We start from the raw sequence: 69831 nt of genomic DNA, 5'->3' as shown, positions 1-69831 counted from the left end.
ATTGGCACTCCGTAATTTTCATTTGGCATCCCTCTGCTCCAGGTCAGCCTCTGGTGCACTTTCCTTGGCGGATTTTAATGGAGGTGGTTGAGGTTGGGAATCTCTTGTCATGTTGTATCTTACTCTCCAGAGGCTTGTCTGGGCTTCCTGTTCCAGCCTCTACTGTGCAGCACTGTTAATATCACCCTAGCATGGACAGGCGCCAACTCAAAGAATGGAAGAGTAGATTCCATCTCTTGAGCGAAGTGTGTGTTGAGGGACAGCAAACATCTGTGGCTATTTTTACAGAGAAGGTGGAGGGGCCGAACAGTGTTGTTTGTTCCTAGTTATGGTTGCTGCTCGATGAATATCAATTGAATGAATATTGTTTTAGGAGTCTTCGGTCTTCCTTCTCTTCACATAGTTGAGCTGGAGATGTTCAAAGCACACTTGTCCCCAAGCCTGGCTCTTTGGAGTGCCGTGGATGCCAGATACACTTAGTCACCATCTGGAAAAAGTCAGCTCTCTCTCACCGTGGAAGAAGCCAGCAAAGTCCAGCGAACTTAGTAAGGAGGACCTAGTGGCTGGCTTTTGTTTCCTTGATGGAAGACAGCGCTGGCGTAGACAGGAAACTGATACTTTAGTGTGAAGCTTCTAGTAGATGGCTGGCCTGTTTCAGCTCCACCCAGGAATTCACACACGGTGTGTGGAGGCATCAGGACTGAAGACCAGATCCTGAAGCTGGAGCATGAGAATAGCTCTTGGCTCATGGAGCAGGAGCATGCCCGCAGCGTCATCCGGGAGGACCGATCTCATGGACTTCCACCAGCTTATGTACAGCTGTGTGCTCCTGGGCATCCTTTTCCTGGCCCCAAGCCAAGAAGCCCCTGCTCTCGTCCCCAGCATGCTCTAATGAAGGTTTCTTCTCCAGAGCAAGCCTGTAAGCAGCATCCTTCTGCGGTCTCAGCTTCAGTCCCTGCCTCCAGGTTCCTGCCTTGGTTCCTCTCAGGGATGGAGTGCATGATGAAATAAACCCTCTCCTCCCAGAGCTGGTTTTGCTTCATGTTTTATCACAGCAATAGAGAGCAAACTAAGACAGTGGTCATTGATTTTTCTAACATAGTGCTGGAGGCAGAAATTCTTCTGCTGGGTTGTTGGAAGAAACTGTGGGATAACAGGACCTTAACACGCAGTTCCTCTGGGAATTGCCTCAGGACATTGCTGAGCTCTTGTCCCAGATTTAGGGATCCTCTGTGTTCTACCACCCCCGTCCATGTGCGAGGCGTCACTCAAAGGGCTTTAAGGACTGGTTTTTGAAAAATCCATAGAGATGGTAGGACATGACAATGTATGGACAGGGTTGCAGAAAACAGTCTTGGTAGCATGAGGTTTACGGGGGCTATAACACAAAGGGTGGGGATAGGGAGCACTTGGGGAAACGCATATCAGACAGGGGCCATACATGTCTGAGTAATGTCATTATCACTCAACAGTCCTCTGTGTCAGAGAACTCTGAAGGGCCATAGCAGCTTGTGGTCTTCCAACTGTAAGGCTCTGTCTTGCCCATAGGTGAAAGTCCATTCCCAAATGTATAAAATTTTGAGTTTGAAACCAGTAGGCTTCTGAGCTAATGAACTCAAAACAACCCAATGAACAAAACAACCCAGTGAACTAACCAACCTAGTGAACTAACCAACCCAATGTGCAAAGGCCAACCCTGGCTCGTTGATTATAGCATCTTCGCTGGGTTCTGTGAAACACCACACTAAGGCCACCCACTGAAATGAAACCGTGTGAAATGGGGAGGAAACCTCTGAGGGCAGATGCAGAAAAACCTGGCGACATTGTCATTCTGTATTGATTAAGGGGGACCGTGCTGGCATCCAGGCAGGGAAGAGAGAATCGTGAAGACATAAGAATGAAAACTCAGTTCAAACCGAGTTCATCAGCCTGGTTAAAGACTCCTAAAGAGTCTGATCTCCGGTGGTTTATTCCCAACAAGTTTAAACACAGTATAACCTGGAAAAAAGTTCTCCTGGTGTAATACAATCCCCAGTGTGCAAGGAAGTATGATTACATTGGAACTTGACTCGGGGTACACATCATTTCTTCTGAGAAGATGGGTTCTGGTGATAAGCTACCTGTGCTACGTTAAGGGCCCAGGGCAGGGTCTGGCCTTGTCTGGGTCATACAGATAGCTGAGAGGTCATTTGGTCTATTAGCCACCTCTGGTCCTGATCGTGGGAGCCTGAAGGAGCCTCTGGCTATACAGATAAGGGTCATTTAGACTGTTAGGGATCTCTGGTCCTGGAAGTGGGAGCTTGGGGAGCCCTGGCTGTAAAAGTCATTTAGATTACTAGCCATCCCTGGTCCTGGCTGCAGGAGCTTGGTATGGCCTGGCCCACCAGATAACACAGATCAGCAGACTGTTAGTTACCTCTAATTCCCAGCCTTCGGGATGGAAGAGATGGTCTTTCCTTCTTTGAGGAGACACTCTTGTGTGATTGACATTTCTGCTTTCTCTGGATGTCTGTGGCAGCAAGGGCCTTCATGTTCCCTACACGAGATCACTGTATGACTCCAGACACACCTCCCCAACTCCACACCTGGGAATCTGTTTGGGACTTCTCAGTGTTGATGCTCCGTGCTTCCTATCTTGAGAAAGTCAGCTGGCTGAGAGTCTTTAGCCAATGCCTCCCATCTAGAAATCTGCCTTTGGATTTTCTGAGATAACTGTAAGTCCTTTTCCTCACTGATGAAGCCTATAGCGTTAGTGCCAGGACAGGTCTTGTAGGCCAGTGTTTTCAACAGTGATATTCAGTGATCTTGAGTCCTGGAGATAACCCGAGAGCAGTTCTGTGGCCCGATACATTTAGGAGTTGCTTTGGCATCCAGTCTTCTCCCAGGAACTTGGGACATAGTTGCATAGTAAGTGACCCAAGACTAGATAGGACTAAGGTGGGAGGACATGTCATGTAGCTCGTCCCGTGGGGAAGACTCATGAAAACACTCACAAAGCTGCTAGGTCTCCTAGCAATGGAGATGTTCACAAGGTAGAGGAATGCGGGTGTTAATATTTGCATATCAGTATGGACACACACTGTGTGGCTGGGCCTTGAGCGAGGGAGAGGGGGAAGCTGAGGAACAAGACACCATGGTAGCAGGTGATAAACCATGGCGAACACACAGGGCTCTCCCCCTTAGCCAACTAACCACCATTTCCCATACCGTTTCAGTCATCAGAATCGTGCATCTCGCCACGTGCTGGGGCTTATTCTCATCACGCCATGTTCCTAACCCAGTGAATTCTGGGTACAGTCGGGATCCCTCAAACTGAAGACATATCTGGGCTATTCCTTTCCTCCAAACTCACAATGTATACACATCTTAGCGCTTTACCATCAACATGGCGAAACTCAATAATCAGCCCAACACTAATTTCCTACCGCTGTGTCCAGATGTGAGATGAGGAAGACCTGGCTGCTGGTCCTCTCCCTCCTTCCCTGGAGTGGACTCAGTTTGTGTTTCCTCTGCTCATGCCAGCAAACCACCGCTCCAGTGTGCTGGAGACCCCAGGCTGAGCTGTATGATCAATCGGTCACTACAATTAGCTCTGGTGTGCTTAGCTCTCTCCAGCGGCCTCTCTCACTTTATGTCAGAGCATGGAAAAGCAGTGTTTTTGTCCATCACACTTCCATTGCAGAATCAAAATACCTGATGTAATCAACGTACAGGGAGGATTCAGGAATTTCAGGCCAAGGCTGAAACGCTCTACGGCATTGGCGCCAACAGTGAGGGTGATGCAGAGTACTACGGTGTGTGCGCAATGCACACTGGGAAAGACGCTTATCTCGGAGAAGCCAGGAAGCAGAAAGAGGTTGTGGGGCTGGGCTCCCATGCCTGCCTCCCAAGCCCCACTGACTTAGCATCTTTCCACGAGGATCCTCCAGGTTCCTCCACTGACAGCGTTTCAGCCTGTGACTCTCTGGGGGAATGATGATCCCGACCACAACACGCGACACTTACAGAGGTCAGCTGCGCTGCATTCTCCCAGCTCCACAGAAACACGGGTTTTGCCCTCACTGCTGTTACTGTGGGGCTGTGGGAGACACATATGTGTTGAGCCTGGAGACACAGGCCTATAATCCTACCTGCTTCTGAGACTGAGGCGGAAGGATTGTAAGTTCAAGTCTTGTTGGGTTACAGAGTGAGTTGAAGGCCAGCTTGGGCAACTTAGTGAAACCTTGCCTCAATTTTAAAACAAACAAATGAACAAATGAGAACCTTAAAAGGGAATAGAGGAGTGGGAATGTAGCTCAGTGGTAGGGTGCTTGTTTAGCATGTGAAAGGGCCTGGGTCCAATCCTCAACACCTTAAGAAAATAAAATTAGAAACCAAACCAAGCTGTCCATTTGATGGAGTGGAGTAGTGAAGAGTATGATCTGATGGCCAAAGTTTATATTTAGGAACAACTGTCTATCAATTACGTATTAAATGAGATATTTAGCACTGACGCACAAAAAGTGCGCAGTAAATTATGAGTTTAAAATTATGAGTATAAAATTGCATGTATTATGCATGTCTCTGCATCTCATATTCTTTATAATACTTTTAAGATTCCCATACTAGCTGAGCTTGTAGCTGTACCAAAATTTACTGAATATTCGTGACTTTTTTCATTATAGGAAGTATCATAATTAATACATTCGATAGCCAGTTTTTCACATATCCAGGACTATTTTCAAATAAACTTCTAAAATTCTGAGCTCAGATTTTTGAAACAATGTCCATATGAGGTCTCAGCTTGCCACTGAAGTCCCCTGGATTAGGTATTTCCTGGTCTGAAACAATGAAGAGGAAACCTGCTGGAAATGTCGCTCACTTTTCCTTTGAACCTCTTAAAAGGGTTTGACCTTTGACCTCTGCCTGTGACCTTCCTGGTGCAGCTAAGGTTTCACACTTGCGAAGTAGTTGGAGGATCTCAGATGGAGAAAACATCTGCCCTCGGGTTCGTGCTCAGACCAGCCGCTGTTCCTCAGGCTCAGTGGCGCACATGGAACGAGACACCATGGGACCATGGGTTGGGTTGGTTTTTCCAGTTGCTGGAGGGGAATGACCATTCCTTGGAGCGCCTGACTCAAGCATCCCCTTGGGGTAAGCAGCCCTTCCTGTCACCTCTCTCTATAACTCTATCAAATCCAGGCTGTCTTTCTGAGAACCGTGGCTGGTCTGCGGTAGCCTGGACAATGCATCAATGCCGCCTTCCCTCATTTCTGCTGCAAGACAGCTCCCTCTCCCCGGCTCTGCTGGAGCAGAAGCCTGCCACTCAGGAGTTCTAGAAACGCTTCAGCCTTGCAAATGCGTGTCTGAGTCTGACCTTCTCTCCCCCATTGCTCTCTGCCAGCTCATGGGCTCACAGAGAAAGGCAGCTTTCTCCCTTCTACTTGCATCTCTGGAATCCGGCTTCCCTAAGCAACAACACATTCAGGGACAAATAGTCTTTTGTACTCTGTAGGGTTTTTTTTTTTATGTCTGCAACATAATTATTCTGTGCCTTCTGTCTCCCACAGGTGAAGGGGCTGAAGACATGCTTTATTCTGAGATAAAACTGCAACTTGCCAGGTTAGGTTGTGTGTGTGTGTGTGTGTGTGTTATATGCACATGCATTGTGTATGATGTTTGTGTGGGGTACGTGTGTGTGGTATGTATGTGGTGTGGGTGTGAGCATACATGTGAGCATGTGTGTGGCATGTATGTATGTGGTGTCGTGTGTGCATGTATGTGTGTGTGTTGGGATGGTTTCTGCCTGCTTCTTTGTTTTTCTAGGACATCTTCCCATCTTCCAGGGTCTTGGATGTGACATAGTTTCAAACTTGCGCATTGACAGAGGGATCAATGGAAGTCACACTTAATCTTATTCCTTCCTTCCATCCTTCTCTCCCTTTGCTTGTTCTTCTAATCAGCTGCTGTTGCACAAGGTCAGAACAATATAATCGCATCCAGAGCCAGCGAGTTGACTCTTGAGAACCCTTCCAGACCAGCTGCATCCAGGTTGGGCCAAGGACTCCCACACAGGCTGCTGTGAGGCAGCGCAGGCTCCCTTTGCTGTGGGAACACTGTCTAGTTAGTGATGGGGATAGATGCTTCCATGACCACTTCATCATCTGGACACGTGTCAAGTTCATTCTCACCTCCACTTTGCTCTTGGGGAGTGTGCGGAGCGGAAAGCCAGAGGTTTGGAGAGCAGGGATCTGGCCTTCTGTCCCCGCCTGGCCTTTGGGAGCTGATCCCAGGAAAAACACGTGGACTTTTCATGCCTCAGCTCCTTCATATGGGAATGGTTATAACGCTACCCTTTGGGTAGGATTCTGTAGACAACAGCTTTTTATCAGTTGCCAAAAGCACGAAGGGCTCCCTCCTCCGGAGTCTGCTGGAGTCCTACTTTACAAAGACAGCAGTGACAGTCTCGTGGAATCAACTGTTTCTTCTGGACGTTGCCCTGGTACAGGTGTTAGGTAGATGTGTGTGATAAGGACTTTCTTCAATGCAGAAGTACCTGGCTTTGCTGTAGATTGAGGTTGGATGCTGGAAATCAGTACCAAGGGAACTGGTATAGTCTTTTAATGGAAAAAAAATGTGAGTAGCAAAATGTATATAAAGTGTATCTTTCATGAAAAAGGAAATTGAATGATAGGAAGTCGACAGAAGCCTAGTGTTAAAGAGGTGCCAGGAATATTCTAGATGTAGCAAGGAGTAAGACAGAATGGGTCCTGAGAGTGGGCTCCACAGTAGAGCCACTTGCTGTCACGCTATGCCCCTTCTTATAAAAGAGGGTGATACTGGTACCCATTTAATAAGTCCCTGCAAAGATTATTGGTTTGATGCAGATGAAATGCTCAGGGTGGTTCCTGGTCTTACTAGGCATCAGGTAGATATGAATGGCGGATGCTATCATTTTAGTCCATGACTTCTGGGTGGGGCGATTATTTCTGAGAGACTCAAACTCAACTGCAGCCGAAACGTTCAGCTGGTAGAATTAGCCAATCTGGGGTGACATTGCATGGCTTGATTTCTCTATGTGAAAAGCGAGGCAACATCCAACATAAGAAATATGATTGGGTGACTATTCAATGTGATTGTTGTGGCAATTGGCTCAGTGGGGTGTTCTTTGTGGCTGGGAGAGGAGAGGGCTACTCATAGAAGAATGAGAGAACCGGGCCTTTTCCTTGGGTGACTCTGGGGAGAGGAGGCAGACAACCCAGTCCTGATGGGTGAAGGCAAGCGTGGATGGAGCGGATAGGCAGCAGATCTTCCAGGGCCTGGCTACTGAGATTGGAGGGTCCAAAAGAGACACAGGCTGAGTGGGTGGGTCTAGGGAAGAGTGGCTCACGAATGGAGGGACCAGCTGACCTGATTGGTCCAAATGTAAAATCCAGCTCCTCAGGCCTTACCCTCACTCTTCCTCAAATTCCAGGCTTTGAGATCATAAATAATCTTCCCTGATGTGACCATTTTGTCCTGAACTGAGGTCCAATAGCCTCTGCCTTACAATCTTCAGTTTAATCACAGGAATACCCACTAGGGGGATGTCTGAACAGGTCCAAGGAAGGTGTACTGCCTGCTTTCCAGAACTGTGCAGACCATGTCAGATAAGGACTGGGATGGGCCCTCTTGCCCATACCCCTGCCTGGGTTCACCTTGCAAGACTAACCCATAACTTGCATAATAAGGCAGCTCACTCTGAGCAGTTCCAGTTTGGACTGAACCACAGAGGGAGTCTGGAAGGAGAAGCCAGAGTGCATTAACTCCAGCACACCCAGCTGGACAATGTGACATGCTGGAGAAGCAGAATGTGACAAGCGACCTGTTCCTGCCAGCATCCCTAGCATGGTGAGATCACTGGCAAAGTTCTCAGTTGCTTCTAAGCAGCAGTCAGGGCAGAGCACAGGGGCTGGGAAAATGGAAATGGCTAAGCAAAGGGACAAAGAAGTGCTTTTGGGGGAAGCCAGAAGGAATGCTGGCTGTGAGCAGAGCAATTGGACCATTTGGACTTGCTTCTGATAAGGGAGCCCAATGAGATGTAAGGTCTCTATGGGAGACAAGGACTTCCTCAAACTCTTTGGGTTGATTCAGAGTGGGAGTCTATGACATAAGACCTTGGGGGAGTTGCCAGGATTCCGGGAAATATATTCGATTAAATCTTTTCCCTTTATCTTATATCAAGGCAGTTGCTAGTGATGGGGACCCTTCTTATGAGTTGGAAGGGGTGGGGTAAGTTGGAAAAAAATGCAATGAACATCATTTGCCAAGCTCTCAACTTCCCAACTAGCTTGCCTGACAGGTCAGAAACCTTTCCTGTAGGGGGTTGTTTACTTGAAGTGAATGACCTCACAAAGGTCAATATTAATAGTGATTTGAGGAAGACACATTCAAGACAGGCCTGGAAGACATATTTCCCTAACTTCCATTCTAATGCACTACCAGCATGGGATGTATGTTGTCATAATATGTCAGCATGGTATGTTGGAGCAGAGAGAATCACGGCAGAAAGCAGGTAGCATGGACCCTTGCTAACTGGGCACCCAGAAAAATGGAGCTAACTTGGGTAACACTAACATCCATGTTTGGTTCCCTGGTATGATGCGCTGAGGGGGTGATTTGTGCCACGTTGGAATGCCATAGAAGGATGCTGGTTTTCTTGCAGTTAATGCTGTGTGCATATGTCCATTGCACAGTAGATTTTGGTCTTGCAGACTCCACAGAATTACAGAGAGCCTACTGAGAATGGGCTGGACCTCCTTGCTTGTACATAGGCTAAGTGTTTCCAGGGAGAAGAGCCCTGGGTTCTTGGCTTCAGGAACATCCCGAATTCATTCCAAGCTCTTCGTTTCCTGCAGGGCCTCTTGGGATCACTCTCTTTCAGAGGTTACACAGTGGACACTGTCTCTTTAAATAGTAGAGGCTGAGAATCTCTCAGGCCACCATGACATATCCCAGCATTGGACCGGCCCCTGAATAAACTGGAAAGACGCCTAGTCCAGCTTCAGTTACAGGGAGCTCCACCAGAGAACATCTCAGGGAGCCTGGCTGGAAGCAGCAGAGCTCAGATCCGTGTCAGCTGTGGGCATCTGCTGTCCTGTGGGCAGGGCTTGCCATCCACCCTTTGCATTTGACTGCAAAGAAATCCGTGTAGAGGAAGGCGTTACACCGTTGTTCTGGTGAGTTTTATTGGCAAATGATGCCTCTGGGTGGTGTGGTATGTTATAGTGCAGCTCAGTTCCCGTCCACTGAAACCTGCACATGGAAGTGACTCTAATGGAGACAGCACAAAGGTACTGAAAGTGACAGGAACTCTTCTTGCTTAAAATCCAGGTGTGTATTTGACTGGGGAGGCAAGAGAGTGAGCTGAGAGCATCTAGAACCTGAATACATGCAAATTGGAAGGGGGAGGGGGACCTAGATGCCTTGCCCTAGTGCAAACAGCTGTATTCGCACAGCTGGCCAGCGGGGCTGGGGCATGGCCCCTTCCACCTGTGGCCAGCAGGCTCTGGGTGTGGCCAGGCTTGTACAGCACTTCCTCAGTAGCATTTCCTCTGTAGCACTGGGAGCTGGCCAGGAAGCAAGAGGCAGCAAGGGACAGATGGGGTCATCTTTCTGGCAGCTTGTGGTGTGGCTATGACCCAGGCTATTACTGGCTGAAATACCGAGTTGGGGAAGGGCAGAGTGTGGATGCACCTACAACCGTCCCCTCCTCCAGATGTATATTAGACGGCCTTTCAAAGCTCCCTTAACAGGAAGGGAAGAGAATCCCGAGCTAAATGCAGTGCCACCGAGAAGGCTTGGAACAAATAGGGTTTTAAGTAAGTAAGAGTGCAGTGACTTCTAGGACACACTCAACATGAAAATGACCATAAAAATCGAAGACTTAGCTCCATTTTCTCAATCCTTCGTCACATACACTCTTGTGTAGCTGTAAAACTCCGGGCATTCTAATGTATTTTAGTCCGGAGGTGGCTAGGCCTGCCTTGTAGGGTTGTGAATATTAAATGTGGCGTTCTTATCATAGTGGTGTGTTTGTGGTCTGGTCCTGTATTTTGTTCCAGACGCACCGCTAAGGGCTTTGAGCATATCTTCTTGATGGATCACCACGCCCTTCAGTGCAGGCGCAAGTAGCTCTTCCCAGCGACATTGAAAACACTAACACTCAGGGAACGCTCACAACAGGAGGAAGCTGGCTGATTAGGGGTGCCTGAGCACAGAGCCCCGACCTCAACCACGGTCCCCATGGCTCCTCTCGTCCCGCTGTGTGCCCAGCCCAGGTAGAACACCTGGCATAGACAGGTCATTGGATAAGAATTTCACAAGTGTTCTTTTTAATCTGATAAGAAAATTTAAAAGATCGTTGTCCGAAGAGTCCTTCAAATTCATCTTTTTATTTAATAAGCAAGACTAGACAATGAGTTCAAATGATGACCACCTTCACATAGCAAAGTAATATGGAACTATGTGAGTCATCTAGGGCTCTATGACACACGACTCATAATAGGTAGGGAGGGTGTGGATGTGCGGGTAGAGACCTTTAACGTATTGGCTCCTTGCTCAGTCGGCCGACACAGGTGTCCTGATGGCCACTTGGGCAATCTCCAGTAAGGGCTGCCTAGCCTCTCCCTCTATAACTCTGGGAGGGCCACAACTCAGGCGGCTATGAATCAGCTAGTTTCTCTGGCCGCTCTTCCGCACCTCCTCAGATGGCCAGTTCCCTCACCCCCTTCCCCTCGCCCCACCGGTCAGGACTCCAGCCAAGACTGGGAGCCAGGCCAGATTGCCTCAGGCAAACTTCACCCTAAACTTATATGCGGTTGTAATCTGGGTTTGCCAAAGTTAGGAGGAGCCGGATCCTAGGACTCCTTGTCTCTTTATCAGTGCCCCCACCCCCACCCCGGGCAATTCTGGTCCTAGCAGGGTCCTCTAGATATGTCTCCTGAATCCCTGGAAGCCGGCACACTTTCTAGGCATAAACAGGTATAGCATAGCCAGGATGGGTGTTTTGAGGACAAGCCCAATTAAGATCAAGCAAGCCAGGAGTGCAAGGTCCCAGAGGTCCGGGTTGCCAGTAGGAGAGGGGATCCAGCCTCAGTCCCCGCATAGGCACGGTCTGCTTGGGTGCCACCGGACTGTGCACATGCGGCATGAGGCGGGGCAAGCTTTACTTATGTAGGCTGGGAGTGTGGGGGGGGGATGAAGGTACGATTTACTGGTCAACAGGGTCTAAGTACCACAGAGCTAGAGGAGGTGGGAGGCGAGAAGCCCAGGGGCCTCCAGCTTCGAATAAAAGTGGAGGTTTTGCAGAGATCTGCTTTTCCGGAGGTGTCTTAAGTCCAAGTAACTGTCTGGGGCAGTCGGCGCCCCGCCCGCCTGCCCCCTCTCCTCGGGGAGGCCCGCCCTCCCGCACACGCTGACCCCGGGACACACCCTTCTGCAGCGACGCAAACAGGGCGTAGTTCCCGTTAAAGGGGAACGCCGGGAGCCTCCCACTGCCCCCTTGCTTTGCGCGCACGCAACCCCACTGCACGGCTGTCTTTTGGGGACGCCAGCAAGCCAGAGGTCGCACCGGAGTTTGTGCCTGAGGCCACTCTGCTCTGAGACAGCTGTCCCTTTGAACTGCAAGTAAGTTGGTAGGGAAAGTGAAGGAGGTGGGGGATAAACCTGGGCATCCGTCCGGAGGTAGTCCGCCTAGAATGGTGACCGGGCTTCAGCCCTCCACAGGGCCGTCTTGTGGCAGAGCTCCGAGACCCCTGCCTGCTTCCTTTCTAGTCTACCCAGGGTGGTGGCCTTGTCTGGATAGAAGGTGGCTGGGGCGATCACGCGATTCTTTCCAGAAGATGTACTGTTAAAATACCTAGGATGGTATCCCAGACCTCTGGCCCTTCAGGTCCTAGCCATGGGCCTTATCTGCTCTTGCTCCCTCCTACTTGAAGCCATCCGATGTAATTTTAATTTTTCTGGAAAGCATGGAAAAATCTTATTTATATCTGTGGATTCCTGGGTTTTTGTTTTTGATGTGTTTCTTGGGAGGAAAATGGAGTGTCTGGGATAGAATACTTGTCAAAACTATTTTGAAGTCTCCTTGGCCCAAGGTTCTGTCCTTAACTGGTCCACCCAGCTGCAGCCAGTCTTTCACAGCTGAACACATTCGCTATCAGATCACCAAGCTTTAGCTCTCTAAATCTGTGAAGGGTTGGGGGATAGGATCTCCGGACCGCAGAAACACGTCTTGCCAACTCTGACCTGCGGGACTTCTCAAACTCAGTCAGCCGTTTTATACAACCTCCTTCCCGCCAGTCAGTGGCACCCCAGGATAGGACTCCTGGCGCATCCACTCGGGGTGGAAAACTAGACAGGGTACGCGTAGGGGCCCTGCCTGCGGCGGGCTCAGCCTGGCTGTCCGTGGGAGTGTTGTGGGGTGTGTGTGGGGAGAGTGTGGAGCTTGCCGGACTCAAGGCCTTTAGCCCCCTGGGGCGCAGGAAAGGCGCTGAGCCCCGCGCGCGCGGGAAGCTCGGGAACCGGGCATTCCTCCAGCCCGCCGGCTCTCCCGATCCGGGAGCTGCCAGCGTCTAGGCCGATCCCCGGGCGGGGCGGCTCCTCTCAGCTGGCAAAACCCGGTGGAAACTTGGAGGCAAGTAACGGAACGCGAGGCCCGCTGGGGTCTGGGAAAACAGCCTCAGGCAGCGGGCGACCCCAGGCCGCTGACTACAATCCTGGCGCCACCCGTTGAACCTCCCGCCCCCGGGGAAATCCGCCCTGTGACTCGGGCAGGGACGTGGCCTCTGTGGCCTTCGGAGTCCCACGAGCCAAAAGAGGAGCCCCGGCTGGGCGGAGGCTTGCTGTGGCCTCGGCTCATCCTTCTGGAAACTCCTCTCCTCCGCGCGCCTCCCGGGGTGATCGAGACGTGCGTACCACTTGCTTGTTTTGTTCCAAAGGCAAAAGATGTTGGATCGCGGGCGGGCGCTGGGCGGGGATAGGGATGGCGGCTGCTGCCCCCTCCCGGCCAGCTGGGCCCCCAGGCCAGGGCCACCGGCCTCACACCCGCCTCCCTCTCTGTGCAGGCACCACTCCACCGAGCCCGAGCCCAACTCCCAGTCACCATGCTCCTACTGTTGTTGGGGATCCTGTTCCTCCACGTCGCTGTGCTAGTGTTGCTGTTCGTCTCCACCATCGTCAGCGTGAGTGCAGGCGGGCAGGGGAGGCTCCTTGAGGGGCGGCAGCTATTCCTGCTCTGGGATTCCAGGTGCCAAACTGGAATGATATTTGCAGAGGGCTGAACATCTCAGAGGCCCAGGGACATTTGGTTTTGCACTTTCTGGCCTCCCGCTTCTTTTCAGTCCTTTGAGAAAGTCGGGCCAGAGTTAGGGGTAGGATAGGAAGTGAGCAAGGACGGGAAGAACTTAGCTGCTCAGGCCTCTGAGCCAAAGGGGCTGACTGCACGGTAGATCCATGATTCTTGGCCTCCGGTTGCTAAGATTGGATTGCTTTTCTTTACCTTGACGTAGCCTCTTGGAACTAAGTGGGCAATTTAGAAAATCTTCTTTCCCCAAATCATAGCTCAGACGAGCTGTTTCTTTTATAAAACTCTTTAGGACTTGGAGTTATCAAGTTAAAATCGGCTTACCTGGAGAAAAGTTTGCAAGTCTCTAGCCAGTATTGCAGCAGGCCTGTTGTATCTTGCCGGACTGCCCTCCACTGATAGGAACTGGGCAGGGAAAACGTGTTATGAAACTGTCAAACACAGTGGATTAGTTCTTTTAAGTTTACTTTCTTGTCCATGAAGATGTATGCTTCTGGCTTTAATGTCTTAATGTAAGGCAAGGTGGAAGTGTGGGTTCTGAGAAGTAGGTTTGGGATTTGTAGATTGTTTTATTATTAACGAGATTTTAATTGTGACTATGGTTGATGCTAATCTTGATAGCAATAGGAATGATAAGCTCAGCTGTCACAGTGCTTGGTGAGCAAGCATGAAGCTTGGGTTCAGACCCTAGCCTGGCATGAACCTGTGTACGGTAGTGCAGCCCTTCCCGAGGTAGAAGCAGAAGGGTCAGAAGCTCAGGGTCATCCTTGGCTACCTAGTTTGAGGACAGCCTGGGCTACCTAAGACCCTGACCCCTCCGTGCTCACCCAAGAAATAGATATGAGAAGAAGTGGGCTTATAGAGGTCGGGACTAGGAATGACTCCCAGGAAGTGTCCACGTGCCGGGGTAGAGCTTGGGGACACTGTCCTTTGGCAAGTGCCTCGTTCCTGCTGTGCCCCACACCTCTCCATGCAGTAGCGTATGTATGTGCGGGTATCTGTGTGCGTGTGAGAGACCTTTCTATTTCCAAAGTGCTTCTCACACACAAGGCAGTGCTCCCCACTCCGCAAATACCTGTGTCAGGCTGGCACCCCGCATTCCTGGGTCACAATTGTTAACTTTACCAGGGAGTGGCCTGTGCTTGCAGGGGAAGGACCGGGGTTGAGGGGTAGGGGTGGGGTGGGGGTGGGCCTCCAGGTGATGAGTGAAGCAGGCTGGGGAGTAACCTGTGCTGGTCTCACTGGGTGGGGGTGGGGCAGGCCTACAGCAGAAGGCCGCTCTACCATCCTCACCCTGCTGCTTTTATTCCTTCCTCGCCGGCTGCTTCACTAATTGGAGTGTCTTATTGTTTCCAGCAATGGCTCGTGACCAATGGACACACGACTGATCTCTGGCAGAATTGTACCACATCCATCTATGGCGCTGTCCAACATTGTTCCGCATCATCAGTGAGCGGTGAGAGACTAGTTTGGCGCTCTGCTCCAGTGGTCCCGAGGGCTCTTCTTTTGCACCTCAAAACATCAGTTCTTGGGGCTCTGGTCTAGAAAGCGCCTACTGGGTGGGGTGGAATGTGTTGCAGACCCATGAAACCGACGTGAGAGGCAGGGCCAGTTGTCTCGTGAGGGAGACTTCAGTATTCCTGTGACCCTGCCTGAGTCACGCCTTCAGCTTGCTCTGATTGCTTTGTGTAATGTTCGAAGTGGGTAAAGCAATTCGGACACAGTTAAGCAGAGGAGGTAGCATGCCGGTTCACCTAAAGCAAAGCCCATGACAACAGGTGATACTACAGACATGTTTGGTCTGGTGACTGTCTCCATCAGAAATGTCCTGCATCTTCCCCCTGCAGCATTAGAGATTTCCCGAAGATGGCCTGGCCAGGTTTGCCCCCATCCCAGTTACCAGACTGCCTTCCTAGGTCTTGGGCCTCAGTGGTACCATTTAGCATCATAAGCTGAGCCTGTGGACCTTTCTCCACAGACTGTATTTCTCCTCTGCTCTCATCATCTTTGGCTGTGGGGTGTTGGAAACCAGGCTGTGGATGAAATCAAGGGCCCACTAGGAGAGCTCTGGTGGAGGTGTAGTCATGAAATTTCTGCCAAGACTTAGTCTTATGTTCCCAAGGATGGGTCCTGGCCCCAGGGAGACCTGGAATTCTGACTTCAAAAGGCCAGTTAAGGACGGCTTCCGTCTTACTGTAAATGGCTCTCATGTTTCATTGAAGGTGCCACAGTCAGTGAGAGGGATCGGTTATTATGCAGCCCCACAGAGCAGACAGTGAAGTGACTCTCAGCTCAGTGCAATCCAGTTCCTTCGCTGATTTCTCTCTTCCTATAGACTTGGCAAGAGTAGGTCGAAGTGTAAAGCAAATGAAAGACCTTTGCTCAGGGCAACTGGTAACATATTCACAGGGAGGAGAGGCGAAAGGCTGTTTTAAAATTCCACAGTTCTGGGGACACAACAAAGACCCCAGTTCCTTTGAAATGGGTAATACTTCATCTGGGTGTGTGGGACACACTAAATTGAAACCATCCTAGAGGTTGCACAGTGAGTCGGCAGCCAACTAAGTGAATACTGTTCACGAGTGCCTGAGAAAGAGATGAGACTGCTCTCGGTCCCCCAAAGCCACAGAATCAGGTTTCAACTGCTTCAGCCTTAAGGTCTGGCAGAAGTTCCCTGCGCTTTCAGGCTGGGTGTCTTCTGCCTCACCACTGACACCTAGTGATCGTTAAGGGGCAAGACAGCCTGCAAAAGTCAGCTTTCTATGGGCCCTTGGGGCTGGTGTCCACAGGCGCTGTCCCCAAGTGGCATCTGGCCACGTGGGGTTGGCACAGAATTCAAGACTCTCAGGCCCGGAAGGGAACAGTTTTGGCAGGCATATTAAAACTGCCTGAGTTTCAGCTGAAACGAGGAGGCAGAGGAACTGCTAAGCTGTGCACAAGCTGTCTGCAAGAGAGAATGGAAGGTACAGCTGGGTAGCCCATTTATTGGCCCACACTGCATCTTCCTACACAATAAATAGCTGTTCCTCGGTGCCAGAAGCACATATTAAAGAGACACCGGTACTATTTTAAAGAGGAAACTTGCTTCTCAACTTCTCCGTGTCTGACACATTCATCTTCCTGGGCTATCCCACAGTGATTCTGCTCAGTTTGTTAATGTGTTCCAAGTCTTCTTGATGGCTTTTCTGGGAACCCCAGGTTGTAGCTCCAACATTAATGGGCTTTTGAAGCATTCAGAAAAGGTCCCCCAAAAGCCGGGCTTGCTTCCACTTGGGCTTATTCTAAATTATGAGTTTCGATTTACACTCCCCAAGTAGTAATTACCTGCCTGAGGTCTTCCAGGTGTGTCAGCATGTTACAGACTAAGCTCCCAGGGATCAGTCCCCTGGGCCTGCTTTGCCTGGTCCATGGTATCCAACAATAAAGTGAGCAACAACAGAGAGTTACAAAGTTACTTTTAAAGCATTGGGCCACCTTTTTGAATGAATGGTGTTTAGTTGTTCTCTGAATTAAATGAGTTGTGTTTGTCCTTAGAATGTTGGAAACATTCTCTTTGAGGTAATCATTATTGATAGTGATTTGATAAGATTGTGTGCCGAGCACGTAAAGTCCCTTTATATGACAGGCTTCCTACCTCCCCTTGGGGTTTTTCTGCCACCAAGGTTGGTCTTGAATTCTTGGGTTCAAGGGATTCCCTGTCCTTCAGCTCCCTTGAGTAGTTGGGACACCATGGCCACAAGCCACTATTTTAGCTCCAACTTGCTCCGTCTCTGAAAGGTCATTAAAGCTCTACTCTCTCTCTCTCTCCCTGGGATAGGGGTGGGGCTGCTCTGTTGTCATAGAAGCCACTGCTATGTGGGTGTGGACTGCTAGTGTGTACTCTGGGCAGCCCGATAGCTATCCTATCAAGCCCAAAGGTGAATCACGTCTCTTTACAGAGCCATCTCTTTGCGCTGGGTCTAGTTTTACGTGTTCTTCATGGGCCCTCAACTCCTTCTCACCCTCTCAGGTTTTTCTACACTGATTCACTTACTTTCTGGCCCCTGCCCTGCTCAATCCCTGCAGTAGGCAGAGGTGAACTGGCTCTGTGGGACCTGCCCAGAGGCTTGGGAGCTCTTGGCCTTGGCAGTCAGGGATCTTGCCCTTGCTGATGCTGAAGCTCACTGAGTGTGGGGGCATGAGTCACTCACTGTGAAGGCACACCGGGCCAGGTGCCCGAGGAGAGGGGGCAGACAGACCGTGCCTGGGTTCAGGAGGAAGTGGAAGGGCAGTCTACAGTGGGAGGCAGAATATGATCCCTTCTCCAAAGGGCAGGCAGGATTTAAGTAAATACAGGCAAGCAGGGAGGTATGCTCTGTCTGGACAATGACCTACTGCAAGAAGATGGGGCATGGTAGACCAGTTGGCTCGAGTTTTGGTTAGTGTTAGGATTGACTCCATTGGGTAGAACCTCTTCAAATGTCAGTGCTACAAATGAGTTTAATTTTCCCCCTTTGTAATGAAATCCGAGCACTGCAGCCTGGGAGATACATGGCGTTTCATCACGGCATTTTTAGGGAATGAGATACTTTCCAGCTCATTTCTTTGCTATATTTTGGGGTTGGTTCTCATCTGACGTGAGTGTACAGGCTGCTGGAGTTCTAGCCTTCTCATCCTTGCCCTCAGTGGCAGGGCGAACACAGCAGGGAAGAAAGACTGTGCTCTTGCCCCTTTGGATGGAATGTGCCTGGAAGCTCATGTTTGTTTCTTCCTTTTGTTGGAGCTCAGTTATCAATTATGCCTTGCTCATTTATAAGAAGGCAGAGAAATGGAGTAGGATTGTCTCAAAAATGTCTCTCTTTCTGTCTCTTCCCGCCCTCCCTCGTTCTTTTTCTCCTTTCCTCCCTCTGTCTCTCTGTCCCCCTTCATCTTTCTCCCTTCTTCTCCCTTCCTTCCCTCTCTTCCATCTCTTTCCCTCCCTCCCTCCTTCCTTCCCTCCCTCTCTCTGTACCCCTCCATCTTTCTCCCTTCCTCCCTCCCTCCCTCCCTTCCCTCCCTTTCCATGCTCTCTTCCTCCATTTCCCTCTTCCTCCTCAAGTATAGTGAAATCTCAGAGTCCTTTGTCAGTACCATGAGTCCTCATTTTCTTTCAGCACATTCTTCTCTTCCAAACGTCAGACTCATGTTCAGCCACCTGCTAGAGAGTTCTCCTGGGCTGTTTAAGAGGTCCCACCCAAGTCACCATCTCCAGAGTCACCCTGATCCTGGAGTAAACTGTGACTGTCTGGGAGAGGCTCTAGTCAGGAGGAGCACTGAGCACAAGATCACAGGGGAAGAGAGCAGAACAGCGGAGTGGGGCCAGAATGGGGTGTGTCTAAAGATTCTTCCAGACTCCAGCGTTTCTCCAAGCCCCTGTGATGGAGCTGAGGAACCCCTGCTCCAGGTCCAGGCAGCACATCTGCTTTGTCGTTAAGTGAACCTGTGCCTAGTGTTTTGAATTTCTATTTTTTTAAAAAATGCATAGACGTAATCTCCAAATCTGTGAACCTGTGTGAACCTAATCTGGAGCAGAAGGGTCAGATCCCAGGCTGCTTGGGTGCCTGAGGGTTGGAAGGGCTCAACCTGGCCTTGGCCTCCTCATTGGCTTCCGAGAACACAGCTGAGGTCAGTCAGGTACACAAGAACTTGGCCTTTGGTGTGCCTAGACTCATACCCACTTAGAAACTGCTCTGTTGTATTATAGGATGAGGGCCATGGCAGCAAAAAAAAAAAATATATGCTCATTCTTGACACATCTTTGATTTTAGAAAGTGTCTATTCAACCCAGAACATGAAGGGAATAACCACACCCCCAATGCCTTCATAGTGGTTGGAGATGCCCTATAGGCCCTCTGGCGAAATTGGCCCTCTCAGCTGCAGAGGACCTCTCTGTCTCAGAGGATGCCTGGGGCTCAGACCAGAAGCCAGTAAGACTTCCTTGTCCTTCTTTTCCATTCTAAAGGACAGTGACAAACTCACGGCAGTCTCTATGTTGTGGGTGGCATTGCTGGGGTTGGAAACAGGAAAACATCTGTCCTGCCAGCATCAGTCCCCCTGAACACTCTTGGTGGTCTCTTTTGTCTCTGCCTCCAAAATGATGCCAGACTTCATCTCGCTCGGCCTTGGGATGACACTGTCATTTTGGCAAGGGCGCCAGACCATTTCCTTGCTGTGGCTCAGCTTCAGGTCAGACTTCAGGAAACCCAAAGGCCCTTTGCATTTGTGGGCTCACGGTTCACAGTTTAACATTTTTGTGGCTCCCCAGGCCAACCCAGAATTCCACTGCAGCAATGGGTCTTGAATTCACAGGATCTCATAGGTTCTCTGGCAGGAAAAGGAATCAGGGGATGGGATGTGACATTTGATCTCCTGACTTTTTTTTTTAATCAGATGACAATACGTAGGCATTAATATGGAACATACGCAGTCTTTGCTGTTTAAACACTGAGGCTGATGTGAGAGGATTGCCTGAGCCCAGTAGTGCAACGCATGCATGCATAGATAGCATAGTGCGTCACTTCCATAATAACCAATTATTATGGTCAGTGTGATACTATATCACAAGATATGATATCAGCTACATTCTTGGGGTTTCCCCGGAATCCCAAAAACATCCTTTGCATTTTAGGAGCAGGGAGAGTGCTTGGTCATGGCTTGACTTGAGGGCATGTGAGAGGAAGATGCTTGGGCCTATGGACTGAAAATACAGCCGCTGGCATGCAAGAGCCTCCAGCTATCTGCTGCTTTCCCCATCCGTTTAGAGACACCTCTGCAATAAGCCTTCTGTGTGTCTACCCTGCTAGCGATAGGGAGCACCCTGCTTCCAAGAAAAGCTTTTCCTCTCTGAGGAGAAACCAGTGAGCTGCAGCCACGTGTTCTTCATGTATGTGGAAGCCTTCCTGTACCGTAGACTTGGTTCCAGAAATTGGGCACGTGGAGGCATAAGAAAGACCAGGTCTCTGCCCTATGGAGCTCACAGTTGGTTGAGAGACTTAGTTATAATTAAGAAACAATCCTGAGAGCAGAAGTTGTGTTTAGAAACTTGTAGAAACGAGGTAGACTGCTGTCCCTGAGGAGGAAGAAGCAACTGGTCATAGAACACCCCTTTGTCCACAGTGGAGGGTGGGCGTTTTGAAAATTAGTTCCGGGCAAAGGCAAAGGACTAGCGAGGAACTGTTGTGATGGTCCAGGCCAGGAATGATGGATAGTGACAGCCCTGGTGACAACGATGATGTAAGCCCTATGCCAGGCCTTCTTGTTAGAGTTCTACATTCAACCCACTTTAGAATGTAGGACATTGGTAGAGGCTTGCCTGATTGGGAGGAGAGGAGGAGGGGCTGTACTCGTCGTAGCTTTTGGCGCTGCATTAGACGTAGGGTTTTGTGGAAGCATGGTTAGAAATGATGTCTAGGTTTGTGGGGCAGGAGATAGAAGTGAGATGGGGCATTGGAGGATGGAAACCAGGATCAGATTTGCTCATCAGTGGTGTCAGCAAGGTCTCTTTTAGATTTAGCAGTCCCCGGGGACCAGTCTCGCTGGATCCCAACAATTGGACATCTTGAATCTGTGATGGAGGGTATTCAGGGTCCTGGGGCTGAAGTGGAGAAGAGGGGGCAAAGGAGGAACACTCTTGAGCTGAGCCTTGGTTAGAGGTTAATGGGGACCTGCCAAGGTGGGAATCTTGGGACCAGCAACCTGGGGTGGGAGAGGAAGCCCATGAGACAAAGTCATTTGAAAAATTCCCTTGTTCATCCCACAGCTTCTGTCACCTGGGGCAGTCACTCCTGGTTGCTTTCCCCTGTGCCATTTTTTCTAGACTTGGGCTCACTGTGTCCCATTGCTCACCCTCAAGAAGTGGACAACTTCCCAGTGGTCTTTGCACCAGCACGGGATGTGGCAGCAGCCTTTGTTCTGTTGACAAGTCTTCCAATAGTGGAGGACTGCAGTTTCGTCGCCTCCTTTCTGTGGCTTCTCTGGAGCTAGTGAGACTGCTCCAGGGTTCCCACTGTATGGTCTGGGCAGGCAGCAAGTGTGAAGAGGACCTGTGGGTTTGGCTTAGCAAAGCTGTCTCTCCATGCCACAGCATCTCCCCTCCCCATCCTCTCTCTTCTGTGGATTCTAAATCGAAACGGTGCCAGGGAAGGCATTCAAGTACATTGTTGACTTTTCTGGCACTTCAGTGCCTTGTGGTGGAAAAACAAGTCACTGAAGTCCCAGAAGTCCATGCTCTCTTACACTGGTCTATCTCTAGCAAATGGGGCAGGCTGGCAGGTGCCCTGATGTCTTACCAGTCACCCGTGCTAAGGTAGGGCACACAGTCAGAGTCCTCGCTGCCCAGGTCCCAGGGCCTCTGCACATCCACGGTGTAATTGTCATATAGGTGGACCCAAGGAGGTGGCTGACCCTTGAGCTTGTTCTTGGGGATCACATACATCATCAGGGGACCCGGGGAGCACAGAAGGGCTTTGTGCATAGGAGAGAGTGGGTGGCATTCTGTTCCTGGTGAGTGTGGGGACTGTAATCTCCATGGTGGCCTTTTTTTTATCTGCTGAGGGAGGTGGAGGATTTCTGTCTTTCTTGTATGAAGAAATCCTGTAAAACCCAAAGATCGCAGAGATAGCCCAGCCATTCCCTGTCTGCATTCATATGGCTCATGCTATGCAGTGGAATCTGCCTCTCTCTTCTGTGGCCAGACTCAGTGATTTCAAGTGGGTGCTATGGTCAATGATTTAAAAAATATTAAGCTCCATAAGTTATTCAAGCTTTTATTATTTTTTTTTAAACAAGAGCACAACTTCTTGGGGCCTGTAGTAATTCACTACATACTGTGAGTGTCCATAGAGAGGGGCTAATACACCTGAGCATGAAACCCACGCCACCCCCCACTTTTGGTATCGACTTATTAAGTCTTGGAGTAAACATTTTCTGCAGATCTTCCTGTTTCTCCAGTTTCCTAACAAGGTACAGAGAAAGCTTTTGGAAGCTTCCTCTGTTCAGGTAACTCAGGGACCCCAGGGGGCACATAGGAATCCCTGTGCCAGTCCAAGACCCAGTGCGCAGAAGAGCATCGGTATCGGAGTATACAACTAGTTAGTATGTCTTGCACAAACCTCTTAATTAGGAGTGCAGTTCACTGAGTGCTTGTGTGAACTGAGCATCTTAGCCAAAGGGTCTGCATCTGGAGGCAGCTCTGGTTTAGGGTGTTTTTAGATGTTGGAACACTTGCATATGCATTAACTCCGTTTGACGAGGGATCCAGATCTAAACATGACATGTATTTATATACAACTTATATTCATAGCCCAAAGATGAATGTCCACATATTCAGTGTACCCATCACTCTGAGTCAGGTGAAGAACTCCCCCACTGTGTCAAGATCCAGATATTTTTAACATTTTGGATTTTTGTATTAGTGACATATGTGACCTGCTATCAGATGTCATTAGAGTCCCTTGATGTGAGGGTTCTTTCTACCCCACACCGGGCACTTTGTGTCCACTAATGTCCAGCTGCAGGTTGCTCCCACTAGAACACCTCCGTAATCACCAGCTGCAAAGGTCTCAGCAGAGGTGAGCCTTCCTGATCTCTGCGAGCCCCAGGGTCACGCCTTGCTTTTCTATGTGATCTACAGGGGTCATGGGTAAAATTGGCTTGAGTCCCGATTCTTAAGTCAAACTGCTGGGGTAGGGGCGGAGGTCCTAGGACAGGACCCACACTGGACTCTGGGCCACCAAGCTGGTGGGCGAAGGGTAAGCAGAGGCCACATTGTTGAGGGTGGAGGCTGCTTGGAAATCCAGTGAGTTCTGGAATGGCATTCATACTGAGAAATCAGAGAAAATGGTGATTTTTGTGTGATGGTGGTGGGTTGGAGATTTGAGGGCGGGGGTCCTGATCTGGGGGTTGCCATGTGACTTTGAGGAGTGCAGCACTGTGGCTATGGGAGGCACAGACTCCTGCCTTTGTGATTTACCCCTTCCCCGATGGCTTTCTTCCATGTCCCCAGTTTGTGTTCTACCTTTTCTACCTTACATTTCCACATTTTCAACGTAAGTACTTACTATTTATAATGGTTTTTGGTGACCCTGAAGACCAAACCCATATCATCAAGCAGGCTAAGTAAGTCACCGATCTACTCACAGCTACATTCTAGACTCTGGTGAGCTCTCTCTCTGGAATCAGAAAACCATTCACAAATTGCCCAATGGGGAAACCAGAGGTCAGGCATAGAGGCTGACTCTGTGCTGATAATGACAGAGGCAGATGAACTGTTCGTGTTTTCTGAGCCCTTCACCATCTAGACTGTAGGCCCTGGGCTAAGAATATAGCCGAGGGGGCAGATGTATTTCCTTCTCTGATCAGCTGGCTCTGGGCAGGAATCTGACCTTGAAGGGAAGCCTGGGTTAGCCAGCTCTTGGGTTTGTCTGCAGCCACAGCCCAAAACAGAAAGTTGTCTGTAGCCCTGGCAGCTGGCATCTCATTGGATCTGCAGGCCTGCTAAGACCATGCAGGCTTTTTCACTGTGGTTTAGTACCAAGGGTTGAGATTGGCTTAGACTTAGCTCCTACAATCCCCCAGGTATCTCCTTTGAATTCCTTACTAAGTGAGCACTGGAGAACGACAAGAGGTTTCCTTGGGTTATATACTCAATTATTGTAGGCTCTCAGTTAGTGGGGAGCAGGGTATTACCACGCCGGCCTTTGCAGTTCACTAGAAACAAGTTTCAAATTGATACCCCCCCCCCCCCGCTGCGCGCTTCTGTTTCTCTCTATTGTCAACATTAGCCTCTTGCCTTGCTCTAGCAAACATGGGGGAACTAACTTTAGAGGCCAAAGTAAAGCCACCACTTGATTTACTAAATAAGGGTTTATCGGATAAGTCGGCCACACCCACTGGTTTACGTGCTTCCTGCTGAGGTTCAGTGACCCCCCCAAAGCTTAATCTTCCAGCTCACTGCAGTCAGCTTGCTAAGTAGACAGACACTTGTCTGCTGATGCTTCACAGTGCTGCTGTGCTGGGATGAAAAACACAGAGAAATCAAAATTAAGTCAGAACGCTTTTTGGAGTTCTGGTTGGTTCCCAGGTCGCATCACTTCTGTGAATTCTGTGGTCCCCAGCACAACGCCACTTTGTGTGACCTGAATGGAGGTGCCTAGAATGGACCCTCCAGTCACTACATATAAAAGGTTGTTTCTCTGCTGCTAGCACCATCTGTGTGAGTGGGGCTGGCTTTATTTGCCAATGCTTTTTCCTTCTTTCCCATTGCTTCTTCTTTCCTCCTTCTTTTCCTTCCTTCCTCCCTCCCTCCCTTTTTCTCCTTCCTTTTCTTCTTCCTCCCTCTTCCAATGAGATTGAACCCCAGAGTCACATGGACTAACTTCTGTACTCTCCTCCTTTAATAGGTCTTTCACTGTAGCCTGAATCCTTGCATCCCTATGACCTGGGATAGTAAGTCAATCTAGAGAAGGGCAGTTCAGTTCTCCAAGAGGCAAGTGACAAGTTAAATAGGTGGCAGCAGAGCCACCTTGGGGCTATTCCAATGAGCACACACACATGGCTGCCAGGGAGAGCCTGGCTTTGCTCATCATTGCCTGAGCCTGTTCTCACATGGGCTCAAGCCCCCACCCCTCTGCCCTAGCCATCCCTCTGTTCTAAGTCTGAGAGTGATTCTGGCTGGGAGGAATGGTAGGGTAGATGGACAGCCCTTTTAGGGCATTGCAGGCTTTCCCCTTTGAGCAGCCAGTGGGCCAAGCCAGTCTTGGGACTGTCATGGAGGCTGCTGTCTCCAAGGCCTGGCTCTGCTTATCCTTGACTGTCCTTGACTAGCACCTGATGGATGACACTTGACGACAAGTGGATCTCTTTACTCTATGCCCAGAATCCTGCAGTCCTTTCAAGTTTCGGAAACCCAATCCTCACTATTGACACTGCCGGATCTTCTTTACCTTGTAATTTTTAAACGTGTTTAATGTTCACCTAATACATGTCAAGTTGCTTTTCATTATGAAGTGTGGATTCGTTCCCAGCCTACTGCCCAAATCCTCTTAAACTCAAGCTCCTCACACTCAGTGGGGTAGTTAGTATTTGTGCATAACCTTTGCACATTTTTCTGTGTGCTTGGATAGCTTAACAGGAGTGCAGTGTGGAGCCTGGGTAAATAGTTGTCATTGTACTCTTCAGGGAGTGCGGGTAAGGGAAGACTGTGTGTGCACACGACAGGCAGAGCTTTTAAAAGCATCTTCGGCCTCTCTGGTTGAGTCTGTGGATGTGAAGGCTTCATTCAGGTGAAGAGTACATTCTCTTTCAATGAAAAGTAAGTCAGAAGATACAGATCCAGTGAAAGGATTTTGACTAAACTCCCCCTCATTATGTTATAAAGTTCCTGGGGGTTTCCTGGCATCAGACTGACAGATCTTGGTTTTTTTTCTGTAGGGATGTAGTGTAGCAAAGACTATCGTTTGGTGTGTTTACATCATGGCCCTGTGCACATGTGTGTGTATTTTACTCCTTATTGTCTTGAGCACTTATAAAAGTACTGCTTTCTTAATTTGTCATTTTTCAAAGGCTGCAGGTCCGTTGTAGGTTGATAGTCTAGTTCATTATTGTAGGAGACTGACTGTAGGTCAGACATTATAGGAGATACGCTGATTCATTATTCCTTGGGAGAGGAATGACCCTACTGTGGAACATCCTGCTTGACTTCCTGAATCTCTACTAACTCAGTTAGTTTTGGGTTTATTTCATTCTTGTTTTTCTAGCTTCTGGAGTTGACAGTTAAACCCCCAGTTTTTGGTATTTCCCTGGTAAAGGCATCTGAGGCAGATTGTCCCCTGAAGACTGATTGGCCCCAGTTCCCAGGTGGCATGCTCACTTTCAGAGCCATTCTTTGCTGATGAAATTTTAAGTATATCTTTGAGTATATGTTCAAGTATTTACTTCTAGACACAGACATTAAATTTTTGAGCCATTATATCTTAAACATTGAAAAATTTAAATATATTTCTTCAGCTCTCTAGGAATGAAAGGCTGTGTTGCCATTGTTCCTGTAAACAGCATGTATCATGTTGACCCAGGCAATGTGATCAACTCTAAATTCTGTCTGTTGTTAGTGCCTGTGCTCAGCTGTTATGATGCCTGTGTGGAAGTAAGAGGAGGAGTTTTGGGAGCTGGTTCCTCCTTCCACTGTGGATTCTTCAAGTGCTTTTACCCACTGAGCCCCCTCACCAGACCTGATACTATCTCTAAAAACTTCTTTTCAACAGTTGGGTAGATAAAAGCTGATATCACATTCTTCATGAGTTTCCCATGCATCCTCTGGTTATCTAGTGGAGTTGAGTATCTTTGTATATGTACTGGCTTCATATTTATCACTTGCGAATCACATATCCATGTGGCTTTTTAATTTAACATCTGACCCTTTGATCCCTCTGAACCTTAATCTTGTGGATCTGTGAGCTAGAGACCAACTCCATCTGATACCCCCCATCATTTCCTTCCTTACAGTTTGTGGACTGTATTTAATGTACACTAAATTTGTGTCTAGACATCCGAAGTCTTCCTTCTGCCCTACTCTACCATTTTCTGTCCGTGACTAGAACATACGGTTTGAATTGCTAAAACTTTATAAGCTTCGCATGTAAAATATTTTAATTGTACATTGTAGCTATATTTTATTACCTGTATTGCTAATAGAGAGGATGTAAGGTAAGACATACACTGGAGGTCTGCGCTTGATGTCTGGTCATTTTCTTTTACTGTTCTGGTTTTCTTCCCTCTGTTTTATATTGTTATTGATCTCCTATTTGTTGTTTCAGTGCTTGTTTCAAACTTCTTGTTAGCTGTTATTTTTTGCTTCTGTTCTTTTTTTGAAGAAAAAGTTTTTGAGACAGTGTGTTACATAACCCAGGCTGGCCTTAAACTTGCTATGCAGCCGAGGATGACCTTGACTGTTTGAAGAGCCATCATGCTCGGTTTATTCAGTCCTGGGGACCGAAGTTGTGCAGCCTGGGCAAGTACTCGGTAAACCTACATTCATCTTTTTGTGAAGTTTTGAATCATTTTGTCAAATTCTAGTTAAGATATTGACAAGAATAACATTATATTGCTCATTGTTTTTGATAAAATTGGATTCTTGCAGCTTCAAGTGTTTCTTTCCAGGAACATCATTAATGTTGAGGGTTTTGTTCTTCAATTCCATATTCATTTCTTCTCCCCACCAGATATAAAAGACATGTTGTCATATTTCTTCAATTTCATTAATCTGCACTAACTCAATTAATTTTGGATTTATTTCATTCTTGTTTTTCCCGATTTTTGAGTTGACAGTTCATTCCCCCTTTCTTCAGTATCTTTCCAGTAAAGGCATAAGAGGTAGGCATTTTCCTTTGAAGGTCGCTTTGGCCACAGCTCTTGGGTCTGGCACATTAATTTTCAGTGTCCCTCTTTGCTGATGGCATTTTTGCCTTTCAGCTCCGTTTCTTTAAAGGATTGTCTAAATCCTCTGTTAAGTGTGCCGATGGATTTTGGTGTCTGTTTTATTTTCTATGCCGGTGTTCATTGTACTTGCAAGGCAAGCGTTATACTCCCAGCTGTAGCCTTGGCCTGGGCCCTGGCTAGTTTTTGATTTCCAACTCCTGGTTTTATTTTATGCTTAGGTCATCCCTGCTTTCCTGAGACATTTTCCCCCCAATACCTAACACACAGTCTGTAAGGCTGTCCCATGTGAGTTTGAAAATTATTGATAGATTTTATCATTTGAACATACATTTCCTGTGTATCTGCTGCACTGAGACAGCTCCTGTTGTGGGGGTAGCCTTGACCCTTGTGTCTTGGCTTTGTGGTTTACATGCTTGGAAGAGGGAAGCGTTTTGCTTTGGCTACCTTTATATTTCAGCTCAGATTCCGTGTTCTCATCTGTTGTCATTTGTCTTTTATTTTGCTTATAATTTAGTTAGGGTCTCTTTTAAAAACTGTCATCGGCTGGAATGGTTTGACTCAGAGAGCTGTTCATGAGTAACTTTACATGGGTTGTAGCCAAGGATAGAGTTGGTCTTACTCTGTGGATCTGTGTGTTCTGTCTGTGTGTGTTTATGGTTGAAAACTGCCTCTTTATCTTCTTATCCCCACAGCCAGTGTGGATGCTCAAGAAATGTTTACTGAATACATCTCCTGATCCCCAATTCTGTTCTGGTTGGAGAACCAGTTTTGGGTTAGATCACTCATGTATAATGGGGTTCAAAAGTCAATAAATGAAGGACAGCGTACTTTTCTGACTTATATAAATTTAACAGATCAAAATTTTGAGTTTAATCACACTGTGTAGTTCACAGTGTGTTAGTGAAAGATCTTATTACTGGAAAATGAGACCCACATAGGGTCTGCTTCAGCCTTGCCCCTTAGGACAGCATACTCTGGGGGACACATCCCAGCCACAGCTGAGTCACGGCTCCAGGTTCAGATTAGGACCTTCGATTTGTGGCCTCTGCATCATCTCACTGAGGTAGATAGTGTTTTAATGGATTATGGTAACATCAGCTTTATTGCAGAATGAGCCTTCAGAGAAAGCCACACTGTCAGGAAAAAACACATGCTAATGGCACACATGTTATGCTGGCTGTGTGACGTGAAATTGGGGCTGCTTCTGGCCCCTCAGACACTGTTTTCTTTCTGAATGGAGAAAGCACCAGTATGCATTGCTATGGTGAAAGAGGGCAAGTCTTTGGGTGCTTGCTAAGCATTGGTGTAAGCATCTTTTGATGATAGGGTCCCTCTCTGTAGCTCAGGCTGGTCTTGAACTCACCTTTATCTTCCAGTGTTGGAATTACAGATGTCTGCCACCGCTGGGTGATGTGTGCACTTTGAAGCTATTGCACACCAACTCATGACCTTGAGACGATAAAGCCCTCTCTGTCAGTTCTCTTCTTTGGTGAGAGTAGGGTAGACATGGTCCAACCCATCTGGTGGACACTGTCCATGTCCCCCTGTCACACTCAGGCCTGCCTGTTTCCTCCTTCATTTCTTCTAAAGTCAGACTAGCTTGCAGCAGATGATGACCTGGGATACCCTCCCTTGCCTGAATTGCAGTTGGAAGTTGAGATATTTGCTGAAAACATGGCATGGTTGACTACAGTGGGAACGCAGAAGCCATGGTCCTGTCTGGTGATTTAACTGATCACAGACAGCTCTGTGCTGAGGCCAAAGACCATGGTCAAGACTGACCAAGAAAAGGACGGAACTGGCAGAGAACATGGCATGCCCATTCGTCTTTAGCACTTTCTTCCTGCTTTCTGTAAGAGCGCCCCCCCCCCAACAGCATTCCGAAGCTCTCTTTGGGGGATGCCAACCTCCTGAATATTGGTTATGAGCTATTATTTTTGGAATATAGTAGGGGGATTCTGCCAAGTTCTTCAGAAACTCATATGTGTGTGTAGGGGGTCCTAGACTATTAGGAAGTCGTGGACGAGGCTCAGACCCTGTAGCACGTATACACACAGATGCTCCCTGGTTACCATAGGGTTATGGCTCAGGGAATCCACTGTAAGTTGAAACTAATGTTAAGTCAAAGATGGATTCAACACACTCGCTACCCAATGGCTGAGCACCCTGCACCCTGCAGTATGGGCTCTTTCTGCTCATGATGATGGCTGGGTGACTGACTGGGTGTGGCCTCTCACTGCCATTCCCTGCTGCTGTCTCCCTTGTGACCCATGGCCAGTCAGGAAAGGTTCCGAATTCCAAGTGTGAACTACAGTTTTCCCTGACTGCTCATTACCTTTGTGTTGTAAAGTGGAAAATTACAACTTAGACTATACAAGTCACGAACCGTCTGCTAGTTTGAGCAGCGCATTTGCCAGAAGCATTGGAAGGCAGTTCAGTGTGTTTTAAATGGCACTTAACTCCCAGTGACACATACTTTTCCTACAGCGCTTTCCAGAAATGTCCATGGTTCAGCAAGAAAAGGTAGCTTGGTGATATTCTAAGTGCAGACGTTAACTGTTCCCACCAGGTTGGGGGCTCTCAGGAATTAGTCCACCTAGGCCTCACATGCCTTGTGAAGGTCCTCCTTGGCCATTGCCAGGTTTTCTAACCAAGTGTTCCTTCCCCCAGAATGGCTGCAATCTGTCCAGGCCACCATGGTTCTGTCTGTCATCTTCAGCGTCCTGTCTCTGTTCCTGTTCTTCTGCCAGCTCTTCACCCTCACCAAAGGCGGCCGCTTTTACATCACTGGATTCTTCCAAATCCTTGCTGGTAAGTTGTGGATGGTGACAACTATATGAGACATGGACCTTCTGAAGGACATGGACATGGTGCCAGAGTGGTGGATGTTTATATTTGGACTATTGGATGTTTATCCTGAAGCTTTTTCCCTCTCTCTCCGTCTTTCTCTTTCTCCACAACCCCCATCGTGTGTGTGTGTGTGTGTGTGTGTGTGTGTGTGTGTGTGCTATATATGAGGATATATTTGAACTTGGGAACACCCCACTGCTCTGTGGAATGGGACACACATGAAAGAGTCCTGGGGACTCAAGAAGAAAAGTCTCCAAACAGTCCAGACCCATCACCAGGAATGAAGCTATAGTATGGGCACATCCTTAGAGGTAAATGCTGAGGCTACTCACTGAGCCAAGGACAGTCTAGAGGACTTTTTCCTTTGGTTTATGTGATACCCGTGGAACTATATTGGCCCTGTTTAGAATAGGGCCCTGTTCAGAGTGCTGGCAAGGGTGTTCTTAGGAAAGTGTCTTGTGCCTTTCAGTGGAGATAGTCACATTGACAAACTCCCCTGGACTTTGATTCCTGCGGCATTCTCTGCTGTCGGCACCAGCATTCTGTGCTAATACTTCCAAATATGTGGTAACACATACAAACACAGGAAAGGCTTCCACCTTCTCCCTATAGCCTGCATGTATGGTGTGTGGGACCCAGAACCTTCTGACACAGGGTGAATACCTTACGGTTCTGTCTCTGGATTCTACTTAGTTTCTTGCTTCGTTGATGCCTACCTTTCTGTCTGGTGTTTGCCAGTTGACTGGGACTGGAGGGTACTGGAGAATAAACTCCAGACTATGTCTAGCTACCATGACACACTCCCTCTTCTGGCCCTCTGTATACCAAAGATGCAGTGTCCCATATTTAGCCAGCTGTGAGAATGTCAACCGGGCTCTCCATCCCTGGATCACATGCTTCTTGACTTGGCAGTTTCCTCAGGGATAACAAAAAGCACCTCCTTAGCTGGCTTGTCTGCCTCCAGGCAACATGGTTTTACTCTGGAGAGCCTCCTGCAACATGTCTCTGTGGGGGCTCCCTGGGACTTGATGGGTAGCCATTAAAGCTCCCTGACCTTGCTGTGAGGTCTTCCAGGGCCTTCTCGCTAATCGCAAACCCTGCTCATGAGCGATACATTCCAAGCCCCTTAGAGGAGAACGTGCTGATCCTGCTTCTTGTTTCTGGAGTCATTTCTGTTTTCGGGGTGCCACTGTTCCTACATGTTTGTTATCATTACCTTTGCTGTGTTGGGTCAGGCTTACTAGGTGGGAGGGCATCAAGGAAACCACACAGACACCAAGTGAGAAGGAGAGCTGTGTATTGTCTTGCAGCAAACCAGCCCTAGGCAGGCACATGGAAGGCCCTCAACCTCCGCTGGTTTCCTAGGTAATTGTGGCCCCGTGGCAGAATCCAAATCAACTCAGATATGTAGGCATCTTATCAAACTTGGGGACCACACTTGTGTCCCAAGTCAGGTCCGGCCACCTTTCCTCGAGCATCCAATTTAAAAAGGACCGCATTAAAAGTGGAAAACAGGAAAAGGAGATCTAGTCAAGTGTGGCCACACTGGGAAGAAGGACAAAGAGATCGCGAGCTGCTTTCTCCCGAGTCCTTCTCTAGGTCTGGAAGTAACAGCCAGAGTTCAAATAGAGGGCCACGGATGTGCACACCTAAGCAGCCCCAGTCAAGGTGTGGTCCCACCCACCACTCACCCATCATTATCTGAATTTCAGCCTCGTCTTGGAAGATGTTCTGACAAGCCATTAGAACCCCGTGAAGTCTCTTTCTGGGAGACAAGTTCTCCCCCTCCTGGTGCCCTTCCCTTCTCTCACATGAGATTTCTAGGGAAATTCTTTCTTTGGGGTCCATTGTTTCAGCAGTCTGATTGAGAGACTCACTTATCTCTTAAGAATATATCTCCATGTCTGTCAGGTTGGTCCCAGTTACTGTGATTAAGGGGTTCAGAAAGATAGCAGAAGCCATGGACTCCAGAGTGAGTCTCGCCTTTCCTGTTTGTTTTATTTAATGGTGTCACAAATACCTATCTTGTGTTTTCCCTTTGTTTTGCACTTGTGGAGTTGGAGATAGGCCTTGCACATGCTAAGCAAACCCACCATCACTGGTTCATATCCCTACACCCTACAGGAAGAGGTACCCAGGGAGCAACAGGGCAAGTTAAAAGAGGACCCTGGATCAAGGCTGAGCAAGTGTGTCTCAGGGCATCCAAACTGTTCTTGTCCCTCAGCAGTACTACGGCTTCCTGCCTCCTGTGACATGGCCAGCTTTACTGTCTGTGCATTTTCTGTAGGTCGTGGCAGGTCCTAGGTCCCATCCCACAGCGGTTCCAAAACTATTGTTTGGCTTTTCCAGTGGGGGCAAACTGAGTGGGCATAGTCTCCTCTGAGTTGCCAAAGGACAATCTGATCAGGGTGGATTGTGTGACATCACCCCCCTTCTGCTGTTTGATTCAAACAGAGTTGAACTGTCCAGCATGTCAGCAACTCAAATAGCAGTGAGGTTAGCTGTAGGTGGCCCAGGGACTGGAGCCCTGGAGCTGCCTGAATCCCACACAGCTGCTGCCTTTATAATAGTCTCTCAGAGCTCCTCAAAGGCTCTGTTTTCAGTGGGGAACAGATCTGCCTTTGTCCAGCTCCAGGCTGGGATGCTGATGTCACTGGACCCCTCTCTGTGGAGGGGCACAGCTGTCACATGGGCATAGGTGGTCAACCTTGAGCATGGTGGCTGTACCAAAAAGTTGGGGTGGCCTGACCCCCTCTGTGTGTCTGCTAATCTCCCATCTGTTTTGAGCTTCAGACCTGGGGTCACCAAGTGCAATGGAGCTAGCTGCTCTTTCTCTGTCTCCTCCTGCTGCAGGCAGCTTTGATTCTCAGCCTCGCTGTTTTCCTCCTTTCCTCCTTGCCTCCCTCTCCACTGCAAGACGTTGTCTGCCCCATAGCACCAATAGGTCCTTCTCACTCCATTCATGAGACAACATTGCTAAGGGTTCCTGGTCCCCTCTGGTCAGCAGGATGTCAAGCCTGGGTTGTTATCCCGCGACGTCACCAGTGGTGCACCGTCAGTTCAGTCCCACTGGTTCCTGGTCACGCACAACACCGCCTGTCTGTAGGGTGGGTCACAGGCTCACAAGCATATCCACACCCAGCCACTTTTGGGAAGAGCTAGGTGGGCTTATCTTGCAGTCCGAGTCCTCCCTGTCCATCTCGAATGGCCTGGGAGAGGGTGGCAGTGAGAGAAAGAGGCAGAAAGTGTGCTGAGGACCCTCAGAAGAGGTTTTGGCATGGGCAGCCAAGGTTGGAAGTAGGGGAGCTGCTCACTTTCCCTTCACACATATTTTCCAGCTGTCTCCTCCTAGTTCTGTGCTGGGAGGCCCATCCAGGTGAGGAACATTCTCCCCGTCTAGCCCCGCTGGATGGTTCGGGTGGCAGAGAGCCACAGTCCCGCTGTGAACCCCGTTACCTACTGTCTTTCTCCTCCCAGGTCTTTGCGTGATGAGTGCAGCGGCCATCTACACAGTGAGGCATGGCGAGTGGAATGCCAACATTGAGTACTCCTATGGCTTCGCCTACATCCTGGCCTGGGTGGCCTTTCCCCTGGCTCTCCTCAGTGGCATCATCTACGTGATCCTACGGAAACGTGAATGAGGCACCCGATGCACTGTTTGTCTAGGCTCTGAACGCGCATAGGGTACACGGGGAGGGAGGAACGAAACTAGAAAACAAACCCAACAAACCAAAAAGAGCTAGCCCCAAACCTCTACTCAAGTCAAACCAAACAGAACGCGGTTGAGTGGGGAGTGCTGTCAACTGAAGATGTATATAATATCTATGGTTTATAAAACCTATTTATAACACTTTTTACATATATGTACATAGGATTGTTTGCTTTTATGTTGACTGTCAGCCTCGTGTTGAATCTTAAAGAACTTTACATCTTAACACTATAACCAAGCTCAGTATCTTTGTTTTTGTTTTCATCTTTTGTTTTGCTCAGACATAAAAATCTCCCATGTGGCCCCTTTCATCTAAAATCAGATACCTCCCTCCCTCCCACTCAAACTAGGATAACCAAAGTTTGGGGACAAACCCCCAACGGCCGCACTCACTGTGGGTGACCTGGTGCATTTCGCAGGAATATCCACTGCCCGAATCGCTGTGTGGAGCCCTAAGCACTCACAGACGAAACGCCCTGACCAGAGCCCTCTGCAGAAACATGCCTGGTGGCTCTGGGACACTCGTCCTCGTAGGCAGAGTTACCAGGGCCACACCTTTCAATGAGAAGTTGGAGACAAGGAGTCTGTGAAATGGTGCTATAGATTTACCATTCCTTGTTATTACTAATCACTTAAACCACTCACTGGAAACTCGATTAACAGTTTGATGACATAAAGTAGAATGGAGACCTGAATAATTGCGTGTGATATAAACGGTTTGTAACCGCTTTCGTACCTAGCTAGGCTGTTGTTATTACTACAATAAATAAATCTCAAAGCCTCCATCACTCCCACAGTTTTCTCACGGTCGGAGCATCAGGACAAGTGTCTAGACCCCTGGGACTGTGAGTTCCCTGGCTTGCTGGGTCTAGAGTGTCCTGTGCCTCCAGGGACTGTCTGGCAATGACTTGTATTGGCCACCAACTGTAGATGTATATACGGTGCCCTTCTGATGCTAAGACTCCAGACCTTTCTCTTTTTTTTGCTTGCTTTTCTTGATTTTATACCAACTGTGTGGACTAAGATATATTAAAATAAACATCAGAGTAACTCACTTGTGTCTCCCAGGTTTTTGGGGGGCCCTGGGTATGGGTTTAAGGCACACGTGAAGGTGAGGTGAAGAGCTTCAATGGAAAGGGAGGTCCAGCTAGGGACTTGGTTGCAGTGTGGCGCTTCAGGAGTAAGGTCCTAGCCATCTCATAGGTAGAGGGAGCGTTGCAAATGCTCACTGTACAATGTCTGCCAACTGTATAGAGCTGGGGAGTAGAGGCAGGGGGCAGACTGTCACTGGCCTGGAAGGAACTTCAAGAATTCAGTTAGTCCCACTCTTGGATGGCATGTATAGGAAACTCGGGTTTGATAGAATTGTGCTCATATGCAGAGGAGATTGGCATGAGCAGTACCGGCCTCTGAATCATGATCTGAATGGTGTTCTGAATGGTAATGGTGGTAAAGTAGGAATAGCTGAGCTAATCCCATCAGGAGGACAAAGGTCATATGCGTTACCCAGCTCCAGGCTTCTGTTATTCCCGAGCCTTTTGCAGTGGTGCAGTGTGTTGGGCCATGCAGTCATTCACGTTTATTGACCCATTATTTTGAACTACACTTGAAGGTCAAGAAAGAATGAGAAAATTCCCATGGTTGAGTTTTAGTGAGCAAGGTAACCCAGAGAGATGGCGGAAGACCATGGAAGGTAGGCAGCTCAGGCAAGAGCATGCCCTCTGCTGCCTCCCATCAGGAGCACATTCTCTACCTTGTCTGCAAGCAGTGGATTCTGGTGTGAAGGCTCTAGGTTGTAAGAAACAGAAGTGGGTGATGGGAGCTAAGTGCTCAGCATAGTGACTGGACTCCAGAAAACAGCCTGTGAGGTAGTTACCATAAGTCATCACAGAGGAATATTCGAGAGAGCATGGAAGGAGATCCTGTTTGCTTATCTGAGTCTTGGTCCAGACCTGCACATTAGATCCTGTTGTACAGGGCTTCCACCCCAGACCCTTGGATTCCCTATGCCCAGGATGGTAGTAGCATCACCTTATGACGAAATGGCAGGAAAGGAAACGGTGGCATACAGAAGGGGCCGAATGTGTGAGGTGGTCAGATTTTATGACAGCCTGCTGTCTTGAGGGCTGATTTGCCGTTTCAGACCAGCATCAGTCCCTCAAGAGGGTGACCTCAGGCTCATCAGACCTCAATGTGCTCCTGAGTCTCAACCCTGGATGATTCCGACTGATACCCACATATTTGTGAGGCCTGTGATCCCGCATTTCCAGCTAGGGCCTGGGTAAGGTTGGTGTTTTGAGTAGCAGGAGCCTAGAGGACAGCTGCCTGCAGACACCTGGTACTTCTGCCTGAACACCTGTGGCAGAATTGCGAGTCTCATCTGAGGCTCTGTGGTGGCCTGTACTCAACATGTGTCTGATACAAAGACTTTGGCCACATTTCCACAGCCAGCCGTGGGATACAGGTGAGACTGTTTGAGAAAACCAGGACTTGGGCCCCATAAGCTTGTAGCCTAAAAACACTCATTCCATAAAATATGTCTTAAAAGACAATTTAAATAAAATGTTCAAATGTTTTCTTTAAATTGGTGTAGATCATGCACAAAGAAGAAAGCTAACAGTGGCCCCCTAACTCTCCCCACCTGAGTAATTCCATTGATTAATATATATTAGAATATATACATAAATGGTATGTACAAACCTAAGCTTATAACATCCTAGCCATATCTAAACAGTAATAAAATTTGAAGACCTTTCCCCCACCTGAAATTCTCTTGACATAAGTACCCACAAAACCAATAATAGAGGGATTCTAAAGTAAGGTATTTGCTTATGATTTATTCCAGGAAAAGGGTGGAGCATATATTGGACACTGGTGTCTATAAGTGAACACGATGTGGTCTGACTGCGTACATTTTTCTGTATCTTGTTTTCTGGTAAAAGCTGGGGCTCATTTTATGTCACCATGTCCTCCATGTTGATGAGCTCTTTCACTATCTAGCTGTATAAAACTTATTGACTATCCCCTATTGATAGGTCCCAAGCCTGTGTTCTGCTTTTTATTACTATGCCAAATGTCTCAATGCACATCCTCATGCATGAATATTGGTGAGTTTTAGAAGTTTGCCCTCGTGTTAAATTCCTGGTAGGGAGGGTGTCAAGACAAAGGACAGTCATATTTTAAAAAACTTATTTGGGATTACCTGTTTCATCTCCAGAAGGCCAGTATCAGCTATGGTTGAAGGTCAAGTGTTACTCTCTGCTCTTGACTCTAGCGGTTCACAAGAAGAGGAAGGCTAAAATAAAGATGCTAGAAATGACTTCCCTGTCACCAGCTTTGTTGGAAAGGTCTGTGTGGCTCCCCCATCCTGGGGCTGTCTCACTGCCTTGCTAACCTGCCTGTTGCATTATGATGAGTCTGGTCTAGGATCTGATGTACAGCAGACAGGGACACTGAGGCATAGGGCATCCCCTTCTAAGCACTAGATGTTGTTATGTATAATGTCTTAGTCCATTTTCTGTTGCAATAACAAATACCTGAGCTGTCGGGGTCCAACCCCAACATAAACTATCTCTCTGGACCAGTGTGGAGATGCAGGAATAATTGAGACACAGTTCACACAGCAATATGGGAAGGGAGTCTCAATGTTCATCCAGATCCTGAAGATCACCTGCGTTTATTCTCCAAACAGCTTTTATCCCCCAAGATAAATTGAGGGGGAAGTTCATTAGCATTCTGTTTCTCAGGTAGCAGGACTAAAGACATATCCAAGCTCTGTCACTAGCTTGGATTAACACCTCTTCCCAGGCGGTCCCCATAATTACAAAGAAGGGAGAAGAACAACCTCAGCACATCCTGACCCAAGGCGGCAGCCAGTCTGTAAGTGTTATTGTGACCATCTTAGGTGTTACTATGGCTTGAGAGCCTGGCTGCCAATATAATGCAAAAATATGTCGCCTGTATAATATCCCCCCCCCACTGAGCCTAGGAACTTTATAAAGAAAAGAGACTTGTTTAGTGTGAACTGTAAGACAGAGTGATTCTATTTGTGTTGTCTCTAATCAGGGCCCCAAAGCTGCACAACATCATGGTAAAAAGGCTGCATAAAAGGGGGGACTGGATATGTAGTATGACCTTACTTTATGACAACCTGTGGTCTTGACAGCTAATTCACTGACTGGCATTAATCCGTTGATACAATGATACCTCCAGAGATATAATCGCCTCCCACAAGGCTCTACCATTTAAGGTTCTGCCACCTCTGACCATTGCTGTTCAGGGGCTCTGAACCCTTGGGAGGCACACCAAACCACACGGAAATCCTTACCATCTGCTCAGCGACCACCTGAGCACACTATGTCTGTAGTCTTACAGAGTTGTTCTTTCCTTACCCAAAGTATTAAGTTTGGCAAGAGCAGAGACTCGGTCCACAGGACCAGGAGCCCCACCAACCCTCTTCTTGGTCAAAGCAGAAAAAGAACACTCTGCAGACAGTATCAAGCGGATAGCAAGGAAAATTACATAGGAACCCTCAGGAAATTTTGGTGACCAACTTGAGAGAGTCTGCTGTTCAAACCAAGATTGTTCCCTCATTACCCCCCCCCCCCCGCCAATCCCAGTTCACTGAGCCTGAGATTACTCTGAATTGCAAGAGCCAAACAGGGCTCCACCTCCCCAGTGTCCAGTCAAAGAGCTTTCTTCCCTGGGGAGCTGGTCCTTGGCATTACTCATCCTGCCCTTCTACCCACTCCTGAGGTCCAGCCCCAGCTGAGTGCAGTGTGAGGTGGGTCTTCCTTTCTTCACTTACACTCACTTTTGAGGTGGAGGCACGGGAGTTCAGCTCTGATTACCGGGTCCTGTTCATTCTTGCCCTGTTTCAGCCAGGAAGACAGGGCCTCCTGCTCTTCACAATGCTCAGATCCTTGAAGGAGTGAGCAGTGGGTTCTCACTTTGGTGAGTGAAAAACTGAACTGAGCATGCCCAAGGCATGAAAGTAAGGAATCATGGATTCCTTGCAGAAAGTAAGGCGGTCTTGGGAACTGTTTCCAAAGTAGCACCTTCCCCTGAGAAATGAAGCATTGGGGGTCTTATTCTGGGAGGCTACACACATTCACATCCAAATCACTTGGGACACATTTCTGAGCATGCTCAGTTAAGGAGCTCACTCTCAGCTTAAAGGTGTTAATATAAGGAGATAGAACATGATTTTGTTTTGTCATGTTTAGCTCAAGGTCATAGAGCACTGTTCAAGAAACTACAGTGGTGGACAGGAATGCCTCTGGATTCCCTCAGTTCATGTCATGAGGGTTTAGCTGAAAATAAAGGGGCTGTTGCATTGATGGATAATATAGGACTTCAAGGCACCTGACTCAACACTGCCGAGGAGCCGTCTGAGGGAAGCTTGCTGCTGCTCCTACTCCAAACGCAAGAGCCTTGACTCCAAGAGTGCCAGGGTGAAGAAAAACTGGGCCACAGAGCAAACAGCTCCTCTCCCTAAGGAACTGACTGTATTGGTCTCAGAGTGAAGAAATTGAAGACCAAAGGCACTGTCAAGGAAAATGAAGGTTATGGCGAAGACATTTGGGAGGAATCCAAGCTGCAAACGAGAGCTCAGGCATCCTGGTTTGTGAAAGAGAACCAGGCATACATACAAGAAGGAGGCTGTAGGGTCTGAACCAAGCCAAGCCACCCTCCGACCTTGGAAACTACCCGCTCTAAGGGGTCAGAAGCTGGGCGAGTTCTTTGTAGGACAGTTTATAACCCGGGACATTGTTAGAAGCAGCAGTGGGTTCCTTTGGTAATGAGTAGAGTTTAACAACTGGGTGTGGTAAAGGACCGAACTGTCAGCACGGGCACCCATGGACACACCCGGGACGTGCCTCCTCCTGAGCCACTGTCAACACGGGCGCCTGTCGACACACCCGAGATGTGCCTCTCTGAAGAACACTGGAGGCGGAACACTGCGGTGTTAACTTTCTGTCACTGTGAAAAACTGGCTTCTTTGGGCCCAGTTTCCGAGGGTTCTGTTCATGGTTGGCTGGATCCCTTGCGACTGGTCCAGGCCTCTGCTGAGGTAGAAGAACATCAGAGTGACACAGCATGTGCAAGAGGGTGACAGGTGCGGGTCTGAGTCCTGGGCACCTGCTGGCATGTCCCCGCTTGGGTGACTAGCAACAAAGAGCTGGACCAGAGATACGTGGTTAGAAATAGGACTAGAGAGGTTGATTAAGAAAGGGAGAACATTCCTGAGAACGGGCGTGGACAAATGACCCAAAGTGCTGGGTCAAAAGCCACATGACCCTGTGTAGTATCCTCCATTGTCCCTGCCTCACCCATGTTTGTGTGCTGAAGGCTTTCTTGAGCAGGCTCCACTTGTACAGGTGAGGAAGGGCTTCCAAACCAGTCTGCCAACTGGCTTCCTTTATGTTAGTCTTGATGTAGCTTTCTTCCCCCTCTACCCTCTTGCTGCAGGAAGCAAAGAAGAAATAAGCTATATCATTTAAAGCCATAGCACCAGTATGTACTCGGATTTTTCTTTAGGCTGCCAGCTCACAAATAATGACACTGAGACTTTTTTATTAATTATGAAAGCCTGGCCTATAGCTTAGGCTTGTTCGTAAGTAGCTCTTATAATTTAAATTAACCCATTTATGTTGATCTATGTACTATCACATGGTGTGACCTCTTTTCCATCTTGCACCTCTTATTATCTCTCCATGTCTCCTAGAATCTCCCGTGCACCTGGATTCTCCTCGTCTTCCTTTTGCTCCCCGGAAATCCTGTCTATACCTCCTGCCTAGCTATTGGCCCTTCAGTTTTTTATTACAACAATCATAGCAATACATCTTCACACAGTGTACAAATACTTCACAGCACCAGTGACCTCTGTCCAAAAATCAGGCCTCACTTTCTAATAGTCCAGTGTATGCTAATTCTATTGATGGATAGCATCCTTATGGTCCAATCACCCTCCAATAGCACCACAACTGGGAACCAAGGCTTCAACACATGAGCCTTGGGGAGTGGGAGATGGTGACACATTATATTCAGATTACAGTGTTAAGTATTTTTCTTAACCGACAAACCTTTCCGCTGATGCAATAATTCCAATCAGACCAAATTAGACCAAATTAAAAGATGTCCAGGTTTAATGGCTGCCATTGGTCCCAATGACAGCAGCTAACTCTAGATGGTAGCTTCAATCCAAAAGGGAAAAAAAAATTACCAAGAATAACCTAAATATACAAGTCCTGCTGCTTTATCAAGAATTCTGGTCTGATAAAAAGAGTCTCCAGAACATATTTTAACCCTACCCATTTTTAAGCATATCTTACAGGTTACTCCTGCTGTCTGGGCCAAGACCAGCTTACAAAGGACCCCCCAGACAATGCCAACACCTTCACCAGCTCCAATGTTACTTCCCCATTGGTACTAACTCTCCTGGCTCAAGGACACCTACCGACTAAAATCTGGTTTTAAAAGGACATATCTGCTCTCGTGTCTCACTTATTCATTCAAGTCTCTCCTACAACCAGGGCACTACTCTGTCCCATTCTTTCTAACAGTTAATAACCTTCCATAGAGCCAATAATAACAATATATTTTTTTCTCCTAGCCACCTGCCTTCTCATCTCCCTCAAGAAACAGCTGCCTGAGGGCTGCAAGATGACAGTAAACTGGACGTTGCTCCAGCCACACCTCTCGCTGAGAGTGAGGCCACCAACTCCCAGCTCTCCCTTTTCCCACAGGAAGTATCCAGACTTGAGCTGGCACCCCTTTATCCAAAGAGAGTCTGGACTGTTTGATAAAAAGCATCACCTCAGTTCCCTAACACTCCTTTATGCAAGGAGTCTAAAATGTTTGGTTGAAGGGCTTCACCTCAGCTCACTGGCACCCCTTTATCTAAGGAGTTTAAAATGTTTGGTTGAGGGGCTTTATCTCAGCTTGCTGGCACCCCTTTATCCAAAGAGTGTGAAATGTTTGGGCGGGAGATTTCCCCCAGCCCCTTGGCATCCATATATACAAGAAGTCCAGCAAATGTTTAGTTAAATACATCACCTCAGCCCCAAACATCCTTATCCAAAAATGCCTGGAATGTTTAGCTGGGGGTTTCACCCCAGCTCCTGGCACAAACTCCTTCCCCTGGGAGTTACCTCAGTCCAAACTCCACCTCCAAGAAAGCCCACCAAATGGTGACCCCTCCCCAGGGAAGGTCAAGGCCACTCCCACAGGCTATTTAAACTGCCCCTCAGAGAATGAACACATGGTTTCCCCGTTTTCCTTGGTCTTTTGGTTCTCTGTTCCCCTCTCAGTGTTTTCCTGGGGGGCCGCCCGGGAGTGCTGCCGTACATTAAACCTTGGCATCTTCTAATTCGGTCTGATTTGGTTTGATTGGGGTTATTGCATCAGCGGAGAGGTTTGTCAGCTAAGGAAAATTACTTAACAATCAGCAAGCTGTCTCTAAAATCATAAGGAATGACAAGGTCTACAGGATAACCTAATAAAAACAATCTCAAAAAAGGAAAAAATACTAAGTTTCTTGATTTCAAAACTCACTCTAAAGTAAGTGAGGGGTTGGTGGGTCAGACACAGGTCAATACACTGGGAAGATGCCCACGTGTCAGTGTGGGTCTGGTGGTCCATGCCAGTGTGGTCTACAGAGCTGTCTTCCAGGACAGCCAGGGCTACACACAGGAACCCAGTCTCAAAACAGACAAAACACGTGTGCCTCTGAGTGTGGGTTTCTGCATACCTGAGTTGTGCCCACGGAGGCCAGGAGAGAGTGTTGGGTCCCCTGGAGCTGGAGCCACCTGGCATGGGTGCTGGGAACCAAACTCGGATCCTCTTTAAGAACAACAAGTGATCTCAACCACCGTGCCATCTCTCCAGCTCTCGGTTTATTTAATTTTTATTTTTAAATGGGATGACAGTCTTCTTCCTTATGAAAGAGCAGTAGAAAGTCAGATAGAACTGTGGAAATGAACAGCTAGCACTTTCTTTCTTTCTTTCTTTCTTTCTTTCTTTCTTTCTTTCTTTTTTCAGCAGAATCTTGAGCCTCCCTAGGGGATGATTTTGTGACATTTTCTTCCCACCCTGAGCACTTCTGAGAAATACTTCAGCCTTAGGAATTCACAGCAGGACAGTTTGATTAGAAGCCGCCCTTTTAGTCACTGCGTTCTGCTCTGCTTGGGTCTCCTGGAACGACTGTTTCCAGAAGGGCGGACATTGCCTTCTACAGCTGTGCAGGGCACGTGTCCTAGTAGCCTTGAGATTTATTTACCTCTTTTTCTTTTGGGAACTTAATTCTTTTCTTAATTTTTCTGCCTTTAACATAGCTTTTCCACAGCCTCATCTGCTGTTCATGGACCAGAAAATACCTAAAGGAGATGTCAGAAGAATATCTGATATCTGATAGTTTGGGCAAACTAGAGTTAGGGTTTTTGTTTGTTTGTTTGCTTTCTGATTGAGGGCTTTAATCCCAGCAATAACCACCCCACCACCCAACCCTCATGTCTTGTTTTGGTTTTGATCTTGCTTTGTTTTTTGTTTTAAATGCAGATTTGGGGGTAGTTTTAAAGTAGATGAATCTATCTGTGATAAGGCTTCATAAAGGACTTTCTGCTGAAGATAAAAATTCAAGGGTTTTGTTTTTAATATATGTAAGCAGGGGACGGTGAGTAGGTCTGGCTTTCTTGAAAGTTTGATAGGATTGGTGTTGAGGAGTCACCAAGCAGGGGCTGGTATCCCTACCCCTCCCTCAAATTCTTGCCTCATTGTCTGTGTCTTGTGTAAGCTTCGCAGTTCTTAATGCATCTGGATACTTTGTGTGTTTTAGAGGAAGCACTTGGCCTTTTCTGTATTTCCAAGTTTGTTTCTGTGGAGCATTGTAGGCTCTAAGAGTCACCCTAATTTCTTGTGTCAATTTTATTGCTGCTAATTGTGCACATTTGTGCTTTTTCATCTTTAACTTTTCTCCAGACTAGGCCTGGTAGGGCTTTAATTCTCTCATCTAATAGAAACATGTGTTTGCCTTCCATTTATAATAATTTTTGCTGACTGGTTCTCTGATCTGTAGTATTTTTTTGCTTTATATTAGATATTCAATAATATAATGAACATCATGAATATCTCATGATATAGTCATTATAATAAGAATTTCTTGTTTAAATGAATTGTGCCCTTCAGAATGTAGTGTGATTCTGTATTAATCCTGGGGTTATTTTTGTTAACATTTTTGCAATCTCTCTTCATCCATGCCTTCACTTTTAACAGTTAACATCTTGTAATGACCCCACCTTGACATGAACTATATAATTTTTATTATAAACGCTTCTTCAGTGTCTTGGCCATGTATCTTTTTATTCTCCCTGTTTGTTATGACATTTGGACTCTTAAAACTCTTGAACCCACAGCTATTTAATTCTCAGATCTGAACAAAGTACAGACATGCCCCGTGTACCTTACTTAGCTCTGACCTCACGCTTCCTTCTTTCATCCCATGAGCCCTTTCGGTTTTTAAGAAATGTGTCTTCTAATTTCATGTTTTAAAATACACAGAGGAGTAGAAGTCAATCTCTTGTCCCAGTTATGTGAGATTGATGTCCCACACCCCGACGACAAAGCATGAGTGACAGGAGAAAAGCGTGACACATTTACCCAAAGTTTTCCATGGCACCAGAGCCCTCAGAAACAGGGATCTTAAGAGCCAGGAATGCTGAGTTCTTTTTAGACCTGAAGGATGAGTGGACATGCAGGTATACCTGATGGAGACTTAGCCAGACCTGTTTGCTCAGGTTTAGGTGACAGTCTAAGGAAAGACACCTGTCACTGGAGGGGCTTCAGCGATTTAGGTCACAGAGACCTTCTTGCCTCTGTACTTTCCTCTAGTTCCATCCTGGTAGACAGTGTATCGATGTGCCTTACAGAAGGGTGACACTTCAATACCTCACCACATATAGAGAGAGCCTGGGGTGTATGTATGTTTATATATTAACATTTACAACCATTTTGGTTTAGTTTTGAAATAGTGTGTGTCTGTGTCTGGGTGTGAAGGCAGGAGTGCAGCTTCTCACAAAGCCTTGAAGAAGGGAGTCAGATGCCCGAGAACTGGAGTTCCTTAACAGGAAGTTGGGATTGCCCACTGTGTTGGTTAGCTTTTTGCAAGTTTGACACAAGCTAGAGTCATTTGGGAAGAAGGGTTCTCAGCTGAGATAAGATTGGCCTCTAACACAGCTGAATTAGCTCAGTTGGGAGGGTGTTAGACTGGCCTTAGGTAAGTCTGCAGAGCATTTTCTTAGTTGATGTGGGGGAATCCAGCCCACTAGGAGTGGCGCTCTCTCTGGCAGGTGGTCCTGTGGTGTATATGACAACAGACTGAGCAAGTCATGAGGAATAAGCCAGCAAGTGGCACTCCTCTGTGGCCTCTGCATCAGCTCCTGCCTCCGGGTTCCTGCGCTGACCTCTCTGGGTGTCAGAAAGTTGTAACCTGAGAGTTGTAAGCCGAAACAAGCACTTTCCTCCCTAAGTCGTTTATGGTTCTGGTGCTCTATCATAGCAATAGAAACCCCAACTATGACAAACGATATGGATGCTGGTAGCCAAACTCGTGTTCTGAAAAAGCAGCGAGTGCTCTTAACTGCTGAGCCACCTTTCCAGCCCCTAAGTTTTTTATTATTATTATTTTAACTTTATACAGAAGTAATAATAGTGAACATACTGTAACGCTAAGAAAAAGGCAAAATGTAACGAGGTACCTTGCAAGTGAAGAATAATAAAAGGTAGTAAGGTGTTCAAAAATACTAACCAAAGTAAGATGCTTCTCCTCTTACTGAGGAACCTGTATTCAAGCACACATTAATGTATATGCAATTGGAAGAGATATCAGTGCAAGATTATAATCTAATACAGTGTATTTGAGGGGCAATTAATAAATATGTATCAAAGTTATTACATATGACAATATCTTCAGGTCTAGAAAGCCTCCCTTTGGGGTTTTATTCTAAGGAAATCCACATGCAAAGATTTAGCTGAGTCAAAGATACTTATTCCATCTCCTGTTTCAGAGAAGAAAGCCTGGAAACAGTAATAAAAGTCTTTCTAATGAAATTATACACACACACACACACACACACACACACACACATATGTAGATATGCGTGTAATGGTGCATCCATAAAATGATGCCAAACAGCACTTAAAAAGTGCTATAAAAAGAGCTAGATAAAAGATTCAGTGAGCCGGGCGGTGGTGGCGCACGCCTTTAATCCCAGCACTCGGGAGGCAGCTGCAGGCGGATCTCTGTGAGTTCGAGACCAGCCTGGTCTTCAAGAGCTAGTTCTAGGACAGGAACCAAAAGCTATGGAGAAACCCTGTCTCGAAAAATCCAAAAAAAAAAAAAAAAAAAAAAGATTCAGTGAGTAAGGGCACTGGCCACCTAACCTGATGACCTGGGTTTGATCCCTAGAGTCCACATGGTGGAAGGAGATTATTCATTTTCTCAACGTTTCCCCTGAAATTCACACATGCGCCATGCGCGCGCACGCGCACACACACACACACACACACACACACACACACACACTAAATGTATAAAACTAAAGTAAGCTTTTGTAGAAGAATAACTATCCAGTTGGTAATATAATCACAGTAATCATGAGATTATAAAAGTTGGCTACTCAAAGCATTTCACTTTCAGGCTTAATTTTATTTATATAATAGTCATGCATATTCACTGGGTTCAGGTTTGAGGCTGGAGCAGCCCAGCAGCCACCTTGCCATTTGTGCAGAATAAGGACCATTCCTTTCATCTTTGCTCTCTGCGTTCTGGTCTGTGTTCCAGGGCGATTCTGTGGCTCTGCCAAATTGAGAATAGTAACAACACCAAACAGGTTGCCTGAAAACACTCTTGTGAGACACACAGCGCTGTCTACATTAATCCCATTCACTCCAGAGTAGAGGTGAGCTCCTCCCACCCTCCAGCATGTAAGCTTTCGCTAGGCCCTGGAGAAGGGCTGCTGGCCTTTGAAGCCGACACCATGAGTGTTTCATTTGTTCCACTACCAAGAAGATTACTCAAGAAGGTGTCACCTACAATTTATGGAGGTTGTGACTGAGTTCCAGATGGGGAAGTGCCACGGACCGGCTCAGGGGAGCCACTAAGACCGTGGGAGAAGCAGGGTCTTGGTAACAGAAAGGCACAAATTCGGCGAATGACAGACAGACACAACACACAAGAGAGTGGTTAGAATCTGCTGCAATTTTACTGAATTTATGTTTTCATTATATAGTATTCAAACAAAGAACAAATCAGAAGGTCATGTATCATTAGTTGGCACAGTACGAAAGCTTCTTTTAATCACATCAGCAATATTTAAGAAAAGCATATTATCAGGTACAGGTGTTAGACATAAAACATCCTTAGAAGAGGAAATCTTGTCCTTGGGAATGTAAACCTCAGGCAAGTGGTTTCATCTTAAGAATAGAAAGTTTCTGTCTCATTATCGCTGTCATGGCCCTTCCTCTTCCTAACCCTTTATTTCATCTAGTGACCAAATATACCTAATCAGTTCTCTGCACCTGTTGAACTATACTTTTTAGTACCTTCTTATGCAGCAGACATCGTGGGGGTTGGGATCTAGCAAGCCTATCCATAAAGTTGAAAGTATAATATAACAGTCTTTGTCCATCAACATTAACCCACCTATTCCCTTGCTCATCATACACCCTGTGTATGGCAAAGGTTCTGCTGTAGTCTTATACATTTCCATACTGTGCTTCCCTATCCCAGAGCTGTTCCTGAAGAGATAATCCTTGTCTTGTATATATATAGAATATCATTATTATAAAAGAGATTGTGCAAAGCTCATATCCCACATAGCCAGACATAGACAACAAGAGCTAATACCAGGCTGTCTGCCATTGACCTCCAGGAAGCCTAGTCCCATGGGACACGTAGCTCCTGTCCAGCATAATGACATATGTCATGTCACACAGACGACACTGGAGTTGGTGTGGCAGGGAAGTCTCTGGGTGAGAAAGTGGAGGGGCCATTACCCCCTTGCTCTTGTTGTCTATGTCTGAGCTCACAAGGGAAGGATTTGGAGTAGAATTCATTCCCAGACATTTTCCTCCCAGCTTTACTAAACACAAGATGCTTTCCCCCACCCCTTAACCACTTGATTATTTTTACATGTGTGTGTATGACTGTTTGGCTGGCTATGTCTGTGTGCACACCTGGTACCTGCCAAGACCAGGAGAGGGCATTTCATTCCTTGGTCTGGAGTTACAGCCATCTGTGAGGTATCTCTCTGGCCCCAGCATGCTTTTCTTTTGTACTGAGTTGACCAGATTTCTGTGTGTGTTTCTAGACCGCAAGGCAGAAACATTCTGAAGGTCTCCCCCTGGTGGCTGGCAGTTGACTGAGAAGAACTTAGAAACATTTAAAATTTCTTCCATTTGGGCTTTGCACCACTGCATATATTTTGCAGTTAAGATGTGTGTTGCCTCACAGGATGAAAAGTTCAGTGAGTGTCTGGTGCAAAACTCTGTGTTTCTGTGACCCAAAGTCTCTCCAACTCTCCTGCTAGTTAGAAAAAGCTACAAATGGGCAGACCGAGGAACTGGATGAAGGCTTACACGTGCTGGGCCTCATTTAGTCCTTGGAGGGGTAGACACTCAGAGGCCTGCCTTTGAGAGGGCAGAAAATGTTTTCTTAGTGGCTTCTCTAAACCAAAGAATAAGTATTGTTAGTATTTATATATTTATGTATTTAATTCTGCATACACACACACACATTCTTGAACTGATTCATTTTAGAAATGTGTTTACCTTGCAATGAAAAGTCAGACAGATATAGGAGGTGGCCCCAGGTAGAATTACAACCTGAGGTTCAGAAATTGGGTCTTCAAATCATAGCTCATTCACTCACTAACTGTACAACTCGCATGTATTCAGTCTTCCTGATACTTACGGTACTTGTATTACAAGGCTGAGTGTTAAGAGATTAATGGGGGCATATGCCTAGCCATGGTCAACACTGTACCTCATTGCTAGGGTGACCTCATTATAGCTTGTCTTTGGGACTTAACATTATTTAATTTAGTGCTTTAATTCCCTTCCTTGTTCCCACCAGCTCTGCTTCATTCTTGTAGCTGGATAACACCTGCAGAGCTTATGATTAGGCAATTATTACACTTCAAATACTATAGAAATATCATAAAATCATCCCCTGCATTTAATCACCTTCCATTATTAATAAATTTATGCTCACAACTGTGGTATCACTAAAACATAATTGCCGAGGGTTGAGCAGAGCAGACAGCTAAATTGATTGTAGGCCAATGGTTATTTATTTACTCATTTATGAACAGTGCACTACAGATATCCAGGAAAATGACAAAATACAGGTAGTTCTTCCATAAAGGAGTTTGTAAACTTAAAGATAAGGCTTGTTTATTGAGAGTGCATTGGTATAAATAAGAGAGTTTAAATTTGTTTTTATTTTATTATTTTGTGTGCAAGGGTGTTTTGCCTGCATGTATGTCTGGGCAACACATGCATATAATGCCCACAGAGTCTAGAAGGGGTATAGAGGAGGGTGTCAGATCACTTTAGACTAGAGTTAAAGGTAGTTGTGAGTTGTCATGTAGGTGCTGGGGATCGAACCCTGGTCCTCTGGAAGAGCAGTCAGTGATATTTATTTCTGAACCATCTCTTCAGCCCTTTCTAAAGTAGAGTTATGACCCTAGGAATACCTGAACGCCAGAAATATCTGAACTTTGCCCAAGGATTATTCTTCCTCACAATAAATCTCCAGGGAACATTGTTGCTATAGTAAAACTTCATTGCAGGGACAGTCTTGGGTAAGAACAAAGCTTATATTGCTTTCATGATATTCCTGGCATTTTGCCATCTTGTCTCCAAAGCTGCACTTTGTCTTGTCATTCAAGACTGTGCTAACACGTTCCAGATTTTTTTAAAACCTACTAAACAGAGGAAGTAGGACATCAAATGTTTACCGTAACACCCTGATTCAGTGTGTGGAATCACTGAGGCCATCATGACACCATTATCATTTTCCTGTGCAATTCCACTTTGGATCAACATCCCATCAGCAACTGGTCAACCTCAGCATGCTCACATTGGACCGGTAGTGCTTCATGTATGTGCTGAGGCGTGGAAATAGCTCAGTGTTTTCTGTTACTGTTGACTGCAATCTGTTGTCACAAAAGTTGATAATCGCTCCTCCACATGCAGATCTCAAGCACAGGCTCTTCAAAAACTCCAGGATCTGACTTCTGAGGGCAACAGTTTCAGTCACTTCCCATCTCATTGCTCTGACTGCAGTCACAGGTACCAGCTAGTGACAGCATCCTGACTTTTGCCTGTCCAAATGTGTGTAAGCCAAATCCTTATTCTTTGCTCCTCAAATTTCAGGGGGTGGGTATCAAGCATTCCAAGTGATTCTTTGGAGGCAGCATATTAATTGTGCTGGCCCCTCAGTCACCATGAGAAATCAGACTACAATTGAGAAGAGACTGGACATTGACTTTGCTCAGAACATCTGAGTCTTCAGGGTACATGGACTCTCAGATTTGAAGTCTGGAAAGGAAGGGGAAATTTCAGGAGGGCTATAGGTTGGGTTGTTTGGGAGTGATCTTGAACTCAACCAGTAACAAAGATCTTAGCTTTCACTCCTCTTCCTACTTGCTATCCTTTCCTATTAACTTGTTCTATATTCTGTATGTATTTTTATCATTGAGTTTTGATGGGAAGTGCTAAGGAATATTGGATTATGGAAAATGCTTAATTAAGCCAGTCTATATATTTTAGGGATATCTTGGCTTCAGAATGAAAGTTAGAAAACGTATTGCATGGGGGAGAGGTTATGCTTTTATTTCCACAGAGCTATGAATTTCTTCAAAATTAATAAATAACAAATTTGGGGAATACCTCCTAGACACCTTGACTGCAGACATGAAAAAATAAACCAAGAAAAACAAGACAGGTGAGATATAGGCTGTTGGAAACATGAGAACAGCTCCGAGACTGGGTGAGACATGATGAATCTTATTGGCTACAGAGTCTTCATGACAATTTGGTTATATAGTTCAAAACTTATGATGTTGACAGATGGCTTTTACCTGCTCCAACATAGAATAAAAAATCATCTTTAATTGACTTGTGCACACTGCACATTCCATTCATGTGTTAATATAATAAGATATATATATATATATATATATATCCTTTAAAAGTTTGTGTGTTTTCAGAAAATAAGGACAAGACACCAATGAAGACAAGTAACCCAAGTGATCCAGCCTCCTCAGAATGCCTCTGCTGAAGTTCCCTCAACAATCTGTATCCAGAACAACTAGCTAGCTGAAATGGTCCAGCCTCACAGACTACTCTAGCCATGACTTCAGATAAGCCCTGCACTTTCCCTTTACACAGAGACTGGACAACAAATGAGACAACTAGGTCTTCCAGGACTTGACTATTATCCCAATTTTCTCAGGGTCCCCCTAAAAGTGTCATTGCCCCCAGACAACCGGAAGCAGTCTAGAGAATATGATGCCCACATTCTCAAGAGGTGGGGTGGGTAGTTTTTAGTTGCTCAGTGAATTATGAATGTTTATCATCATTTAGGGGGTCATGGTCAGGGAGGAAACTAAGCAAAGGAGGTGAGATCCAGGGATTTCTTTTTAAGAAGATAAGAAAGGGGGGATATAGGAATGATAGAATAAAAGGGTAGATTGTTGCATCTATTTTTAAACTAAAAGGCAACTATTAATCTCAAATATTTTACATTGGTATGGATATTTTGTATTGATACAAATTTAAGGTTATTTTTGTTATAACATACTGTATATATGTTTTTACTCTTGGTTTAGGTATTGTACCTATGCAGTTAATTTAAAAATGTAATGTAAAGTTCTAGTCCTTAAAAGCTATCATTATAAACTATTTAAGGTAATTAAGAAGTGCAGGTTCAAAGTTAATCATCTGTAACAATCAATCCTGTAGTCATATTCGGTGTGTTTTCAAGGTCAAGCAGAGATATATTTTAGATAGGCAGTCTTCAACTACTTCAGATATATATAAAATATGGCATTTAAGATATTTTAATCATGTAAATCTTTTCATGAGAGTGAGACATGTCTGCTCCTGGCAGCACCAATTTACTTTTAAAAAGGATGATGTGCATCAGAGAACCTCCATCTGGAGTTTGCTTTCATTGAGGCAAAGTCAGACACTGGGCAAGTTGACTGCTGACAGTATGCTGTCCAAATTGGACAAACAAGACACAAAATAAGGCAACTACTCAACTTTGTCAAGACAAGGTAGAAGAGTCCTTCAAAAATCCCTGATTCACAGAAAAGTTTGTCAGATATCCTAGGCCTGTAAGCCAAAGATGGATGTCCCAATGTTGCAGAGGGACCTTGGGTGACTTAGGTAGCCAGGTGGCTTTGTCATTTCTATAGTTTTGGGAGTTGTTTGCTCTGCACTTCCTGTTTACTCAGATAATATTACATACTTCTAAGGTCTCTGATAGGATTGAAGAATATATAGTTATGCTTTATAGTTTTCTTTATTATCAGATTCAGAAAAGAAACTTATAAAAGAGATGTAAAGTTTATAGGTTGAGAGACATAAAAGCTTAAATTGTTAATATAAGAAAACATTTTAAGGTCTAAAAAGGTATTTGTAGGATGGTAATACAAGTTATGATAGAAAATGGTTTAGATATAAAACTTTGGACTCATCAGATTAGGATAGATAATAAAGTAATTTCTTTAAATTTGCCAATACAAATCAGCTGGACATTTTGAATGTAATCCTTACCTGACAATTGTTCTTATTGAATATAGTTTTACTGTATTATAGTTAAAACATTTCCCTTTCATTTAGACAAAAGGGAAAATGGTGCAGATTTGCTTTCACTGTATGAAGATATGATTTAATAAAGAGCTGAATGGCCCATAGCTAGACAGGAGAGAATAGGTGGGACTTCCAGGCAAAGAGAGGAACTTGGGATGAATCTAGGCACACAGAGACCCCAGTGAGACACAGAACAAGTTGGAGATACATTATGGGAGATAGGTAACAAGCCATGTGGCAGAATGCATATTAGTATAAATGGGTCAATTTAAGTTACAAGAGCTAGGTGGAGAAAAGCCCAAGCTCGGGCCAAGCTTTCATAATTAATAATAAATCTCTGTGTTATTATTTGGGAGCTGGCAGCCCAAATTAAAGTCCAAAAAGTAGTCCAACGACAGGGAGGCAAGAAGGGCCATAGCATTTGGAGAAGTGAAGTAGGAAGGGTCATGAACAAGTGGGCTGAGAATCTCCTTTTAATTGTTGAGAAAAATGTCTTAGAAAGCACACCCTATGAAGATTGTCCTATGACAGACAGAAAAATGGGATTCAATACCAGTGCTTTTCCTGTTGAGCACCGGTGGCCTGCCTTTTCCATGTACGGAAATAAAAGGAAGAGCTACTGTCTTAGTTAGGGTTTCTATTGCTGCGATGAAACACCATGACCAAAAAGCAATTTGGGGAGGAAAGTATGTGTTAGACTTCTCCTCAGCATGGCTGTTCATCACTGAACGAAGTCAGAGCAGCAACTCAAACAGGGCAGGATCCCAGAGGCAGGAGCTGATGCAGAGGCCATGGAGGGGAGCTGCTTACTGAGCTGCTTTCCATGACTTGCTCAGCCCACCTTCTTATAGAACCCAGGACCAGCTGCCCAGGGATGGCACCACCCACCGTAAGCTCGGCCCTCCCCCATTGATCACTAAATGAGAAAATGCCAATTGGATCTCATGGAGGCATGTCCTCAGCTGAGGCTCCTTCTCTGATGACCTCTAGCCTGTGTCAAGCGGGCACACAAAACCAGCCAGCACGGCCAGCCGCAGCAAGCATGCATAGACAATGCTTGCCTTATAACTGCTCATCAAATCCAAACTGCAGAAATGAGCAACTGTGCGTTCCTAACACCAGGCTTTGCCCCTCCTGCCTTGTCCTGACTCGGTGACCTGGAAGTTTGACTTATTGGACCTCTCTGGGAAGTCACTCTCACTTCATGTCTGCCTGTCTGGGTGGCACCGCATTCCAGGGGACCGCAGGGGAGAGAGCAAAGCAGGGTTTATCTGAGAAGGTGTTGGAGCCTCAGGCAGTTTTAATTCTAAAGTTCTTTTGTTTATTAGTGGGAAATTCATCCACGTATATGGTGAAATAGATCTTACTAGATATGATCATTACCCACCCACGCCCATTTCCTCTCTCCAGTTCTCTATCTCCCCAAACACCTCCACCTCCCAGAACTCAGATCTCTGTTCTCTCTTTGTTTGTTGTTGTTCTTATAACCCCCTGACCTGGTGAAATATGTAACACATTTGCAGTTGTAGGTAGAATAGTTATATCATGTTAGGCATAATGATAGCTGGTTATTGCTTTCATTTTGAAATTAAGCATAGCACAAGGAGATATGATTGTGGGTCAAGTTGACAAGGGGTGGACTTGTGATGGCTATTCTTGGTTGTCAGCTTGATTGCATCTGAAATGAACTAAAACCTGAGCAGCTGGGTGTACTTGTGAGGAATTTTTCTTGACGGAGTCATTTGAGAGATGGGAAACCCCACGGTAAATCCAGGTCATTTGAAGTGTGAAGAGCCACCTTAAATCTGGGCCACACCTTCTGGTGGGAGTTCATAGAAAGGACATGGAAGAAGGGGGAGCTTGTTCTTTGTCTGCTTGTTCTCATTCTCAGTGACGAGTTTATTTCTTCAGTGGGATTAGAACCTACTTCTTTGGGATTCTGGTATGTACTGAAGACCTGCTGAGACAGCCAGCCTGTAGACCACACAACTGTTGGGTTCTTGGACTTTCCATCAAGAGACAGCATTGCTGGAATAGTCAGACCACAGTCTGTGAGCCACTCTAATAAATCCAGTATGTATGTATGTATGCATGTATTCCATCAGTATATATACATATATACACATACATACATATATATCCTACCAGTTCTGTTTCTCTAGAGAACCCTGGCTACTGTGCCCACTAAGCTCTGCTGGTGCTGCTCACATGTGTATAGGTGGGGAACTATCCGCTGGAGCATGGGAAACCTACCAGTCTCAAACAAGAATGGTTCTTCTTCTTTCCCTCAGCAACTAGCCACCTCAGCAGGGGTGGGGCCTGGAGATCATTTTAGCACTAATGTCAGGTTTTTTGGCTGGCCTGATCTTGGGCAAGCTTGTGGAGGCAACCGCAGCTACTGTGAGTTGCTGCCTTTGACACCCAGACCGTGTCTGGAAGGCAGCTTTTGCAGCGCTCCTTCCCATCCCCCGGCGCTTGCGTTCTTTTTGCCTCCTCTTCTGTGGTGGTCCCTGAGCCTTAGTGCTGTTTAGGGCGGAGCACTGCCTTCTGTTCTCAGCACTGTGACCAGTTATTCCTCTCTCCACCAGCTGCTGCGCACAGCATGAGGAAGCTTCCCTGACCAAGGCTGATCTCTGTGTATAAACGTAAATATTTGAAGGCATTTTGGTTGTGATCATAGCCTTTAACGGCTGAGCCATCCCTGACAAGCATGACCATTTAGGATAATAACGACAGCAGGTTCTTTTTTTTTTTTTTCTCGACAGCAGGTTCTTTACCAGGATTACAGCCCCAGGGATGAAATTCTCTACTGTGGAACTGGCCTCAAGTTCAGCTGGAAAGCAGTTAGTTTCCTCTGAATGGTCATGCCACTATTGTGGGTGAGGAGAAAGGAGGATAATGGGTGGGTGCATTCGTCAAAATGAAGGGGTATGAGAAAGCCTCGTGGACACCACTAGTCAGTTGACTAAATTCAAAATATAATGATAAAACAGAGCTCCAATGGGGTAGCTTTTCCTGTAACAACTTCGCTGTGATGGGAGATGGGAAGCCTCTGTAGGGTTGTAAAGCGTCTCTGCAGCATGAGAGATTTGCTTGCGACTGATGCGGGGGGGGGGGGGGGGGGGGAACCACAACTCGCAGAAATAAATGGCTGTTCTCAGGGAGCTTGGGACCCTTCCGGTGGTGAGGGAGGATGAGTATCAGGAACTAGGGCCAGCTGAACACACCCAGCTGCCCCCCACATGCCCGCTGCAATCTCTTTCTAAAAATGAGGTGTTAAGACACAGAGAGGAGAAAAGATGTGGCTGTCTCACGGTTTGCTGCTATGTATGGAAGCTTCGGTCATCTGTGCTGAAGGGACACTGGGCTTTGTGTTCACATCAATACAGATGGCACTGTGACTCCAGAGTGCTCTCTCTCTCACACGGTAGACATGCACCATGTGAGAACTGTTGGGGAAAGTGGCTCACATGCCTGAGGAGCAGGTGTTGAACTTTCGTCATAATTATTCATGTTTAATTTATACTGGTAGTTTGTGTACCTGTTGTATGTAAAAATGAATATATATACATATATATTTGCTCATATATATTATATATGTGGATTTTTTGAGACAAGGTTTCTTTGTGTAACAGCCCTAGCTGTCCTGGAACTAGCTCTTGTAGACTAGGCTGGCCTCGAACTCACAGAGATCCGCCTGCCTCTGCCTCCCGAGTGCTGGGATTAAAGGTGTGAATCCTCACTGCCCGGCTGGGCTAAGTATATTTTTGAAATTAATTTTGTATGTTTTATTGTACATCCTTGAAAGCACACTTGAGTGTGCCAAGAGTTCAGTCCATTTAATTATCGGTGATATTCCATCCCGTTAGCCACACACCGTGTTCTAGTTCATCTGTAAGTGGGTGTTTCAGTGTGGGGTTACTGTGGAAAGCTGAGAGGAAAAATTATTCCTCCAGCAGGTGTAAACTTGGCTTTGGGAGAAATTGTCAGGCTGTTTCTGAAGTGGTCTTGCAGGCAGTGTTCCGGGTGTGACCTCAGTACAGATGGCTTCTGGCTCTTCTGGAAGCTTGTCACCATTTGCTGATTTTAAACTCTAGTCTCCTAAGAGTTTACAGGAGCAAAGCATTGGGATTTTCATTCGTGCATCTGAATGAATAATGACATAGAACATTTTAAAAGATCCATATTGTTACGTGTATGTGTGCATTTACGTGTATTAGCATGTTTATGTGCAGTACCCTCAGAAGTCAGATGAGAGGCTGGACTTCCTGGAGTTGGAGTCACAGGCAGTCGTGAGCTACTGGTTATGGGTGTTGGGAGCTCCAATCCTCTGCAACAACACCAAGTTTTCTTTACTGATGATCAATCTCTTCTGTACTTTGAGGTTTTTTATGAACTATATAAAATACTGCAGTCAGGATAGCATTGGTGCGCTGGTTAGCTTTAGTCAGTCCAGAGTCGCCTGGGAAAAGGAACCTCGAGTGAGAAATTTCCACCATCAGATTGCTCTCTGGGCATGCCTGGTGGAACATTTTCTTGATTCATGGCTGATGTGAGAGGGATCAGCCAGTTGTGGGCCATGCCACCCCTGGGAAGATGGTCCTGGCTGATGTTTGGCTATGGGTCACTGCATCTGCTCCCTGCTTCCAGAACTGGGAAGAAAAGGAGCCTGTGGGACGTGTAGCTAGGCTGGTGGGCTTACAAAAAACAGTTCTATAATCAGCCGTGAAACGGGATCCCTTCCAATCTTATTCCATTTCCGGGTTCTTTTGGTTTTCCCTGTCCCTCGTATTTTCATATGGCTTTTAGAACCAGCCTGTGAATTTCAACAAAATTGTCTGGAATTTTGATAGAGTTAAATTTATAGAACTATTTGGAGATAATCTATTCTTCGATAAACCTGAGTCTCCCAATCTATGAGTAAAGGTATTTATCCACTTATTTAGATCTTTCAGCTTCTCCCAGTGATTCGATTTTTATTATATAGATCATACATATCTTTTTTTCAGATATATCATTAAACACTATATTCTGATGCTATTGTAAACATCATTGGCTTCTTAATTTTACTTTCTAAGAATTTTGTTGGTAAATAAAATTACAAATTACTTTTATATGACTTTGTATTTTCTTAATTCTGGAAGAATTTTTTTGTATATTCCTTTGTTTCAAGTCATGATATTTTTGTTTAGTTTTCTGGTTTTATTGCACTGGCTAGAATCTCTAGAATTACACAGTTGGGTTTTAAGTATTACATTCATCCAGCATTTTTTTAAAAATAAATTCTATTTGGCTGTGAAGTATTGTCCTTGATATATATTATCAGGTTTGATTTGCTACAGTTCTCTTTTTAAGGTTTCTGCCCATGAGGAGCATTAGTGTATGGTTTTTCTTTGGCCTTGCAATGTTTTGGTTTGATTTTGATATCAGTGTAACCCTAGCTTCCAGGAGAGAATTGGAAAACCTTCCTTCCTTGGTGATTTTCTGAGTTCGTGTAGAGCAGTGGGTTAAGACCCCCTTGGGGGCTGAATGACCGTTTCACGGGGGTTGCATATCAGATATCCTGAATATAAGATACTTACATTACTACTCATAATGGTAGTGAGATTATAGTTATGAAGTAGCAATAAAAATAATTTATAGTTGGGGGTCACCACAACATGAGGAACTGTATGGGAGGGCAAAATATTTAAAAGGTTGAGACCTGTGATAGATTTCAACATTAAAGATTTCTGATGCTAGGATTGTATTCGTGAGAAATTTTTATACTATAAGCTCTATTTCCTAAATTACTTAAAGGGCTAAAGTCTTATTTTACTTGTAGCCCACAAGTCCGAAGTATTTATTTGGAGTCCTTTAAGAACATGATTTCCTTTTTCATTGAGACTTTTATTCTCTTTGTACCATTCAGTGGTCAACTATTGAAGAACAACAGCAGGGTGCACATGTGTGTGCACAACACACACACAGACGTGTGCACATTCCCATGCACACACATATTAACATACATGCACTGACACACACATGAACACCAAGGTTGGAAGACAGGCAGACTGACTTGTGAGTCGCAGTTTAGTTGACTTCGGCATTGGTAAAAGAAGTGTGACAGGCACGTGTCTGGTAATCAAGAAGAGATAGTAATCAGAAGAGAAACACACACACAGACACAGACACACACAGACACACAGACACACACACACACACACACACACACACACACACACACACCAAAGATGGTCTCTATAAGCAGGGCAATCTAAAGGAAAAGAGTCATTATAGACCTAACCTCCCTTTCAGGTTGCCTCAGGGACTGCATAAACTTATTTTAATGTCCTCCATTGATAAGATCAGTCTCACCAAGATAATCTCTTATACAAAAGATAAACTGGCTAGGGATATTAATTACATCTGCAAAAATCTCTTACAGCTGCCACTTAGGATTAGCCTTTGATGAAATAACTGAGAAAAGGGCTGTGTGTGCATGTGTGTGTGTGTGTGTGTGTGTGTGTGTGTGTGTGTGTGTGAGAGAGAGAGAGAGAGAGAGAGAGAGAGAGAGAGAGAAAGAGAAAGAGAGAGAGAGAGAGAGAGAGAGCATTGTGGGCTGTGTGTATGAGAGAGAGTATGTGTGTATGTGTGCATATGTGTGTGAGCATGTGTGTGTGAGAGAGCATTGTGGGCTGTGTGTATGAGAGAGAGCGAGTGTGTGTATAGGTGCATATGTGTGTGTGAGCATGTGTGTGTGAGACAGCATATGTGGCGTGTGTGTATGGGGGGAGTATGTAGGTGGGGCTGTGAACATGTGTGTGTGTGGTGTGTTGACCCAAAATTTCTGCTTTCCTTTTTGTCGTCAGAGTTTAGTAAAGTGAAGATAATACATCAGAAAAACATCAAAAGGTCTAATCTTCCTTGTTGACTATGGGTCTCTAATATTTTAGTGCTTTGGGATTTATAACGTGTATTTCAAACACAGCTGATATGGTGCAGGAGAATTGTCTGTATTCTGTCAATGTATAGGTGGGTCAACCAGACAGGAAGTAAAGGCAGGGCAATGAGAACAGGAAAATTCTAGGAAGGAGGAAGCCCATTCCTCACCAGTCCTGCCCAAATCACGGAAGAAGCAAGATGTGACCTGCCCCACTGAAAAAGGTACCAACTCATGTAGCTAACATAGATAAAAATAATGGGTTGATATAAGTTAAAAAGAGTTAATAAGAAGCCTGAGCGAAGTCGGGCGGTAGTGGCGCATGCCTTTAATCCCAGCACTCGGGAGGCAGAGGCAGGTGGATCTCTGTGAGTTCGAGGCCAGCCTGGTCTACAAGAGCTAGTTCCAGGACAGGAACCAAAAGCTACGGAGAAACCCTGTCTCAAAAATCCCCGCCCCCCCCCAAAAGAAGCCTGAGCGAATGGGCCAATCAGTTTATATCTAATGTAGACTCTATGATTTTCTCTGGGACTAAATGGCCGGGGGACCGGGTGGGACAGAAACCCCAACAATCAAGCCCTCAGGTTACACTGATATCATGCCACTTCTGTGTGCTATAAGAGCCTGATGTTATTTAAATGTGTCTCTTCTTGGCTTCTACTCTCTTGCTGCAAACTTTACTGACATTCTATTACACAACTGTGTCTAGACAAATGTTGCTTACAGAGATTTTAAGTTTGTATCTTTGAGTAAAGTTTTAGTGTTTCTCTGGTTATAAACTGTGCATGTGTGACTTATCATAATCTCCTTACATTGACCATTTGACATGAGAAAAGTATAGGAACTTCCATTGTTATTGTAACTCTTCATTGTTGGTGGATATATTGTTGTTCTGACCATAAATTATTCATAACCTAACACACACATCCAAATTGCTTCTTTTTTAAAGATTTATTAAATATACAGTACTCTGCCTGCATGTATGCTTACACACCAGAAGAGGGCACCAGATCTCATTATAGATGGTTGTGAGCCTGGGAATTGAACTCAGGACCTGTGGAAGAGCAGCCAGAAATCTTAACCTCTGAGCCATCTCTCCAGCCCCAAATTGCTTCTTATTGCCTTTCTTTCTTCTTGTGCTTTCCAAAATTTTTTCTTTTGCCATTTTTTTCTATATTGGAAATTCCTTTTAGGTATTTTATGAGGGCATGTCTTGCAAGTTTTTTCTTCTACCTGGAAATATTTTCATTCTCCTTTCATTATGAAAGGTTTTTTTTTTTTGTTTGTTTGTTTTTTTACCAGATACAGACTTTGTGGGTGACAGTAATCTTCCAGCATGTGAATAATACTCACAGTATTCCCTGTCCTGAATTGCCTCAGAAGGGAAGTCAGCTGTAATTCTTGTGGGATTTCTACTGTGGTTAGTTCTTTCGATCTCTGGTTGCTCTCTAGATTTTAGTTATGAAGAATTTCAGGTAAACGTTTCTTAGTATAGATTTTTTTGGGGGGAGATTAGTCTACTTGAGATTAATTTAGATGGTTGAATCTGTGTGCTTTTCATTTTGAAGAGTTTTCTTATTTCTTCAAGTAGGGTTTTAATCTTTTCTTTCTTTTTTCCTTTTAGGCTCCTACTGGGGCGGATATTGGATTTTTTTCCCAGATTATTCACAGCTCTCTGAATCTCTGCTTGTCTGCATTTTAATTTTAGCACCCTTCCTTGCTGGTGATTATGTTGAATGAGTTATGTCACTTTGTCCTGAAGTGCAGTGTTTATCTGCTGTCTCTGATGTTGCATGCCTTGGTTCCACAATTTCCACTTATTCTTTTCTTAATATTTGTATTATTTAATGATATGTTGATTCATGAGATAATTATTTAATAAGGTATTATATTTGAGATTTTAGAATGATTTTATTGTGTATATATGTGTATGTGTATATGTGGCTGGGGATATGTCAGAGCAGGTGCCTGTAGAGGTCAGAAGAGGGTGTTGATCCCCTAGAGCTGGAGTTACAGATTATGTGCTTCCCAGTGTGGGTACTAGGAATCAAATTTGGGTCCTCTTAAGAGCAATATTGCTTTTTACTGTTGAACCAATTCCCAGTCCTATTTCACTTATTAACAAGAATCTTGAAACAGTCTTGTTTCATAAATGTTCCAAACATTCTTGTTGAAAGATTATCATGGTGATTGTTTTAAAACCAATGTCAGATAATTCTAGCCTTTGATTTATCTTTCCATTAGTATCAATCATCTCTCACTTATCAACCAGGTTTTTCTGGTTGTTGGTATGACAAGACATTTTCTATTGCTAACCTAGCTATCTATGCTGGCTATTAAGTTACAGGTCAAATTTGTAAAAATTTGAGTAGACTGCTCCATTGTTCAGTGTGGTGGTTTGAATGAAAATGGCCTCCATAATCCCAAAGAGTGAAACTATTAGGAGGTGTGGGTCACCGGGGGTGGGCTTTGAAATTTCAGAACTTAAGTTGGGCCCAGAGTCACTCTCTTTTCTTGCTGCCTGCTGATCCAGATATAGAACTCTTGGCTCCTTCTCCAGCACCATATCTGCCTACGTACCTCCATGTTTCCCACCGTGATGAAAATGGACTAAACCTCTGAAACTGTAAGCCAGTCCCAATTAAATGTTTTCCTTAGTAAGAGTTGCTATGTTTCTTCATAGCAATAGAACACTACGACATTCAGATCCAACATGTAGATCCTAACCTGTTCTGTAGGCTGTGACTCCAATAACTATTTAATTTTCACAGGCCTGCAGTGCTACTTTGGTTTGCTGTTTATTTGATGTCTATGTTGCAGTCACTGGTGCCTGCTACTGCTGTTGAGGAGGTGGCTGGATCTCCTGCTGTCTCTAAGTGGGATTTCTACTCATAGAGACAAAGAACACTGCCTAACCATGTGCTTATTGTGGGGGTCCCCTTTTGCACTTTGGTTTGATTGAGGTTTCTCAATGGAGGAGGAGCCTCAGGTTGAGGTTGGCAGAAGGATACCATCATTATAAAGCCTCTGGGTTGGGCAGACCTATCTGAGCCCAGCAGGGAAGAATGCCAGTCTCCCCACTTGCTCATGTGGGTGCAGTGGGAGCTTCTAATCAGCTGTCTTATTAGATTGACTATGCTTGCCTGGGGTTGCCAATTGCTTCTGATTCAGGGAAGGAATAAAAAAAATAACATGGAATACCTCTGTATCTGCGCTGGGAATTGAAAATTAATGACCTTTGCTCATATGTGTATTGATGTTTTGTTTGTAATATAACAAATAAATAATAATAATGACATTACCATTGCATGCATTTTTAATTTGTCTTAATAATAAAAACCCTGAGCCAGATATCAGGGTAGATGCTGAAAGATCAGAGAGATAATGGAGCAAGCCACAGCCAACTCTCACCTTGCTAACTCCTCAGCCATAAAAGGGCTGAGCTCCTGTCTCCTCCCCCCCTTATATTCCGCTCTCCACCCAGCCTTATCACTTCCTGTCTGTCTGTACATTCCATACCTCTGTAGAATGGCTAGCTCCACTGATCTTCAGGCGAGCTGTATTTGTTAGAACACAAATAAAATATCACCTCCCTTTTTTTGTATAAAATAAAAAAGAAGCTTATAAGTAATATAAGAAAAGCATATACAATAAGTACAATAACTATATACAATATATACAGGCAACAAATACATCAGCAATGTCTAGTCCATTAGCAAATGACAAATTTAGAGACAATACTCCATATCTATCCTGCCTTGATGAGTCCAAAGGTTGTACCTAATTCACTTTCTATTCTACTTTGCATTAACAAAACTATCTTTTAATGTCTCTCAACCTTTATACCTCTTAGTGATTTTCTTTTCTGAATCTGGTAATAAGGAAAACTGTAAGTATAAAGTCTTCAACTCCATCAGAGACTCAAGAAAGAAATAATATTACCTGGGTAAGTAGGAAGTGCAAGCAAGCAACTTCCAAAGAATGTGAGATATGACAGAAACAGCTGGCTGCCTAGACAGTCACCCAAGTTTCCTCTGTGATTTTGGGGCGTCCATCTTCAGCACAGAGGCCTAGCATATCTGACAGACTTTTCTGTGAAGCAGGAGATTGTCCCTTCTTGTCTTGGCAAAGTTCAGCAGTTCTTTCCTTTGTGTCCTGCTTGTCCAGTTTGGACAGCATACTGTCAGCAGTTGAGGCAAGGGCACTTTCTTGTCCAGTGGCTTACTTTTACCACAAAAAAGTAAACCCTATATGGAGTTTATTCAATGCCCATCATCTTCTCTGAAGCAGATTGGTGCTGCCAGGAGCACACATATTTTATTGTCATAAAAAGAACTTATGTTATTAAAACATTAAATGCCATATTCTGCAGATCTCTAAGTGTTTGAAGATGATATGTCTATCTAAATATATCTCTGTTTGACCTTCAAACATACCTAATATGACTACAGGTTTGATGCTTCTCGGGTCTCTGATGGAGTTTATAATTTTATAGTTATAGTTTTCCTTGTTACCAGATTCAGAAAAGAAAATCACTATGAGGTGTAAAGTGTATAAGGTTGAGAGAGATTAAAAAATAGTTTTGTTAATGCAAATTAGAATAGAAAGTGAATTAGGCACAACCCTTGGACTCATCAAGGCAGGATAGATGTGGAGTATTTTCTCTAAATTTGTCATTTGCTAATGGACTAGAATTGGATGTATTTGTTGCCTGTATATATTGTATATAGCTATTGTGGTGATATTTTGTTTGTGCTCTAACAAATAAAGCTTGCCTGAAGATCAGAGGGCAGAGCTAACCACTAGTTAACCATAGAGGTCTGGAGGTCTGTAGAGACAGACTGAAAGTGATATGGCTGGGTAGGAAAGGAATATAAGATGGGAGAAGACAGGAGCTCAGCCCTTTTTTGGCTGAGGACTTAGCAAGGTGAGAGTTGGGTGTGGCTTGCTCTGTTGTCTCTCTGATCTTTCAGCATCTACCCTGATATCTGGCTCTGGGTTGTTATTATTAAGATCAATTAGAACTCATGCAACTCATTACCTTTAAAAGTATCTGTGTATGTATGTGCACACGCATGTGCCATTATACATGTGTGGAGCATGTGGTAGGAACCTTCAGTTCACTCCTCCTAATCCGGAAATCCCCATTTCTCTCTTTCCAAACCCGGTCCTCTCAGAGAATCTCCAACAATGAATAGGTGCCACAAACCCAGAATGGTTGGATCAGCTTTAAAAGTGATCTGTGATCAAAGTAATGTAGGTGCATTGTGAATGAACAAATAATAATGTCGCCTACTGTTTACTTAGTGTTTGCTGTTTACACATTGAGTACACATTTCCATACATTGCCACTTTGATAATATCTTCGAAAACTGGAATGAAAATTAGAATTTACCAAACAGTTCAATTAAAGGGTGTCTGTGTCCATTACAAAAGGGCTCTTTGCAGTACAAAAGGATTAGCAGTGGGGTTCTTTTCAAAAGCATCTCCCCTGTGCCCTAAAGTGTTTACTTATAGATCATTAACTGCTTGACCAACCTGCCTCAGGGCACAAGAGCTTAACCATCAGGAAGGGGGCATCAGTGGAGGATCAATGAAACTGCAAAACCAAATGTCTTCAAAATGGCCCATCACATCACCGGGAGGGGATTCAGGAACCCCTATTTGCTTTATCTCAGTGGGGAGCACATGTGTTGGGTGAGCAGCACACCTGTGTATTCTCACTTATGCCCAACCAAGGCGGATGCGATCTCCGATCTATAGGACCAAACTGTGATATGTCCAGGGTCACAACTATGCTTGACTTCCCTTCGCCTGTGCTTTAATTAAGAGGTAAAATGATTAAAGCAGCAGATGTTGCTAGCCCGAGGTCCTGGACCTTAGCATATCAAGCAGATGGTCCCAAGCAGGGCAGCATCCTTTAATGATGAGGTATTTGCAATTCATGAGCACTCACGGTGTCCCTTCCTTTTCACTCTACAATGTTCTGCTTGTCAGGGGTTCCATTGTGTGGCTCAGGAGCATGATGAATTAGGCAAAACCCTTCTGGTTTGGGACACAGTCTTGTGTGGATGAAAATTAAAAGTATCTCCCAGAAGATCAAGAGATACTAGAGTGAAGACTTCTGCCCTCTTACCACCAGCCTCGTGATGTGGCTGAAAGTCATATTCCATGTCACATACCCTACCCAGGAGGGAGACCAAGGACCAGGAGTTCAGGACGAACAAGTCTGCTTCTCCCTTTGATCCTTCAACTAACTATTTTTTTTTTAATAATTTTTTTTATTAAGAAAAGAAGAAAAAAAAACATAGACAAAAAACAAGTTTCCACCTCCTCCCAGCCTCCCATTTCCCTCCCCCTCCTCCCACCCTTCTCCCCCTCCTCCCACCCTTCTACCCCTCCCCCCACTCCTCTCCCCCTCCCTCTCCAGTCCACAGAGCAGTCTAGGTTCCCTGCCCTGTGGTAAGTCCTAGGTCCTCCCCCCTCCGTCCATATCTAGGAAGGTGAACATCCAAACTGGCTAGGCTTCCACAAAGCCAGCACATTAAGTAGGATCAAAACCCCGTGCCATTGTCCTTGGCGTCTCATCAGCCCTCATTGTTCGCCATGTTCAGAGAGTCCGGTTTTATCCCATGCTTTTTCGGTCACAGTCCAGCTGGCCTTGGTGAGCTCCCAGTAGATCAGCTCCACTGTCTCAGTGGGTGGGTGCACGCCTCGTGGTCCCGACTTCTTTGCTCATGTTCTCCCTCCTTCTGCTCCTCATTGGGACCTTGGGAGCTCAGTCCAGTGCTCCAGTGTGGGTCTCTGTTTCTGTCTCCATCCATCACCAGATGAAGGTTCTATGATGATATGCAAGATATTCGTCAGTATTGCTCTCGGATAGGGTCATTTCAGGTTCCCAATCCTCAGCTACCCAAGGAACTAACTGGGCACCTCATGTTGGGCACTTGGGAGCCCCTCTGGGGTCAAATCTCTTGCTCACCCTAAAGTGGTTCCCTTAACTAAGAATTGTGGTTCCGTGCTCCCCTATCCACCTTTCCTATATCCCAATTCTCCTGATTCCCCAAATCCCCCCTCCTTCCCTTCTACCTTTTCTCTCCCCATCTCCCCTTACCCCCATCCCACCCCACCCCCAAGATCCTAATTTTCTCCCCGGCAATTGGGTCTACTTCCCTTAGCCAAGAGGATAACTATATGTTTTTCCTTGGGTTCACCTTCTTACTTAGCTTCTTTAGGTTCACCTATTGTAGACTCTGTGGCCCTAATTTATGGCTAGAAACCAATTATGAGCGAGTACATCCCATGTTCATCTTTTTGGGTCTGGGACACCTCACTCAGGATAGTGTTTTCTATTTCCATCCATTTGCATGCAAAATTCGAGAAGTCATCGTTTTTTACCGCAGCGTAGTACTCTAGCGTGTATATATTCCATACTTTCTTCATCCATTCTTCCATTGAAGGGCATCTAGGTTGTTTCCAGGTTCTGGCTATTACAATTAATACTGCTATGAACATAGTTGAACAAATGCTTTTGTCATATGATAGAGCATCTCTTGGGTATATTCCCAGGAGTGGTATTGCTGGGTCCAGGGGTAAGTTGATCCCGAATTTCCTGAGAAACCGAAACACTGACTTCCACAGTGGTTGCACAAGATGGCATTCCCACCAGCAATGGATGAGGGTACCCGTTCCTCCACAGCCTCTCCAGCAAAGGTTATCCTTGGTGTTTTTGACTTTAGCCATTCTGACAGGTGTAAGATGATATCTCAAAGTTGTTTTGATTTGCATTTCCCTGATTGCTAAGGAAGTTGAGCACGACTTTAAGTGTCTTTTGGCCATTTGAACTTCCTCTGCTGAGAATTCTCTGTTCAGTTCAGTGCCCCATTTTTTAATTGGGTTAATTAGCATTTTAAAGTCTAGTTTCTTGAGTTCTTTATATATTTTGGAGATCAGACCTTTGTCTGTTGTGGGGTTGGTGAAGATCTTCTCCCAATCAGTAGGTTGCCTTTGTGTCTTATTGACTATGTCCTTTGCTTTACAGAAGCTTCTCAGTTTAAGTAGGTCCCATTTATTCAATGTTGCCCTTAATGTCTGTGCTTCTGGGGTTATACATAGGAAGCGATCTCCTGTGCCCAGCTCCTGTAGGGTACTTCCCACTTTCTCTTCTATCAGGTTCAGTGTGTTCGGGCTGATATTGAGGTCTTTAATCCATTTGGACTTGAGTTTTGTGCACGGTGATAGATAAGGGTCTATTTTCATTCTTCTACAAGATGACATCCAGTTGTGCCAGCACCATTTGTTGAAGATGCTTTCTTTCTTCCATTTTATACTTTTAGCTCCTTTATCGAAAATCAGGTGTTCATAGGTTTGTGGGATAAAATCCGGGTCTTCTATACGATTCCATTGGTCGACTTCTCTGTTTTTATGCCAGTACCACACTGTTTTCATTACTGTAGCTCTGTAATAGAGTTTGAAGTCAGGGATGGTAATGCCTCCAGAAGATCCTTTATTGTATCGCCCTCTTATACACAAAGGATATGGAAGCAGAGAGGGAAATCAGAGAAGCTTCACCATTCACAATAGCCAAAAACAGCATAAAATATCTTGGGGTACATCTAACCAAGGAAGTGAAAGATCTATTTGACAAGAACTTTAAGGCATTGAAGAAAGAAATTGAAGAGGATACCAAAAAATGGATGGACCTCCCTTGCTCTTGGATTGGGAGGATCAACATAGTAAAAATGGCAATTCTACCAAAGGCTATTTATAGATTCAATGCAATCCCCATCAAGATCCCATCAAAATTCTTCACAGATCTGGAGAGGACAATAATCAACTTTATATGGAAAAACTTCAACTAACTATTAACCTTGGGTTCATTCTGGTCTTTTGCCAGGACAACCAGTCATTCCAGGCATACATACTATCTTTAGGCAAGGCTTTCTGACCAGGTACCAGAAAACAGATAACACTTTTATTGCCAAGAGTGACACAGGGCAAGCCACACACACACACACACACACACACACACACACACACACACACACACACAGAGAGAGAGAGAGAGAGAGAGAGAGAGAGAGAGAGAGAGAGAGAATTTCAGTTTCTTCCTTTTTATCTATGTAGTAAGTAATCAGAGGGTTTCCTCCAAGTAAGTGAACTGAAAAAGGAGAACTATCCAAATTTGTTCCTTTTGAATAGTGAGAATCGAATGAGATAAATAAATGATATGATTCAAAGCAATGCTTATGCTAAGGTGGGTTAATATAAGAGTACTTGGGTCCTGGGGTCCAGTCATAGAGAGGAAGGTACAATAATATAAACAAAGGGGACAAGACCCTGATGGTAAAACCCACAGAAACAGCTGACTTGAGCAAATGGGAGCTCACTGACTCTGGATTGACAACAGAAGAACTTGCATAGGACCACAGTAGGCCCTTTGAATGTGGGTGACAGTTGTGTGGCTTGGTCAGTTTGTGGGACCACTAGCAGTGGAACCAATATTTATCCATAGTGCATGATTTTTTAGAGCCCGTTCTCTATGGAGGGGTACTTTGCTCAGATATGGTGTGTGTTTGTGGGGAGGGGGTGCGTTGGGCCTGCCTCAAGTGAGGACTTTACAGACTTTGTTGATCCCCCATAGGAGGCTTCACCCTCTCTGAGGAGTGGATGGGAGTGGGGTGGAGGGAGGTGGGG

General features: G+C 45.7%; 1 protein-coding gene across 2 annotated transcripts; it reads left to right on the top strand.

The window, feature by feature from the left end:
- Window positions 1–9091: 9091 nt before the first annotated feature.
- On the top strand, window positions 9092–35382 carry Pmp22 (peripheral myelin protein 22). 2 transcript variants are annotated; one of them, XM_041664680.1, is made up of 5 exons: window positions 9092–9197; window positions 13086–13202; window positions 14681–14780; window positions 30446–30586; window positions 34103–35382. In XM_041664680.1, exons 2-5 carry the CDS (start codon window positions 13125–13127, stop codon window positions 34264–34266), a joined length of 483 nt encoding a protein of 160 aa, XP_041520614.1. In that variant the 5' UTR covers window positions 9092–9197; window positions 13086–13124; the 3' UTR covers window positions 34267–35382. The 2 variants fall into 2 exon arrangements, with proteins under 2 accessions (XP_041520614.1, XP_041520613.1); XM_041664679.1 differs by lacking the exon at window positions 9092–9197 and adding an exon at window positions 11495–11646.
- The last annotated feature ends 34449 nt before the right edge of the window (window positions 35383–69831 follow it).

The sequence above is a fragment of the Microtus oregoni genome, unplaced genomic scaffold, assembly GCF_018167655.1.
Source record: "Microtus oregoni isolate MIOR12 unplaced genomic scaffold, Mior012 000015F_ref0000493, whole genome shotgun sequence".
NCBI lineage: Eukaryota > Metazoa > Chordata > Mammalia > Rodentia > Cricetidae > Microtus > Microtus oregoni.
Note: the sequence above shows the minus strand (reverse complement) of the source record. Positions and strands in the feature narration are given on the sequence as shown.

What these genes read in the sequence shown, in the direction of transcription:
- Pmp22 (XM_041664680.1), top strand. Translation starts at nt 13,125, where the DNA reads ATGCTCCTACTGTTGTTGGGGATCCTGTTCCTCCACGTCGCTGTGCTA. An exon ending in TCGTCTCCACCATCGTCAGC is followed by an intron (nt 13,203 to 14,680) that starts GTGAGTGCAGGC and finishes TATTGTTTCCAG; the next exon opens with CAATGGCTCGTGACCAATGG. An exon ending in TTCCGCATCATCAGTGAGCG is followed by an intron (nt 14,781 to 30,445) that starts GTGAGAGACTAG and finishes TCCTTCCCCCAG; the next exon opens with AATGGCTGCAATCTGTCCAG.